This window comes from Dermochelys coriacea, chromosome 6, assembly GCF_009764565.3.
Source record: "Dermochelys coriacea isolate rDerCor1 chromosome 6, rDerCor1.pri.v4, whole genome shotgun sequence".
Classification (NCBI taxonomy): Eukaryota; Metazoa; Chordata; order Testudines; family Dermochelyidae; genus Dermochelys; species Dermochelys coriacea.
Genome location: NC_050073.1, coordinates 91,190,520 through 91,262,608, shown reverse-complemented (window position 1 = coordinate 91,262,608; position 72,089 = coordinate 91,190,520). Strand labels below are relative to the sequence as shown.

Sequence of the window (72,089 nt, the reverse complement as noted above, 5' to 3'; positions counted from 1 at the left end):
TCTTACAGCAAATCCAGCTTAGTTCAGACTACTGTTTTGAGACACTAGTAGCTGCAGCAACACAAGGCAGCCTTTTCAAAACAAGATAGCACTTATTTCATCAAATGGAGTGACCTTGGGTTAGCACGGTAAAGCAAAGCTTATGTCAGTGTCAATCTTAGCTCACTTTCCAGGGACTCCTCAGATCCATTTCTATCACCTTGTCTTTCTAAGTTCCCCTCCTTGTTTGGGAGCACAATCCTTAGCACAGACACTTGACATCTTGTCCCTTAGCTCTCCTGCTCTAACCAGGCTGTGTTCATATGTTCCCCTTCCTGGGCTGCTGGTCATTAGGTGTTAATGTTCCAGTAGTTTGTTCTTCCATTCTTATATGCTGATGCCATTCAGTGTATGATGTCGCATTAGAGATCAACCCAGACAGACTACATAACTCAACCTCCCCTATCCCTTACCCCCTGTTCTGGGGGAAGCAATTTAACCTCTATGTGCTAAAGGGCTAGGATTATAAAGTAATTGGGTAAACTGAGTCATACATAATGGTCATATACATATTACAAAAATTCCCTCATTCAGCAGACAAGGAAATTCATGTGGAGGAAGGACTAGATTCTCTCCTTGAGGAGAACTGAATTATATGTGGTGTGATAAACCCAGGACAAACAGCTACAAAAAGGGGGTAGTTATTAGTTCCAGGGGATTAAAAGGCCCCTCCCTATCCACTGAGGAGAGAGAACCATGGGGCAATAAGGTTCAGCTGGAAAAGGGGTTGCTAGGGAACCAATTAGGTTCAGCTGACTCCAACTATTTGGGACCTTTTTAAACCCTCCCCTGGGTGGTAGGAGGGGAAGAATGAGGGAGTGAGAGGAGCAGGGAAGTTGCCAGTAGGCTGTTTGCAGCAAGACACCAGACCTTCCCAGTAGGGAGGCTGCAATCGCTCCCCAGAAGGGAAGGAAAACAAGCACAAGACTGACTGAGGAGAGGAGTAGCAGGACCCTGTGCCACCTATAAGGATTTGCTGTGCCCCAAACCTGAGTCTCCAAGGCTAAAAAGGAGTGAGCCTACTGAGGCGAACAAGGTATTTTGCCACACGTGGTATCAAAAGTGGGATGTGGTGAGTGAGTAAGGCTCTGTGGCAAGTCATCTCAGGGCAGGGTAAATCACACACACACACACAAAAAAATGGAGGATGTAGTGAAGGCATTGGTACAGGCCACTGCAGCCCAACAAGAGGCTACCAGGGTGCAGATGCTTACCCAGCAAAAGTCAGTACGCGTCAAACAGGAGATGAACCAATTACTGATGAACCAGGCAGCCCAGGATCAAGCCACCCTGAATGAAGTAGTGAACCAGTTAAAAGCCCTGACCACGCTGATGCACGGGCTCCAGGGGATCCGGCCGCTGCGGGCAAGCAACTATTTACAGAAGATGACTACAGATGACGATATAGAGGCATATCTCCTCGTCTTCGAGAGGACGGCACTGCAGGAGGCCTGGCCCCAAGACCAGTGGGCAGGTATCCTGGCTCCATTTCTGTGTGGGGAGCCCCAGAAGGCCTATTTCGACATGACCACAGAGAGAGCTATGGATTACCCCCAGCTGAAGGCGGAAATCCTGGCAGGGTCAGGTGTGACGTCAGCCATACGGGCCCAGCACTTCCATGAGTAGAAATACCGGGACAGCAAACTGCCGAGGTCCCAGCTATTCAATTTAATCCACCTCGCTCAGAAGTGGCTCCACCCCAAGACCCATGGGCTGGAGAAGATAGTGTAAATCCTCGTGTTGGACAGGTATATGAGGTGGCTGCCATACATATGGGGGTGGGTCCGCCAAAATGATCCCTTCTCCTATGATAAACTAGTTGCCCTCGTAGAGAGACACCAAGCAGCCCAAGAACTTTCGCAGACCACCGGGGAAGGAAAGCGGCAGAATCGGAGACAAGTCTCTGCGCTGAGGCTCTAGTTTGCCCTAGCACCAGGCTGGACTATGGACGGGAGGAAGGAGGCCAAGAGCAGCCAGAGGTCCTGGAGAGACTTGAGGATGGGGGAAGAAAGGCTCAGAGGATAAAGCCCAGTAGTCCGAAAAATCGGGGGCTGCCCCGAGCAGGCTACCAATGTTATGCTTGTGGCGAATTGGGGCATATATCTGCCCAATGCCCAAATCTAGAAGAGATCATGCAATGCGAACTGGGAGATATAGGGGGACCATGTGATCTAATAAGTCTAGTAGGGGTTGCGATGGTCCCTCATAGATACACTAGACCCGTTAAGATGAATGGTATAGAGACCACCGCGTTAGTAGACTCAGGAAGTGCAATCACACTGGTCTCGGGAAAGCTGGTCGGGCAGGACCAACTATCCCGGGCCAAATGCTCAGGAATATCCTGTGTGCATGGGGATGTCAGTTACTACCCAACCATCCCCATAAAAATAGAAGTTCTCAGAAACCCCCCTAAGGTGACGGTGGGAGTAGTTCCGAAACTCCCCTACCCAGTCTTTATCGGATGAGACTTCCCAGGGTTTGATAGCCTACTCCCTGAGGAGAAGATGGAAGAAAATAATGAACCCAGGACCCAGAGGGTGGCCCAGATAGATAACTCGCCCCCCGCCCCCAACCTTCCACGAATTTGACCAGGATTTGTTCTCCCTGACGGGAAAGCCCTGGAAGACTCAGAGGGAACGGAGGGCAGATAAAAGGAGGGGAACGAGGATCTTGACCCAGTACCAGAAATCTATGCTTGCAGGGAAAAGAGGTGGCTCAACAGACAGCAGGGCGGGGCTGGAGATCAACGACCCAATAGCCGGACCTTGTTCCCTGGGGGTTTTCCCCCAGGGGGAGACAGGGTAGATCCCCCTGAGTTTGGACAAATGGGGACCTCACTCGGGAATTTTGGTCGGGATCAGGCCAATGATCCAATATACAGCAATATTCGTAAAGAAGTAGTTGAGGTAAATGGGGTCCCGGTGGAGGGGAGAGTCAAGGGCCCAGGGACATATTATGTGATTAAGGGTGATCTGCTATACAAAGTAGTCCAGGTCCAAGAGCAAGTCATAGAATAACTCTTGGTCCCACAGAAGCATCACGGATGTGATGGATCTGGCTCACCGCCATCTGTTTGGAGGCCATCTAGGGGTAGATAAGACCCTTGATCAGATTCTGCAGAGGTTTTTTTGGCCTGACATTTATGCGGCTGTCCAACAATATTGTACCTCTTGTCCAGAATGTCAGTTACATGGGCCCCGACCACACCTAAGGGCCCCTTTGGTTCCTTTACCAATTATTGAAATCCCATTTGATCAAATAGCTATGGATCAAGTAGGGCCATTGGAGAAGTCAGCCCGGGGTCATCAGTACATTCTGGTAGTACTAGATTATGCCACCCAATATCCTGAGGCCGTAGCCCTACGGAACACCATGTCCAAGACCATAGCCAAAGAATTAGTCCAGATTTTTTCCAGAGTAGGGATACCTAAAGAGATCCTAACGGATCAAGGGACCCCCTTTCTGTCTAAGTTAATGAAGGACCTATGTACAATGCTCCATATATGGACCCTCAGGACATCAGTCTATCATCCCCAGACTGATGATCTTGTTGAACGCTTCAATAGAACATTGAAGAACATGCTACGGAAAGAGGTTAGTCATGACGGGAAAGACTGGGATGCCCTGCTGTCTTACTTGCTGTACAGGAGGTTCCCCAAGTTTCCACTGGATTCTCCCCATTCGAGCTGTTATATGGTCGCCACCCCAGGGACGTGCTACAATTGCCAAGCAGCGACCCGGAAGTTCCAGGTGGGAGACCAGGTGATGGTGCTCATACCCACGGCAGAGAGGTCCGACAGCGGGGTTGCCGGAAGCTGGAGCAGATCTACCATATAAACCTGCTGAAACCATGGCAGGATAGAGAAGCGCATGTGTTGTGCTAGGGGCACCATCCCCTAAAAGCAACCAGCCCGACCAAGTGGGAATATCCCTGGAGTTGACTCTGGAGCAACGATCTGAAGTGATCAGCCTGATTAAACGCAACCAGGATGTGTTCTCAGAAAAGCCAGGCAGGACTACTGAGGTTCACCATCACATCCTCACAGAGCCTGGAGTGAAGGTGAATGTCAAGCCATACCAGATCCCGGAGGCCAAAAGAGAGAAGAACAGAACAGAGGTCAGGAAAATGCTGGCCTTAGGAGTCATTGAAGAATCTCATAGCCAATGGTCAAGTCCAGTGGTTTTAGTGCCTAAGCCGGATGGCAGCATGAGTTTCTGCAATGACTTCCGAAAACTGAATGAGGTGTCCCAGTTTGATGCATACCCTATACTCCGGATAGATGAGCTAATTGACAGATTGGAGAAAGCACGGTTTATGTCTACCCTTGACCTGACCAAGGGCTATTGTCAGATCCCTCTGGCCAAGGCCAACAAAGAGAAGACGGCCTTGGCAACTCCAGAGGGACTATATCAGTACACCGTCCTCCCCTTAGGGTTGCATGGGGCACCTGCTGCTTTCCAAAGGCTCATGGACAAACTGTTGACTACATGGCAAGTACGCAGCAGCCTATCTCGACGACGTTATCATATATAGCCCCAACTGGGAGACACACTTGGAGAAGGTGGAGGCAGTGCTGGATACCCTTAGGAAGGCGGGGCTGATGGCAAATCCCTCTAAGTGTTCGCTCGGGCTAGCTGAAGCCATATACCTCGGGTATATAGGGGGGAGGGGCGTGGTGAGGCCCCAACTCAACAAGTTAGAAGCTATACAGAAGTGGCCCCAACCACTCCAAAAAGAACAGGTCAGGGCATTCCTGGGATTATTGGGGTACTATAGACGGTTCATTCCCCACTTTGCCACCAAGGCATGCCCATTAACGGACCTAACGAAAGCTCGGGGCCCAAACATAAGATGGACGACCACGGCTGAAGACGCTTTTTCAGATCTACAGACACAGATCTCTGCACTGACCCTATACTCGTGGCCCCAGACTGGGGGAAGGAGTTTATCCTACAAACCGACACTTCTGATGTAGGGTTGGGGGGGTACTTTTACACATGGTTGGGGATGACGAACACCCCATCCTCTTCCTCAGTAGGAAGCTCTTCCTCAGTAGGAAGCTCCTGCCTAAGGAACGGAAATACGCCATTGTCGAAAAAGAATGCCTGGCGGTAAAATGGGCAATAGAAAGCCTCCGCTACTATCTACTGGAACGGAGGTTTACCCTTGTCATGGACCATGCCCCTCTGGGGATGCACCAAAATAAAGACAAAAATGCCAGAGTGACGAGATGGTTCCTGTCGCTTCGACTCTTCCACTTCAGAGTACAACATAGGTCTGGAATCCAACATGGCAATGCGGATGGCCTGTCGAGAGTGCACTGTTTGCCGACCCAAGTAGCCCAACCCCGTAGTGTTGAACGGGGGGGGATATGTGGTAAATCCAGGACAAACAGCTACAAAAGGGGGGTAGTAATTAGTCCCAGGGGATTAAAAGGCCACTCCCTATCCACTGAGGAGAGAGAACCATGGGGCAATAAGATTCAGCTGGAAAAGGGGTTGCTAGGGAACCAATTAGGTTCAGCTGACTCCAACTACTTGGGACCTTTTTAAACCCTCCCCTGGATGGTAGGAGGGGGAGAGTGAGAGAGTGAGAGGAGCAGGGAAGTTGCCAGTAGGCAGTTTGCAGCAAGACACCAGACCTTCCCAGTAAGGAGGCTGCAATCGCTCCCCAGAAGGGAAGGAAAATAAGCACAAGGGACTGACTGAGCAGAGAAGTAGCAGGACCCTGTGCCACCTATAAGGATTCACCTTGCCCCAAACCTGAGTCTCCCAGGCTAAAAAGGACTGAACCTACTGAGGCGAACAAGGTATTTTGCCACAGTGGGTATCACATGGTTCACAGAATTATTTTACACAGATGTCCCTACAAATATACAGCTTGAGCCTTGTCACAGTGACAATTGAGGGCACTCAGCTTCCAGCAAGAGGTGCTCAGGAATGGGCACAAAGCTTGCAAAGGTATTTAGAGAGTCTCACTCACAATCACGATGGGTAGGTGATGCACCAGGTTCTCATCATGGTTTGTGCAGATCATGAAAAACCTGTCACAAATGCCCCAGCTTTGTAACTTCAGCTCTGTCTCTGGGACACACATAGAGGCCCTGAACAGGAATACTATGTACAGTACTAGTCACCCCATTTCAAAAAGGTAAAGCAGAACTAGAGGAAGCTCAGGGAAGGTTGATTTGAATGATGAAAGGCATGAAAAAACTCTCAGATGAAGAGAGATTGAAAGATTGGGATTGGTTTTCTTTAGAAAGGAGACAAGTAAGAGGGGACATAAAAGTACATAAAATAATGAATGGTCTAGAGAAGGTAAATTGGGAACTTCTGTTCTCTCTGTCTGATAACACAAGAACAAAGGGACACTTTCCAAAACTGGAAACTGGATTAGATGGCCACTGGGTCTGATCCAGGCTGGCAGTTCCTATGTTCCGATATTGTTAATAAGTTAAGAAATTATCTTAAGTGTCTGACTGTGCCTCTTCGCCTTACTGTTTAGCTATGTTTCCAGGCATAGTAATGCCAGAAAAACAACCATTGTATTCCACCTTTGCCTCTTGAAAACATAGAAATAAAACCAGACTCTGCTACAGTTCTAGAAACAATGAAATTGACTTTGATCATATTAATAAATGTAGGGCTTAAACTACAGGTAAATAGAGCAGACAAATGTTTATGACCAAGAGGAAGGTTAAACTTGCTTTAGAGAATAGATGTTTCAGTAGGACCATGAGTCGCTTCCTAATCAAGCCAGTACTGGTACAGTATTTTGTCCTAAATTAAACTGAGAAAAGAGAGGCATACACACACACACACACACACACACAAAAGCATCAGAGTATTGGGCTAGTGGAACCAGGAATGAAAATATGCAGGCCTTGCAGCCATTTTGGCAGGAATTCAGGCCCACATTTGTGCCAGCCTTGTTCACAGGCTGCTGTGGGCTGATTTGGTTCTGGCACAGGCTAGTTGTAACCTTCATTGCTATAACCCTGAAAGAGGGGAGTTGCTGGAGTGCAGGACTGCCCCAGCCATGTCTGCTCCCATTCCTGCCTGCCCCCTGTGCTGGCTTCGCACCTGATAGAAAGGCTCCCTGCAACAGTGCTATTCACTATGCCTGCTGTGTGGTCCTTTTGCAACATAGGGCACTGATGAATCAGGACCATTATGGGAGACATCAATGGGATGGTAAAAATGCTGGGGTGAACCCCAGCCTGAGTGGTTACCCCTATAATTCAGAAGGCCCTGTTCTGCCCTCTGGTATAAAAGTCAATGAAAGCTAGGTGTGACTCTCATAATGGGATCTTGAACCCATCCAGCAAGTGTTTGAGGTACCTGCTAAAGCTTTGGGGGAGAAATCCCACCTCAAAAGTTTGTGCTTTCTCCAGGCATTTCTCTTTGCTGGTATTTCCTGACTTTCCATCAACTACAGTTCAAATTAATTTCCCTTGCAACTTCCCTTCACACACCCTCCTTTCTCCCCTGCCATTCCCTTTCAAGCCTAGTAAACACAAGCATCTCAGTCACAAAATATTTCAGCAGGAGAGTATGACTCCATCAAGGCTTAATAACCTCATTCCCAGCAAGAATAATAGAATGGTGGCCTTCTCGGGCTTTTCCTATCAATTTGTATTAAACGTATCCTTCAAAGCTGTCAGGCCGCTCGTTTTTCCATCGAACTGCAGGGAAGCTCTGAACAGAGGGCAGCGCTGAAAGGGTATTGGAAAGGAGGACAAGAGCTGACAATGTGACTTGGGTGCTCCACCACAACCACCAGACCTCACTTAATCTCACCAAGGCTATTAGAGGATACATTGCAGGGTCGCTTCCAGCTACTTGGAAAGATAACTGCTCTGCAGACTTCAATATACCTTAAGAGAATTAGATTTTTCTAAGATGAGGATTGAATTTTTTTCCTCCCTTTTTTTTTTTCATTTTACCCCATGCCTCATGCAAGCAATTTTGTTTGCCAGGTGCAGCAGGCAGATAACGTGCTAAGTAAGCCAGAGATACGGCAACCTAGCGGAATATTCTTTCAGCAGGCTTGCATTTTACACCAGAAGGTCAGTCCAAGCACTTCTTAATCAACGTGACTGCAAAGCTAGCAGTCTTCAGGAGATCTCATGCTTCAGGGTTTAATTTAAGATGAGAAGTGATGGGATGGAGGACTAATTATCTCACCTCTTCCTATTGTGGGGTCTTACACTTTCTTCTGGGGCATCTGGTACTGGCCACCATTGGAAACAGGATACTGGAATAGATGGACCATGGGTCTGATCCAGTCTGGTGATTTAATGTTCCTAGGGAGTCCCCATTAACAGACAGGTTAAGTGAAATGGATTTTCAGAGATGCTGAGTATCTGCAGTTCTCCTTTACTTCTGATAGGAGTTATGGGTGCTCAGCACCTCTGAAGATCAGGCCCAAGGTTTTTGAAGACTGAGCAGGTCTGAGTACTATCTGGGTTATAGTGACAGATTTTAACTGGCTGCTAATGTGCATCCCTTTAGAAGAAAGTGTGGTCTAGTGGTTGAACTAACTGGCCTGGGAACCAGGAGTCAGTCTTTGCCACCAACACACTGTGTGACACTAAAGAGACAAGGTGGCTGAGGTAATATCTTTTATTGGACCAACTTCTGTTGGTGAGAGATACTAAGCATGTCGCTTCCCCTCTCTGGTCCACAGTTTCCCCATCTGTGAAATGGGGGTAATATTACCAAGCTCACATGAGTGCTGTGACATGGAATTAACTAGTGGGCCAAATTCAGCCTGGTATAACCAAGCATAACTCCTATTGCCTCACACCAAATCTGACTTTGGTCCATCGTTTCTAAAGTGTATTGGAATCTTCTGTTACAAGTTGCTAAATAACCACAAAATATTATTGTTTATGCACTCTGCTTAGAAAGATAGGGTCGTGTGAGAAGAGGTGAGTTTGGAGCTGTGTATTGGGTGGGTAGAAGATTTATTCAGCTCCAGGAACATGTGATCTGATCCTTCTTCAGGTAGTATCTTAGCACATCTCAACCCTGAGGGATGCTTTATGGCTAACTGGATTTCCATACTTCCTCTCACTCAAAGTTCCCAAAGCTTAACAACAATGCTGTAAACTAGATCTAGAGGATCACTTCACCCAGCATGGAAATGCAGCCACCTGTGGAATGGAAGACAGCAATTTTTAAACAGTGCTCAAATACAAGCAATGCCTGGCTCTTACTAGTGCTCATTATGCAAAGTCTGAAAAATTATCAACCTGAGGTGGCAGGCCTGTCATGAAGATCTGGTTTTAGGTGTTTTGAAATAACACTTCATATAAAATGGAGATGATCCTGAGATTCTTAGCCCTGCATTGGAATCTAAATCCAAACTTTTCCACAATTAGAGAGTGTTTCAAACAGGAGATTGGTTCTGGTGTCTGCTAGACAGGAGCCATCGGTTAAACCACAGGAGTGAGTGTTAGGAGACCTAGATTCTGTTCCCAGCTCTGACACTAAATTGCTGTGTATCCTTTGGGAAGTCACTTCACCCTTTGTGTCTCATCTGCAGTTTACCCATCTGCAAAATGGGAATAATGGTATTTTCCTCCATTCAAGAGAACTTTTACGGCACTATCAGATTCTCATACGGAAGGCGCTCTAGAAGGGTGAAAGATTTAGATATTACAAATCCAAATGGTTCTTCTTTCAATTTTCAGAGTAGCAGACGTGTTAGTTTGTATTCGCAAAAAGAAAAGGAGTACTTGTGGCACCTTAGAGACTAACAAATTTATTTGAGCATAAGCTTTCGTGAGCTACAGCTCACTTCATCGGATGCATTTGGTGGCAAATACAGTGGGGAGCTTTATATACACACACAGAGAACATGCAAAAATTGGTTTTATCATACACACTGTAAGGAGAGTGATCACTTGAGATGAGCCATCACCAGCAGCGGGGAGGGGAGAGGGAAGAAAACCTTTCATGGTGACAAGCAAGGTGGGCCATTTCCAGCAGTTAACAAGAACATCTGAGGAACAGTGGGGGGGGGGAGAAATAACATGGGGAAATAGTTTTACTTTGTGTAATGACTCATCCACTCCCAGTTTCTATTCAAGCCTAAGTTAATTGTATCCAGTTTGCAAATTAATTCCAATTCAGCAGTCTCTCGCTGGAGTCTGTTTTTGAAGTTTTTTTGTTGAAGGATAGCCACTCTCAGGTCTGTAATCGAGTGACCCGAGAGACTGAAGTGTTCTCCAATTGGTTTTTGAATGTTATAATTCTTGACGTCTGATTTGTGTCCATTTATTCCTTTACGTAGAGACTGTCCAGTTTGACCAATGTACATGGCAGAGGGGCATTGCTGGCATGTGATGGCATATATCACATTGGTAGATGCACAGATGAACGAGCTACTGATAGTGTGGCTGATGTGATTAGGCCCTATGATGGTGTCCCCTGAATAGATATGTGGACAGAGTCGGCAACGGGCTTTGTTGCAAGGATAGGTTCCTGGATTAGTGGTTCTGTTGTGTGGTGTGTGATTGGGGTTTCCATCCCACCATCAACCTCAGCCTGGACCAGTCATAGAATCATAGAATCATAGAATATCAGGGTTGGAAGGGACCCCAGAAGGTCATCTAGTCCAACCCCCTGCTCAAAGCAGGACCAAGTCCCAGTTAAATCATCCTAGCCAGGGCTTTGTCAAGCCTGACCTTAAAAACCTCTAAGGAAGGAGATTCTACCACCTCCCTAGGTAACGTATTCCAGTGTTTCACCACCCTCTTAGTGAAAAAGTTTTTCCTAATATCCAATCTAAACCTCCCCCATTGCAACTTGAGACCATTACTCCTCGTTCTGTCATCTGCTACCATTGAGAACAGTCTAGAGCCATCCTCTTTGAAACCCCCTTTCAGGTAGTTGAAAGCAGCTATCAAATCCCCCCTCATTCTTCTCTTCTGCAGACTAAACAATCCCAGCTCCCTCAGCCTCTCCTCATAAGTCATGTGCTCTAGACCCCTAATCATTTTTGTTGCCCTTCGCTGTACTCTTTCCAATTTATCCACATCCTTCTTGTAGTGTGGGGCCCAAAACTGGACACAGTACTCCAGATGAGGCCTCACCAGTGTCGAATAGAGGGGAACGATCACGTCCCTCGATCTGCTCGCTATGCCCCTACTTATACATCCCAAAATGCCATTGGCCTTCTTGGCAACAAGGGCACACTGCTGACTCATATCCAGCTTCTCGTCCACTGTCACCCCTAGGTCCTTTTCCGCAGAACTGCTGCCGAGCCATTCGGTCCCTAGTCTGTAGCGGTGCATTGGATTCTTCCATCCTAAGTGCAGGACCCTGCACTTATCCTTATTGAACCTCATTAGATTTCTTTTGGCCCAATCTTCCAATTTGTCTAGGTCCTTCTGTATCCTATCCCTCCCCTCCAGCGTATCTACCACTCCTCCCAGTTTAGTATCATCCGCAAATTTGCTGAGAGTGCAATCCACACCATCCTCCAGATCATTTATGAAGCTATTGAACAAAACGGGCCCCAGGACCGACCCCTGGGGCACTCCACTTGACACCGGCTGCCAACTAGACATGGAGCCATTGATCACTACCCGTTGAGCCCGACAATCTAGCCAGCTTTCTACCCACCTTATAGTGCATTCATCCAGCCCATACTTCCTTAACTTGCTGACAAGAATGCTGTGGGAGACCGTGTCAAAAGCTTTGCTAAAGTCAAGAAACAATACATCCACTGCTTTCCCTTCATCCACAGAACCAGTAATCTCATCATAAAAGGCGATTAGATTAGTCAGGCATGACCTTCCCTTGGTGAATCCATGCTGACTGTTCCTGATCACTTTCCTCTCCTCTAAGTGCTTCAGGATTGATTCTTTGAGGACCTGCTCCATGATTTTTCCAGGGACTGAGGTGAGGCTGACTGGCCTGTAGTTCCCAGGATCCTCCTTCTTCCCTTTTTTAAAGATGGGCACTACATTAGCCTTTTTCCAGTCATCCGGGACTTCCCCCGTTCGCCACGAGTTTTCAAAGATAATGGCCAAGGGCTCTGCAATCACAGCTGCCAATTCCCTCAGCACTCTCGGATGCAATTCGTCCGGCCCCATGGACTTGTGCACGTCCAGCTTTTCTAAATAGTCCCTAACCACCTCTATCTCTACAGAGGGCTGGCCATCTCTTCCCCATTTTGTGATGCCCAGCACAGCAGTCTGGGAGCTGACCTTGTTAGTGAAAACAGAGGCAAAAAAAGCATTGAGTACATTAGCTTTTTCCACATCCTCTGTCACTAGCTTGCCTCCCTCATTCAGTAAGGGGCCCACACTTTCCTTGGCTTTCTTCTTGTTGCCAACATACCTGAAGAAACCCTTCTTGTTACTCTTGACATCTCTTGCTAGCTGCAGCTCCAGGTGCGATTTGGCCCTCCTGATATCTTTCCTACATGCCCGAGCAATATTTTTATACTCTTCCCTGGTCATATGTCCAACCTTCCACTTCTTGTAAGCTTCTTTTTTATGTTTAAGATCCGCTAAGATTTCACCATTAAGCCAAGCTGGTCGTCTGCCATATTTACTATTCTTTCGACTCATCGGGATGGTTTGTCCCTGTAACCTCAACAGGGATTCCTTGAAATACAGCCAGCTCTCCTGGACTCCCTTCCCTTTCATGTTAGTCCCCCAGGGGATCCTGGCCATCTGTTCCCTGAGGGAGTCAAAGTCTGCTTTCCTGAAGTCCAGGGTCCGTATCCTGCTGCTTACCTTTCTTCCCTGCGTCAGGATCCTGAACTCAACCAACTCATGGTCACTGCCTCCCAGATTCCCATCCACTTTTGCTTCCCCCACTAATTCTACCCGGTTTGTGAGCAGCAGGTCAAGAAAAGCGCTCCCCCTAGTTGGCTCCCCTAGCACTTGCACCAGGAAATTGTCCCCTACTGCTTTCCAAAAACTTCCTGGATTGTCTATGCACCGCTGTATTGCTCTCCCAGCAGATATCAGGAAAATTAAAGTCACCCATGAGAATCAGGGCATGCGATCTAGTAGCTTCCGTGAGTTGCCGGAAGAAAGCCTCATCCACCTCATCCCCCTGGTCTGGTGGTCTATAGCAGACTCCCACCATGACATCACTCTTGTTGCACACACTTCTAAACTTAATCCAGAGACACTCAGGTTTTTCCACAGTTTCGTACCGGAGCTCTGAGCAGTCATACTGCTCCCTTACATACAGTGCTACTCCCCCACCTTTTCTGCCCTGCCTGTCCTTCCTGAACAGTTTATAACCATCCATGACTGTACTCCAGTCATGTGAGTTATCCCACCAAGTCTCTGTTATTCCAATCACGTCATAATTCCTTGACATCACCAGGACCTCCAGTTCTCCCTGCTTGTTTCCAAGGCTTTGTGCATTTGTATATAAGCACTTGAGATAACCTGTTGATCGCCCCTCATTCCCAGTATGAGGCAGGAGCCCTCCCCTCACAGACATTCCTGCCTGTGCTTCCTCCCGGTATCCCGCTTTCCCACTTACCTCAGGGCTTTGGTCTCCTTCCCCCGGTGAACCTAGTTTAAAGCCCTCCTCACTAGGTTAGCCAGCCTGCTGGCAAAGATGTTCTTCCCTCTCTTCGTAAGATGGAGCCCGTCTCTGCCCAGCACTCCTCCTTCATGGAACACCATCCCATGGTCAAAGAATCCAAATCCTTCTCTCCGACACCACCTGCGTAGCCATTCGTTGACCTCCACGATTCGACGGTCCCTACCCAGGCCTTTTCCTTCCACGGAGAGGATGGACGAGAACACCACTTGCGCCTCCAACTCCTTTATCCTTCTTCCCAGAGCCACGTAGTCCGCAGTGATCCGCTCAAGGTCATTCTTGGCAGTATCATTGGTGCCCACGTGGAGAAGCAGGAAGGGGTAGCGATCCGAGGGCTTGATGAGTCTCGGCAGTCTCTCCGTCACATCACGAATCTTAGCCCCTGGCAAGCAGCAGACTTCTCGGTTTTCCCGGTCAGGGCGGCAGATAGATGACTCAGTCCCCCGGAGGAGAGAGTCCCCGACCACCACCACCCGCCTTCTCCTCTTGGGAGTGGTGGTCGTGGAACCCCCAACCTCAGGACATCGCATCTCATGCCTCCCAACCAGCGGAGTCTCCTTCTGCTTTCTCCCCCCAGACATATCATCTGGTCCACTCTCCGCATTGGTACCTGTGGAGAGAACATGAAAGCGGTTAGTTACCTGTGTCTGTGTTACTGGAACCCGGACATTCCGCTTACCTCTTCTGGAGGTCACATTTTGCCAAGCTTCTTCACTGGCCTCTTGGCTCCTCTGTGCAACCTGCTCTATATCTTTAGAGCTTTGTGCCCCTAGAAGGCTATCCTGAGTTTGGTCCAGAAAATCCTCAGTCTCTCGTATACAACGCAGGGTCGTTACCTGTTGCTCCAGACCTTCAATCTTCTCTTCCAATATGGAGACCAGCTTGCACTTTGTACAGACAAAGTCGCTTCTGTCCTGTGGAAGAAAGACAAACATGGCACATCCAGTGCAGGTCACAACAGCTGAACCCCCCCCTTCCATATCACCTACCTACTATGAGCTTCCTCAGAGACGTTGGCAAGATGTAAGCCTCACTGGGCTCACTCCAGGCGAACTCCCAGGCAAACTCCTGCTGTGAGCTGCTCTGCTGTCCCCGCTGCTCCGCTGGTTCGCTGCCGCTCAGCTGCTTCGCGAGGCTCTGGCTATTTTTAAACAGCCAGGCTTCCCTGACGCAAACACACAGACACCCTAATGCCCGCCCCCTGCAGGCTAGCAGCCAATCAGACACTCACTCAGGCTCTCTCCCTGCCCTCCCAGCAAACACACGCTCGGATACTTCCTCAGCAAGCAAACACACACACTCGGATACTTACCAGTCCCAGGCAAACTCCTGCTGTGAGCTGCTCTGCTGTCCCCGCTGCTCCACTGGTTCGCTGCCGCTCAAGTGTCCACACAAGAGATCCACTTCCTGGACACTACGGTGCTAATAAGCAATGGTCACATAAACACCACCCTATATCGGAAACCTACTGACCACTATTCCTACCTACATGCCTCTAGCTTTCATCCAGATCACACCACACGATCCATTGTCTACAGCCAAGCTCTACGATATAACCGCATTTGCTCCAACCCTTCAGACAGAGACAAACACCTACAAGATCTCTGTCATGCATTCTTACAACTACAATACCCATCTGCTGAAGTGAAGAAACAGATTGACAGAGCCAGAAGAGTACCCAGAAGTCACCTACTACAGGACAGGCCCAACAAAGAAAATAACAGAACACCACTAGCCATCACCTTCAGCCCCCAACTAAAACCTCTCCAACGCATCATCAAGGATCTACAACCTATCCCGAAGGACGACCCATCACTCTCACAGATCTTGGGAGACAGGCCAGTCCTTGCTTACAGAAAGCCCCCCAACCTGCAGCAAATACTCACCAGCAATACTCACTAGTGGTCAATAGGTTTCCGATATAGGGTGGTGTTTATGTGACCATTGCTTATGAGCACCGTAGTATCCAGGAAGTGGATCTCTTGTGTGGACTGGTCCAGGCTGAGGTTGATGGTGGGATGGAAACCCCAATCACACACCACAAAACAGAATCACTAACCCAGGAACCTATCCTATCAGACGTCAAGAATTATAACATTCAAAAACCAATTGGAGAACACTTCAGTCTCTCGGGTCACTCGATTACAGACCTGAGAGTGGCTATCCTTCAACAAAAAAACTTCAAAAACAGACTCCAGCGAGAGACTGCTGAATTGGAATTAATTTGCAAACTGGATACAATTAACTTAGGCTTGAATAGAAACTGGGAGTGGATGAGTCATTACACAAAGTAAAACTATTTCCCCATGTTATTTCTCCCCCCCCCCCCCACTGTTCCTCAGATGTTCTTGTTAACTGCTGGAAATGGCCCACCTTGCTTGTCACCATGAAAGGTTTACTTCCCTCTCCCCTCCCCGCTGCTGGTGATGGCTCATCTCAAGTGATCACTCTCCTTACAGTGTGTATGATAAAACCAATTTTTGCATGTTCTCTGTGTGTGTATATAAAGCTCCCCACTGTATTTGCCACCAAATGCATCCGATGAAGTGAGCTGTAGCTCACGAAAGCTTATGCTCAAATAAATTTGTTAGTCTCTAAGGTGCCACAAGTACTCCTTTTCTTTTTGCTTCTTTCAATTGTTGCTCAAACAAAACTGTCAAAGGTGAAAATACAGTACTGAAAACCCCATTTTCATTAAGATGTGCTCAACTCAGTGTCATCATCAACATGCAAAATATACAGCCTCAGAGCTCCCGCAACTGCAAGGGTGCAAAAAACAGACTCCTAACCTGCCCCTTTCATAGGATCCTCAACTACAGCATTGAGAGAAAGGTCACCGCTCTGAATACTTGATCACTCAATTCTCTGGGAAGCAAGTCCCAGACTTCTTTTGTCCTTTAACTGATATTCTGCCCAGTTAGGATTTTTCCCTTTGTATACGTGCTTCAGATGTTTATGTGCTAAGAAACTTCTCCTGTGGCTATTTTTCTCTGTCTTCGTCAATAATAGTATGTTGCTGCATCCTTCAGCCTGTGAGAACCTCAGAGTTAGAAATGGGTCTGAACCAAGAAAATTGATCCAAACAGCCCTAGAATATGGAAGGGAAGGTTTGGAATTCAAATCTGAATGACCCCTAGCTCTTTTGTCTATTAGATTGTAAACTTTAGAGCCAGGAGATATCTTCTTTTTGTATTCAATGCAGCGTTGAGCACACTGTTGGCACTTGACAAAAAAATAACAGCTAGAATCAAAATACCAGAGAAGTTTGCCATTGACTTCAAGGGGCAAGGATTTTACCCCAGGACGACCATCCCCTAATTCTGGGAGAGAGTTTGAAATCTAGATACAAATTTGCCCATCTTTGCCAAGAAACTTTAGAAAGTTCATATTCTTATCTTTTGAAGTTAGCTGTCTGTGTTCCAGGAACCTCAGTGTAACATACCAGCTCCTTGAGAGTATCAGTGATCACAAAGGAAAAGGCAAAGAAATCTAATGAAGTGAGCTGTAGCTCATGAAAGCTTATGCTCATATAAATTTGTTACTCTCTAAGGTGCCACAAGTACTCCTTTTCTTTTTTGCAAAGAAATGGGTTAGCTTATGTTAGCATCATATAAACACTCCTCCTTTCTTAGAGGATGGAAATGGCTTATTATGTCCCATTTAGCCCATTGAGCTGCCAGTGTACATTTTGTTTGCCACAGTTCATTGTTTAGGTCACGAAGTGAGCAGGGATTCTATCATTTCCTTAAGGAGACTATTCCACAGCCTAACAGGCTCTCACTGTCATTTCCGGATACTCACTCTCCATTTCCCCTTTCTTAATATCATCCATTACTCCTCCTTAATCCCCGTTGGCCCAATATAAGTGATTCTTTGCAGTTCACACCCTTCAGATATTTTCAGATTGCTGTCTTTGTCTCCCTTCAGTCACAGTTGGAGCAAGCTAGACAGTCTATATTTTAGTTTCTCGATATTTCCACCTGATCATTCCTCCCCCTCACCATTCGCACTGTTCTTTTCTGAGCTCCCTCCAATATCTCCCTGGTAATGTAGTGCCAGAACTCAGCTCCTACACACCCTGCAGCCCTGTGCCAGACCATGGCTCCTTTTAACTCGTGCTCACTTTGGAGATTTTGTCTTCAATGGGAGCCAGGCTGTGCCAAGGCTTGATATAAAATAGAATACAGACAGCAAACCCTGTGAAATGCAAGCAAAGGGTATTTGCACTTGCTTCACCCAGCAGCTAGAGGAGAAATTCACTGAGAACCATGCAGCATGAAGGAGCTTTTGCTTCTGTAGGTCCATTTCATTATTATTAATTCAGACAAGATGGCAGAGGACAGCAACTGCACCCAGGAATCTGGCCTATATCCCAGACACGAAGCACAGCTTAATGTTGGCTGATTAATTTTTCATTGTTTTAACACATTTATCTTTTTCTAGCTGCAAATTAGTTATGTCTTAACTTTTCCTACCCAGAATTGGTTATGAATAAATGGCCGGGTGTCTAGTGTTTCTTGCCTAAGGGCAGGATCACTTTGGTCACAGATATTAGCTCAGAAATCTAACAAATGAAAGGAGCTTTAATGAAAAGACTTAGAACCACATCTTGTGCTCCGGCTGCTTTGTGACATGTTTGATGAAAAGGGCCTGCTAAAAATATCTAATCAGAAAAAATGATCCAGCTAAATATAGCTCCTGATACATCATGTGACTCTAAAGGTGTATAAAGGGGGATGAGACCGTGAGGCATCCCAGATGAGGGCCAGTCCCATGATGTCCTCTCATTAATAAAACCTTTGTGTTACCAGGTACAGCTGCATCACAGAACCACACTCCATTCTGACAACTGAAAAAGATTGAGAAATTCAGTAATGGTACCATTCAGCATCTAACAGTTTGAAACTTTTGCATTTGCAGAGCTTTTCCAGAGCAACTTTAGATTTAGGCACATGTCTTCAAGGATATTTTTATAAGAATTTGAAACCTGAAGTACCTTACAAAACATAGAGACTCCCTTTACCAAGTACTAAAATGCAACCACTTCTAGGATGGAACATGGTAACTGTTTAACAGAGAGCTGCAACATCACACAGCTGGTCAGGACAGGAGGTAAAGGAGAATAACCTAGCTGATTTAAACTGGAAGGAATTTTGCTAGCCAGAATTTAAGTGGTCAGGACACCCAAGCTAGCGGCCTTATGCTTAAAAAAAAACCCTCCATGGGATCATTACTGGTCAAGACCTCAGTTTTATGAAAGATGGCACTGCCAACAGCACAGCATTCTCTAGAACCACACAAGGGCAGTGAGTCAGTACTGACTCAGAGTGAAGAACATTTGTTTAGGTTGCAAGCACTTGGAGGCAGGTACTGTCTTTTATTAAATGTTTGTACAGTGCCTGGCACTATGAGGCACAAGTTCCTCATCGGGAGCTCTTAGGCATTATCAGAATGAGTCTCTGTTTTGTCTAGGTGACAAGCTCTGCAGTCAAAGATGATTTCTTAAAAACAACCTGGGTGGATCTGAAAATTTGCAATTTCATGTGGTGGCAAGAGATACCAAAATCTATGCCTGCTTCATGGACCTTTCCCCAGTCTTTACTACAGCAGATGTTTCCAAGACCAAGATTCCGCATGTTCAATTTCCAATTTAAAATCCCGCAGTCGATTACCACTTATGCACAACTATGTATGTGCTACCTACTCATCCACCTAGACAGCAAGTCACTGGCTAGTTATTTTATTTAAGGGAAGTGTGGATCGAGGAATATGTGAAAGAGAAAGGCTAAGTTTTTTCTCTTGCCTTAAATTAAATGTTTTGTTTGGGCTTCTATTAAATTCAAAGTTGACACTGGAAATACTCAGCAAATGGGGTGTTGTTGGATGGCGAATAAATCTTTCACCATCTGTTATACAGTGGCTGGCCCCTTTGAGGGGAGATGGACCACAATCACAGTGAATGTGCAGGGTGAATATGCAGTTCAACTGTGAATGCTCATTACTTTATGAGATGCTTACAGAATGCTGTATAAAGAGAGGAACAATGTTAATCCTACTCAGAAGTTTATATAGAGAAAATTCTAGCATTGTTCTACCTGAGGGAGAGATGGGGACATATACATTCTCACCACCTACCACCGCTTTGTTATACAACTCCAGCCCCTTTAACCCAATCTGCTCTGGCTCCTATTAGTGAATAATTCCAGGATCTTTGGCATCAGGAGGACTCACACCATAGATTAAAATGCACAGTTTTTAATTGCTGTTCTTTCCCATGTACGTCTTTTGAAAACAAAGATGAGTGAAGCAGATGCGAGAAAATGAACTCATTTGTTCTACCAGGATCTGTAAACACTATATGGGAGTCAGGCTTCTCGGAAAGGGAAAATAATGTTAATGGAAGCTCCTATCTGAATGCAGGAGGAGTTCTTATATTTGGAAACTGGAAATGTTACTTTGATAGCAAAGAAGGCAGCACAGTTCAGTGTGAAAAATCACCAGTACCAAGGACAGCAGTTTGGCATTGCTTTGATATCAATGCCACCAGTAGGTATTAGGTGTATTGATGGTGCTCATTTGAAGCCAGACTGAGTCCTTGGAGTTAAAAACAAAGTCAAGACTCTGGCTTGCAGGTGCTGCTCTTTGTAATAAAGATGGGATCAACCTTATTTATTAATCCTTCTGCTAACAAATGTACCAGCAGTAATGATCAATTCTCAGACCTCCCAGTCCTCTCCTTCCACCCCCAGCCAGCCAACCAACCAGCCCTCCCACTCAATTCTGCTTCCTTGTGTGGTACTGCTGTCCTTGTGCCACCCTGCACACAAGCTTTTCCCTCTGCCTATTGCAGGTGCTCAGACAAATTGTTTTTTCTCAGGGGGAGCCAGTCAGATTTTGTTGTGCAACAATGTTGCATACAAATGGAACCTGAAGATTGATCCCAGATACTAATGCTGGATCTATCTGGATAGCCCACCAGGAAATAGCAGGATTAGTGAAATAGGATTCAGGAGTGGCAGGACACCATCTGTCAGGCCAAGGTTTCCCACTCCTCAGGAAAGTAGTGACCTGGGCCTATCACTCCCAAGCCCTGGCTTTCTGAAGAAAAAAAAATAATTTGTTTATGGTTTACAATTACATTTCAAAATGAAAAAATGCTGATCGAAAATTCTAGCTTTTTCATTTAAAAAGTATGGGAAACATCCTACTTTTTCACACTTTTGTTACTTTTCCCCCTACGTTTTCCAAGTGGAAAAAGAGGATCAGGGGATTTTTAAAATAAGAGAAAGTGGGATTTTGCCCACAAACTCTAAATTAATAATTTCAAAATATCTTGAAACTTTTCAAATGAATTTTTTCTTTTAATTTTTGTGAAAAAACTTACTTTTTTCCAACCAGCTCTATATGGGATCTAGAAAGGAAGTTTCCCTTTTCTTGCTCAGAACTTGAAATTATTATCTTGTTTGCTAGTTTTTCCAGTTTGTGGATCAAGCTCCCAGCTGGGATCTTGAGCTCTGTTCTCCTAGCAATCTCATTCATTCCCTGGCACTGGTGCCTGATCTGAGTCTGTAGGGAGCACTCACCTGTTCATTAAACTTTCACTTTCCTCTTCTGTCTACCTTAGAATCTGAGTCAATTTCTCAGGCACTTGCTGTGATACCTGCTTGTCTTGTTGGGATCCTATGAATTCTATGCTTAACTTTTCCCCTGGCAGCTTGCTCATTAATTCTTTCCTGGCACCGGGATGTAAGCAAAATGTGGGCAGGTACTGAGAGATTCGTCTTGTCAATGACTTACTACAGGCAGAGTGGGAGGACACACATCACACAGAAAAAATGATTTTTGCAGTGTTTTGCAAGTTGCCAATCTTGACCCACTGTCCTCTTACCACTTACATCCTTGGTCAAGGATCCTGCCTCCTTTTAAGTTGGGAACATTGCTAACATGGCTGCTACTCTGAAAAGTGTAATTGTGGAGCACTAGATTCCCAGGTGTCAGTGCTGCGACAGGTGTGCAAGCACTTACCTTTTCTTTTTATGTTTAAACGAATGTCCGTTACTAATGCACTTTGGAAATGGATTGCCACTGCAACCTCCCTCCCACTGGTCTTTCTGCTGCTGGCACCTGTGTTGGTTGGTGCCAGCACTCAGTCTGGCCCAGGATCAAAAAAGTGACTATCAAAGAACTATGAGGGGTTCCATACTTTATTATCTTTCAGTGATTCCATCTCAAATTTACAACTCACACAATGATTTTTCTAACTCAACCTGGGATCTGAAAATACACATCTGCCCTTCCTGTCTCTCCCGTCATCGCTAGTAATAAAGATTCCTAGAGCAGAATTTACCTGACCATTTTGCTGATTATCTACTGGGCATAACAGAACCCAGCTTACTGGCCTATGGCTGTACTGGGTCTCTACTGCTAACTGTAGGGAACTGTTTGAATAAAGCAGCAGATCAGTGCTGTCATAAATATAAAGGGAAGAGTAACCACCTTTCTGTATACAGTGCTATAAAATCCCTCCTGGCCAGAGGCAACATCCTGTTACCTGTAAAGGGTTAAGAAGCTCAGCTAACCTGGCTGGCACCTGACCCAAAGGACCAATAAGGGGACAAGATACTTTCAAATCTTGCGGGGCGGGGGGGGGAGGTTTTTGTTTGTGCTCTTTGTTTACGGGGTTGTTCTCTCTTGGTATGGAGAGAGGCCAGACAGAAATCCATCTTCTCCAACCCATCCTAATCCAAGTCTCCAATATTGCAACCAGTACAGGTAAGCCAAGCAAGGCGGATTAGTTTATCTTTTGTTTTATGTGAATTTTCCCTGTGTTAGGAGGGAGGTTTATTCCTGTTTTCTGTAACTTTAAGGTTTTGTTCAGAGGGGGATCCTCTGTGTTTTGAATCTGAATACCCTGTAAAGTATTTTCCATCCTAATTTTACAGAGATGATTTTTACCTTTCTTTTTTTTTTAATAAAATCTTTCTTTTAAGAACCTGACTGATTTTTCCATTGTTCCAAGATCCAGGGGTTTGGATCTTTGATTATTTTGTAACAAATTAGTTAGGATATTATTCTCAAGCCTCCCCAGGAAAGGGGGAGTAGGGTTTGGGGGGATATTTTGGGGGAAGACATTTCCAAGTGGTTTCCTTCCCTGTTCTTTAATACGCTTGGTGGTGGCAGCATACTGTTCAAGGACAAGGCAAAGTTTGTACCTTGGGGAAGTTTTTAACCTAAGCTGGTAAAAATAAGCTTAGGGAGTCTTTCATGTGGGTCCCCACATCTGTACCCTAGAGTTCAGAGTGGGGAAGGAACTCTGACAAGTGCCCTGAGACAAACAGGGAGCAAACTCTGGCCTGATTGTTCCTTGCCTTGCACCTTGTGTCATCATTTAAACTGTGCAAAGTGTGTGTCAAACGCTGCCATCGGGATCAGTGAAGTTTGATGATATTTTACACCCACTTTGAACAGGCATAAACAATGGTACAAAAATACAAGCCAGGAAACCATTCATTCCACTGTCTTTTGAGTAAGATGGTGTCATTTTTACAACCTCTTTTCCAGCAGAGTTTAGGAAGAAAATGCATCTATTAGAGCACTGATCAGACGTTTTGGCAGCATGTGTGTTTCCACACAGGATGTTTTTACCATGTTATTAGCTAATCCAGGATGATCAATTGCTCACGTGCACAGCACAATAATTATATGACATTAGATTGTAAATTGATTGCAGATTTGAATTGGAGTTTAACTTTTAAAAAAATGACAGTGGAAGAGTAAGTGTGGAGATGAAGAGCTTTCTTTTCCTCTCTCTCTTTCTCATGGGCTGCCAGGCATGCAAAATACATTTGTGTTTTGACAGAGACGGTTCATTTGCCAGTGGCCAAGATTTCTTTAAACCTCATCCAAACTGAAATCAACCGGGAGCCAAATCATCTATCTATCCCAGATGAAAGGTTAAATCCAAGTGAAAGGTAAAATCCAAACAAGAAACTGTGATTGCGGAGGGGTGATGGGGAGTTGTTCTGTTAGCTCAGTCACACACACCACTCAGTTGAAAGGGAAGATTTGGGTGCATTCATGGTTTTGGCTCTAAAGATTAACTCACATGATGTTCCAACCTCATGCTTCATGGAATAAACTGCTCACTGCTGGGGTAAGGAAAAGATCCCTCTACTGCCTTCAATCCCATGTTCCGCACTGCGCAGTTGTCCAGAAGTATTATAAAAAGGAGCTGAAAGGAGCTGATGTTTGGGGGCTAAATTAAGAGGCAACATAAATGGCTGAGTAAATTACACATCAGCAGAGTGGCTAAATTTACACACAAGCAGAGTGGAAGGACAGGGTTGTAGCAGCAAAAGTTATGATGCAAGATAAACATATAGCAACAACTCCCTTACTTACACTCTCTTGTTGCCTATCTCATTCCAACACAGCCTCTGGCATATTCTTTACACCAGCCTACAATGATTTATTCCAGGGTACTGATGTGTAAATGACACCAACACTTACATCACCTATGAATTTAACTCCTGCTGCATTTTCTTTTTAATGCATAGTTTTTACATAGAACAATAAAAGGAAAACAAGGAAATACATCTCAGGGATTCTGATGACATCTCAGTGCCACTCAAGCTGCACGTTAATGGTTCAGTATAATGCCTGAAACAAGTTTATGTGTGTATAACTCTCAAGTCAGTGAGTAACCTTTAAGCTGCTCTCTTACTAGTGAACTTCCATCAGACATAGTCACCTGTTTTTCCTCAGCCTGAATTGTTAATATTTCCAGATGCTGATTCACTCTGTGGATTGATTGGGCTCCAGATGTGTCAGCCAAGTAGTATTTCACCCAGGGCTCAGTCAGCCACAAGAAGTTGGGAGATATTTGTTATAATCAATGATCACTGACAGATCTATCCCAGATGGCTTCTTGAAAGCAGCTCTCATGCTCCTTGGCAATTCCTTGATGTTAATAGAACCCTGTGAACTGACTGCAGAAAAACCTTGAACTACACAGAACTCACCTGCATTCATGTTTCCTGCACAAACTCAAGACTTGGACCAAGTTCATCAAAAAGTGAGCAGGCCTGTGTCCAGTTGCAACAGGATTGTGACTCTTTTATTATGCAAAGTTGGTGGTTTCACACTATTTCACTGCAAGACTGGAAAACACTGCAAAACACTTTGGTCTCAGCCATGTTATGCTTTGGTATTTTGAAATTGTTTGGACCTGAAGCTCACAACAAGACTCAGAGATACCACATGAGCTGGAACCAAAGGAGATATTTGCATGAACCAGCTGTGAAGACAACCTGAGTTTCATAAGGTGTAGGAGTGATACATGAACCCGTCAGTACAGAATCAGTTAGATATACAGGAATGCAGATGAGGAGGAAATATTTAATTTATGTCTTTTCTAACAATTTTCATAAACTAATTCTATTAGAAGAATTTCGAAATATATAACAAATAGGATGACTAGACTGTATACAAGTAGGAAGGACATGGGTGCTCTTATGATTAACCCAGGACTGCAACACATGAGAACTAGATTTTGTTCCCAGCTCTGACTCACTGTGTGACCTTGAGCAAATTATTTAATGGTTCTCTACCTCAGTTTCCCCATCCATAAAATGGGGATAATAAAATTTTTCACCTCATAGGAATTGTCATGAGGCTTACTTATTTGATTAATATTTGTAAAATGCTTTGAGATGCTTGAATTTAAAGGTAGTGCCAACTTTTATGGTAGCTATAAGAATTATGATAATCCAGTAAGCTCATTACTAGTGTTGTGTGACCTAGCTTCAATAAAGTGAGAATAGGACCAAACAGAAAAAGAAATGTATTGGTATCCAAAAAAATGTTGTTGACCTGGAGGCAGAAAGGGATATGAAAGAGATGGGTGTTGAAGGAAAAATTTGAAGGAGGAGATGGACAAAATACTACAAACAGTGTCACTTTTGTTGGTATTTTGTTGGTATTTCCAGCATACAAGAAGTTAACAAGCCTTGTAAATCTCACCAGAAAGCCTGAAGCTTCCTCAAATGTATGACCTACAAATTCAGCAGGAATGTTAATTACAGAAATATACGTCAATTACTCAAGCTTCAGGGCTTCAGCCAGTCCCTGCCAGTCACCTCCAAGGGACAGGAAGGGATTTTTTCCCCACCCAATGTATTTTGCGGTTTTGTTTGTTTGTCCATCTGTCTCCATCCTCTGAAGCATGAGGGAGGGCCACAGCTGGAGATGGGACACTGGGTGAGTGGGCCAGTGCTCTGAGGTGGTGCCAATCAGCCTGTCTCTCAGGTGACTTGTGGGCTGGTTCTTGCTCATGTGCTCAGGGTTTAACTGATCACCGTAAGTGCTGTCAGGAAGGAATTTTCCCCCAGGTCAGACTGGCGTGACACTGAGGTTTTTTACCTTACTTTCAGAATGGGGTGTGGATCACTTGTTGGGATTATCTGGGTATATTTTAGGCCTGCTCTTCACTAGAAAATTAAGTCGTTTTAACTACATCAATCAGGGGTGTGAAAAAGCCACACTCCTGAGTGCCGTTGTTAAGATAACCTGAGTCCTCATATAGACAGTGTTACCTCTTGGAGAGACATCATGTAGACACCTCTTGGGAAGGTGGATTACCTAAACTGACAGGAGAACCCATTAGGGTAGGTAGTGTCACTACACTGAACTACTACAGCGGTGCAGCTATGCTGCTGTAGTGTTGTAAGTGTAGTCAAGCCCTCATTTAATGAATTCCCTGCCAGTGCAGGCCTGGGGCATTGGTGCACCTCGCTCCCTCCTAATCTCTGCCTGTATCACATAATAGTTTAGTTTCCTGTGGGCTGTAATATTTTGGTCTAATTTCAGTTTTTGGCTTTAGTGTGTGGGGTGTTGGAGGCCTGTGATATACAAGAGTTCAGACTGGATGATCTGCTGGACCCTTCTGGCCTTCAACTCTATGACTTTATGACAAGACCCACTATTATCCTCTCTTTGATGAACATCAGTGGTGAGAAGGGAAATCAGATGTATTGAGGACACTGGTTATAGTGTAGGTGAAACACTCTTAGGACACCTGAGTATGTGCAATTGTCAGAAGGCACGCAGAAAGGGTGAATTATTCTGCAAGAATACGAGTTCCATCCACACCAGAGTAGTTTGGATGAACCAGTTGCACATTAAGAAACAATGCTGGTTACTTATTTGTGAATGACTATATGTCTCTCCTTTTACACCTTTCTTTTTTCTAATCATTTATTTTTACCCAAGATCAGTCAAATCAAAGGCAGCATGTGGCTAAGGGATTTACATGGCTCGAGTGATTATTAATGAGCGACAGAGTCTCTCACTGCAGGGACATTGGTTCATATCTGGCCCAGATGGGAAAGTTGTTCAGCTTGATGGCTGTGCTATAACCCCTCTAAAAGGTATACGTGGTCTTAGTCCAATTCTTAGTGGCAAGGATGCCAAGAACTGAAGGAGCATAAAGACAAGGGAGCTCCCTCCAGTTCTAGATGTGAGGTGTATTTATCAGGGAAGCATGGGGGAAGCTTGTACTACCACTGCTCTTGCTGTTACCTGCTTTGTAAATTAAGAAAAACCTTCATTTCTTGGCACTTTCAATACTGCCCTTTTCTCCAGCCCTAAATCCCCTTTTAAAACAAAAAACCAGCATCTGTCTTTCACTGTGTTCCTTTGAACTTAAACACTCTCCTACGGTCCACCATTTTGTTGTGCCTACTAGAGAACATGCCACCTCTGTAATGTGCTTATCAAGTTGGGCAAGTGGAGATTACAGTTTCTTTCCATTCACAGAAATTTCCCTCTTATAAAACACTGGTAAAAATTCCAGACTTCTATCTGCTCGTGTGATCCTGAGATATTGGCTCTTCAGTAACTGAACAGAATTTAAAATGCCCCCTGTTAAAGCAGAGAGCGGCAAAGAGAAAATTGCAGTACATGATGTTTCATTTCTGGGTAGCTAAAATTATGTGTGAGTTACAAGCAAGTATATTATTCATCTCACTGAAGGGGGAAAGGAAAAGACCCTCATGAAGGGCAGACTTATTCTCTAGTTCTAGTTTGTCAGTTTCATCAATACAATGAGATTAAAACACCTTGTGAAACAGGCAGCAATAGCAGTTCAAGCGGTAGTGATTATTCTGTCAGGCAGATTCTTCTGTCAGTGACACCAGTGTAAATCTAGAGTAAATCTCCAGACTTCATTAGATTTACATCAGGGATGATTTTAACCCTGATCTGTTATGAAGTACAGGGTGTACAGAGTTCAGCAGTTTTAGTTTTCTCGAGTTCAGGGAGAAGCTAGGGTTTTGGTTTCATTCATGTGGGATTCTCTCACATTGAGTTTTACTCTGTTGTCAACTTTAGAGATTCTATCCTGAGTCTCACAGTATTTGGTGTCTTTGTGAAGCCCCAGCTCCCAGAGTCATGTGAATGCATGAGAATCTCAGATTTAATTTTAAGTTCTAGCCCTTGTGGTGGCAGAGAAAAGCTTCAAAATATGACCCGGGTGCATTGGAAAGACTCAAAAACCAGAAGGCAAATAAAAAGAACCCAAATATTTCTTTCTTTTTTAAATCTCATGCCAATTTTAGGGGGTCTGACTCATGATTTTTAATGGTTGATGTTAGCAATATTGGTTCTAGGTTTGAATGAACCCTAAACCTAAAACAAATCTCAGCCAAAGTTTTGTGAGTTTCCACCTGAAACCATAAACAAGCTCAGTTTTGAAACTTGGCCCAACTTCAGACCTAAGCCCAAGTTCAGTTACTGGAAAGTATAGATGGGACAAGCTGCAAAGTTTGGATACAGATCCAACTTTTTTCCAAAATTGGGGAGTTCAGAGGCAGCTTCACAGTTCAATTCACTAGAGAGACATGAGCTAACCAGAAAACACAGATCTAGAACCAGATTTTCCAAAGCCAGGTGCTTGTCAAAACCCAGTGGTTAGGAAAGCATCACTCACCCTCACCATCCCTGCTGGGGTCATGTCTTTCCTTTCCAAAAGCAGTAGGATTGCCCCTTTTGTCCACCCTCTAGCCCACCTCTTGGCTTCTTTTTCTTTCCACTGTCAGTTGATGATTTGTTTCCTCCTTCAGAGCCTCTGTTTGAATGTGTGCACATCTGAGTGAGCTGAGGAGAGAAAAGATGGTCAGGGCCAGGGGAGATAAGGCAAACGGTGGCTAGCGAGAAAGAGGAGAGGCAGTATGGTGGCAAGGAAAAGCAAGAGAAGGGGACTGGGGAAAAGACACTTCAACCCTTACATTAACACAGTCCATAGAAGCTGGGGTGAAGGATGCTATAGAAAACATGTGGTGTTTCAGCCAATACTAAACATTATTCTGTGTCATCAGAAAAGCAAATATTTTTCTTAGCTTAGCTCCTATATCATGCACAAAATTGCCTCACCAGGAGTACAGGTCAAGTGCCTTTATTTATTTATGGTAAGACAGCAAGCATGGCAAGAAGAGCCATTAAACTCCTGTCTTTCCATAAGAAAAGAGATTCTAGAGGAGTTAGCAGCAGAGTACTGTAGGTAGGTAGATTAGATGAGATAAAATAATAAGGTGAAAGGCATAGAAGAAGCAGCCTCTTATGAGTACAGTGAATCTTTAACATGTTCAGATTCTCCATAGATTGGAACGATTTTCTCTCTGGATATCTACCCTGTACACACACATATACCTCTCTTCTCCATCCCAAGCTACTCCTCTCTCCCTTCACACAGGCCTGGTCTACACATGACATTTAGGTTGTCATAGTGATGGCATTCAGCGGTGTGAAACCCCACCCCACCGAGCACCAGAGCTATATTGACCTAACCCCTGGTGTTCCTGAAGCAACAGAAAAGTCCGTTCCATCACTGTAGGTTGCTTCTACACTATGTGGTTATGCAAGCATAATTACAGCATTGTTGTTATGCCACTATAGTTCCTTTAGTGTACACATGGCCACAGTTTCACCATTATTATTGCAAGAGCTATCTCTTCTGCAGCTCCTGCCATCTGGAATTGCTTCTCTATAGCTTCATACCATCCATTCTCCTCTAATTTCCAATCTCAGCTGGAGATGTTTTCCCATGACTGTTCTGCTATCTGATTGCTTTAATTAAGAGGCTGGAAGAGATGACCTAAGGGTCTAATCATCAGGCTTGACACAGTTAGACTCCTGGACTCAGTGTCAGATGTTGGCAGGACTGCATCAGCCTTTCAGCCTTCTGAGGCAGATAAACAACAACATGCTGTTTGCTTTGTGGTAGGGCCTTTCATAGGAAAGTGTTAAAACAAATATTCTGTCTTCTCTGGGGGACATGAAACATCCCAAAGCACTTTTCATAAGTCAGGTTTTGCTTTTATGTCCTTGGCCAAAATTTTCCCAACAGCCACACCAGAGGTAGCTGCATTTTAGTGGTATTGAATTATTATATTTGTAAATTGAAAGGTGAACCTTTGGGTCAGAAGACATTCTATAAATATCATTACTACCTCTTCACTGTATAGGGCCAGTTTAAAAAAAAAAGTGGTACAGGTCTGTGCACACTCCAATGCACTGCTGCAGTTTGTGAGCATCATTTAGGTAACTGGGACCAGAGCAGAATCAGCAAAACAACAGGGAGACTATTTTCATGGAGCATCGAGCACCACACAAATTACTGACTTCTGCTGCATAGAATCTGCTTGGCTGTGGGTCATAGATTCTATACTGTTAGCAGTTAATGAAGAGTCTCTTTTAATTCAAGTGGTGTTTTGCTATGCTTTTCTGAGACCTTGAGGACCATTTAGGATGCATCACTCTCACAGACCCAGGGATCATGGGACATGATTTTACGTCTTAATGATTCTTGTTTGTTGTACAGAGGTGTGAGAGCTACAATAGTAGCCAAGCAGTGAAAGGTTAGTCTCTGTGATGGCCAAGCTAAACAGGATGCAGGCATTACTAAAATCCCACTACTGGGGCTCTGTGGGTAGAAGTTAAATCCCTCCTGCACCTTGTTTAACCTGGCTACATCTATGTAAGTAAGTAGTTACTATAGTTAATATATTGTCACTGTAACTGCAATGTAAGCCTCAAAACCAAACCTCTAGTCTCCTGGTTCTGTAGTGATGTTGCTATACTGTCACCTAGTGGTGAATGTGCAAGAAAAACAGTTGAATAAAGAACAAATGTTGGTACAGCACAGAGATGGGCAAGAAGAGGTGTTGGGATCTAGATCTATGGTTTTGGGCCAAGGTGTTCGAAGCACCACAGGCCTGGCAGGAGTACTCTGAAAAAATGAGGCTTACACACAGCTGTGAGTTATTGGCTTTACTGAAGGTTAGTGACCCAGCCGCAACGGGGACTCCAAGCATTGCAGTCACGGAGGCGGGGAACCCAGCACACCGGAGCTCTGCCTGGGACGGAGTCCAACGGAGGGGCAGACGGCCAGCATTAATAAGCACTACACAAAAACAGCTCATGAATATAGAATTAGGTACTTTTTAAAAGGGGTTTTTCGCTACCGGGCAAAGGGCCATGTGAAGCAGTTGTAACCAGCCGATGGCCGGTTTTAGCTGGGTTTCTATGACCTATAATAACCTATCAGCACGAGAAAGCGGAAGTTCCCTAGCTAGGCCATAACAAAGTCTTCCGCAGTCCACTACATATGGGTACAAATATTCACAGACAGTGAATTTCAAAATCACAGCAGGAATAGTGGTAGAAACAATGCATTTGCACACATGAGTATTCACACAAGTGCATATGCTCTCACTCAACCAAGAATCAATGCCATGTGACTTACTAAGACCAAACACATCTAAGAACACCCTGGAACATCTGGAGATTTGCAATCAGTCCACAAAGTAAAACATGCACAAAGATATTAGATGAATAAATTGAAATAACAGAGAAATCCCCATCTGCTCACGGACATTCTCCAGGCAGGGAAGGAGTTTAAATTCAGCATATAAACTTCTGGCATTGTATTACTTTTTAAAAATTCACTTGTATAATGCTTCAAATATACACAGCACTTTATAGGTATACCACAGGGCACTTTCTCCCCTTTACCTTTTTTTTTTTTTTTGGTATAGACCCTGCTCCCCCTATGCCTGCTTTGTTCCTCCGCTTTCTGTGAAGCACAGATCCTGCTGGGCCTGGAGGGATTAGTGTGCCAATCCCCTTTTAAGGGTAGTGTAGTTGCCACACCAGTGCAAAAAACAGGAATTATGGCTGGGTTTCTTTGGGGGACTTCAGCTGCAGCCCCTTCTAATGCATCTGGCAATAACCAGGGCACAATCTAACTCTATAGCAGGCAATACAGACAGACCTAGCTGGCTCATTTAGGGAAGGGATGCTGTGGGGATGTTACTGGGGAGACGAGGAGGTGCTGTCATATTTCTGTGCACATGGAGGAGGTCAGCCAGGACAGGAAAATTCTGACATCTTTTATTTTTATTTTTTTTCAGTTTTTAAAGCACAAATTATTCCCCTAGTTACCTTTAGCCAATGGAATTCAGGCCTGGGCCTTGGGTAAATGGCACAGAAATTAGCCTGAAATACAAATTAAGAGAATGTGTCTCTGCCAGGTGGGATTATTCATATTTTATGAGTCCAAATGTACTTTGCATGTTACAGCTTGTGTTCCCATTAACTCCCAGGCATGAAGGGAAATGTGCAAACACTGACGGCAGGCTGCAGACAGACTGTGAAGTGTGTCCACTTCAGCTGAAGTGTGGATCTGTCAGCTCACTAGGCTAAAGATGGCACTTTTTGAGCAGTCAGTTACTGGCTGACCATCATAGCCCTGGCACAATGTATCTGTGAGGAACCTGGGTTCTGCCATTGTCATTTTATTCCTTTTTTTAGGGCATGATCCTTTTCCCACATAAAGAAGTATCAAACTGAATGGTCTAGGCCCTGCCACTCTGAACCCCAGAAAGGTTTGGATTCAGATCCATCTCTGTATTTTCTATACTCAGACACTAGCCATATACTTTGCATGAATGACTTAGTTCAGTTTAGATTAGGGGAAATGACCAACAAGGAGTAAAGTCCTCTTAGGAGAGTGAAGCATGCACATCTCCTCAGTGACAGACTACAGCTCAGAGAACAAAATGGCCACTGTCTGTGTTTTTTGAAATATAACCATGCAGCAGAAAAGAAAGGCATCACAGTCTCTTATCAACATACATCACAAACTTTATACAGCATCTTCATCTTGAAAGATCACCAAGCACTTTACAAACAGTGGGACCCAATTGTGAAGTCTTTACTCATTTTTTACTCAACCAATTCATGTCAATGGGATTTTTCACTAAGAAAAGATTGACTGAGTATGTTCTTCAGGATTTGGCCCAATCTATGTGTTAATATATTTATGTCTTTATTATAAAGTGTTGGACCTATAAACCCCTAATAGTGCATTAGGCAGGTCTCTGAGGTATGTAGGCCATTTCTTCCCATGTGATAGTGCAGCAGTTGAGATCAGTAAAATCTCTTAGACTAACACATGATTTAACTGAGAGAGGGCTGCTGACGGGATTATAACATTACAGTTTATGGGAATCAACTCAATCTACACTGTGGGGGGGCTCTTGGGGAATGTGTGACTAACCCAAGAGAAAAGGAGTTGTCACTCTTCTAAGAACATGGGACAGAACATCAGCTCAAGCTGGATAATCATGCAGGGAGGGAAACCAGTAATAAAGGGCTAAGAGCAGCAATCGAGAATGGCTGCTGGGCAAGTGCTGTGACTGGCAGCTTTTTTGCGATTTCCCTGTGACTTTAATTAGACACCTCAAAGTCACCTACATTTATGAGAATGACAGAGGTAACTGAAAGAAGCCAAGCATCTCATCAACAGACATATCAAGAAGAATAATCAAGGCAGCTGAAGCAAATCTGGAAGCAGCTGAGCATTTAAGGTCAGGAAGGACCAAAATATGGTGACGCTGTGCATGAAATCTAGAGATAGAAAGAATGAATTACTTTGCTCATGTCAAGCATGTCACATCTCATAGCAGGGAAGAGGGCAGGTCAAAAATGGATAATAATAAATCTAGTATTTTCCCGTTAATATTATCTTAACAGCAGCTTTGACATCAAGAGATTCCAAAGAGCATGGGTGGTGGATGGATGGATAAGAATCACTTGACACTGAAGGTAGCCATCTTGTATGTGAAGTGTGGTAGGTGTTTAATGGTGACCTCCTACATTATTCAGAGAAAGTAAAGAAAAATATATAATTTGAGTAAATACATCCTGCTTCCCTAACTCCCCTTTTCACTTTCAGTTGGTAGTCCATCGCCGATGATGTTGACAATATTGTCACAGTTCTCATATATGGCTATGGAATGCATCCGATGAAGTGAGCTGTAGCTCACGAAAGCTTATGCTCAAATAAATTTGTTAGTCTCTAAGGTGTCACAAGTACTCCTTTTCTTTTTTGCGAATACAGATTAACACGGCTGCTACTCTGAAACCTGTATATATGGCTACATATATGACTCTGCAGTCCAAAACCTGATGCACAGAGTTGGCCACACTAAGGACTTGGGAAGTCTGTATCTATGATGTTTGATGATGCAGCTTTGTGGTGCCTTTCACATGCAGCCTGGAGATAATTTTGTTGATCCCACTCAAACCTGTGACATGCTGATCTTGCCAGAGACTGCCAGTGAGTCCTGTTCTTAGCCATTTGCTCAAGTTCTTTGGGACTTATAACAGCCCACTCAAGACTGCTCTTCAGATTATCTTTGAAGTGCTTATATGGATGACCCTTCTTTCTTTTGCCCTGACTCAGCTCCCCATACAAAATCTGTTTTGGGAGACAGTGGTCTTCCATTCTTATGACATGCCCAGTCCACCGCAGTTGTGCTCTCAGTAACATTTCCTCAATGCTGGTTGTGTTTGCTCTCTCAAGGACCTTAATATTGGTCACTCTGAACTGCCAGAGAATACTCATTATTGAGCAGAGAGAGCACATGTGAAATTGCTCAAGCTGTTTAATGTGACATCTATAAAGAATCCACATCTCAGATCTGTATGGGAGAGATGTTAGAACCACTGCACTGTAGATCTTCAGTTTGGTGGAGAGATAATGTTGTGTTGGTTAAAAACTTTTGTTTGAAGTTGGCCAAGGGCCTGGCTGGCTTTAACTAATTCTGGAGGAGATTTCCTTATCAAGAGAGCTGTCACTTGAGATGGTACTGCCCAAATACTTGAACTATCCACATTTTTCAAGTGTATGCCTTGAATGAAGATGGCCGGTACTAGGGCATTGGAATGAGGTGCTGGTTAGAAGAAGACCTCTGTCTTCCAGAGACTGATGGTGAGGCTGAAGAGCTGGGATGCTTCAGAAATATCTATCAACGTGATCTCAAGCTCATATTGTCTATGAGCCATCAAGGCGCAGTCATCTGCAAAAAGAAGCCTCTCCAGTGTTTTGGTCTTAGCACTGAATCTTCAAAGATCAAAGAGGGAGCCACTGAGTCGGTAGCAGAGGTATATCCCCTGATCCAAGTCCCTTGTTGCATGGCTGAGAACAGAAGCCAAGAACAAGTTGAACAGCACTGGAGCAAGTACGCAACCTTGCTTCACTCCATTTGAGATTTCAAATGCATCGGAAAAGTCACCACTGGTGAGTACTTGCACTGTCATGTGGTCATGGAACAGACGGATTATTTGTATGAACCATCTTGGGTAGCCCAGTTTATGTAGAATAGCCCATAGACTTTCTCTGTTGACTGTATCAAAAGCTTTGGTCAAATCGATGAAAACTGTATACAGGACCATGTTCTGCTCTAAAGATTTTTCCTGGACTTGCCTTACAACAAAGATCATGTCCATAGTGCTACGACCTGGTCTGAAACCACACTGCACTTCTGGCAGATTCTCCTCAGATATGTTCACAATGAGTCTGTTCAGAAGAATGCAAGCTAGTATTTTGCCTGGTGTACAGAGGAGAGCAATGCCTCTGTAGATTCCGCAGTCAGCTTTGCTGCCTTTGTTTTTGAACAGTGATACAATAAAAGCATGTTTCAGAGTAGCAGCCGTGTTAGTCTGTATTCACAAAGAAATAAAGAAAAGGAGTACTTGTGCACCTTAGAGACTAACAAATTTGTTGGAGCATAAGCTTTCGTGAGCTACAGCTCACTTCATCGGATCTCCACTCCATATGGCTAAATTCAGTGCCTTGCATAATGACAGATTTCAGAGTAGCAGCCATGTTAGGTCTGTATTCGCAAAAAGAAAAGGAGTACTTGTGTCACCTTAGAGACTAACAAATGTATTTGAGCATAAGCTTTTGTGAGCTACAGCTCACTTCATCGGAAATAATAGCATGTTTGAAGGCTTGTGGCATTTCTTCTTTCTCCCAAATGCTACTCAGGATGTCATGAAACACCTGGATAGCCTTTGGGCCTGCTGCTTTATACAATTCTGCTGGGATACCATCCTTTCCAAATGCTTTGTTCAATTGTCTGATGTTTTTTATAACTTCAACTGATGGAGGAATATCGAGATCCTCTTTGATAGGTTTCTCAGGTAAATGGTCAAGGATATGCCGATCGACTGGACGATCTATTGAGTAGACTGCTGAAGTGTTCAACCCACCTCTGTATGATTCCGTCCTTGTTTTTGATGAGGGTTGTGCCATCTGCCGAATTCAAGGGAGCTGTGTGAGATTTAGATGGTCCATAGACTGCTTTGAGAGAGTCAAAGAACATCTTTGCGTTGTTTGTATCTGCATAATGCTGGACTTCTGCATCTTTCCTCTCCCACCAGTCATCCTGCATTCTCCTTAATTCAGACTGGGCCTTGCTCTGTAGGTATTTAAACCTATATTTCTTCAAGATGGAAGTGAGCTCATTCTGCCATTCAACAAATGCTTTCTGCTTGTCACTTAGGCGTTTGGAGATGTCCTCATTCTCAATGAACCAATCCTGGTGTACCTTTTCTTTGGCCCCAGCACTGATTTAGCTGTGTCAATAATCACATGTGTAAACTGGTCCAATTTTTCTGATGGGTTGCCAGTGATTGGTGGGCATGAAAAAAGCTTGTCATCAAGTGACCGCTGAAAATGCATCTGATAGTTGGCGTGGCTGTGCTTTGCTATGTTGAAGGCTGTTCTATTAAATTTTGGATGCTTCCACTGTGAAGGGACTATATGCAGGTTCAGCACTGCTCTTACCAACCTGTGGTCTGTCCAACATTCTGCACCACTTATGGTTCCATTAATTCTGACATCAGGATGTCTTGTTGGGGAGTGATAACATAGTCAATCATGTGCCATTGTTTAGACCGTGGGGGCATCCATGTCATTTTATATTTATAATTTTGCCTAAAGATGGTGTTAGTGATGAGCAGACTGTGTTCTGCACATTTATCCAAGAGGAGGAGTCCATCGCTGTTCATCTTTCTCACTCCATGTCGTCCTATCACACCACTCCAGTGACTGCTGTATCTACCAACCCTAGCATTAAAATCTCCCAGGAGGATGAGTTTGTCACATGCAGGGGTTGATCTGATGATGGAGTCCAGGTCAGAGTAGAACTGCTCCTTGCTTTCCTCTGTGTTAGTCAGTGTAGGTGCATAGGCACTGATGATAGTGACATGCCGTAGAGGATTCAGGGGAAATCGAAATTTCATGAGCCCTTCATTCAGGCCAACAGGGAGATCAGGAAGTTGTTTCAGGAGTGATGTTCTTATGGCAAATCCAATTCCCTGGATCCTGTCTTCATCCACTGCTTTTCCTTTCCAAAAGAAAGTGTAATTACTCCTACCTCACTGATGGAAATCTTCTCTGGCCAATCTAGACTCACTCAGTGCTGCAATATCAATATTATAGCAGGCAAGTTCTGTGGACACAAGAGCTGTTCTTCTCTCAGGCCTTCATGCATTACCTCCATCCATAAGGGGGCAGACATTCCATGCTCCCAGGGTGAATCGTTTCTTCTGTATTGTTTTTTGACTGCTGTAGGATGATCTGCCAGTCGCAGTAGTCTGGCCCGATATTATGGGAAAGGCAACATTTAGGGCACCTTTTCTAGCCCTTTCCCTTAACAAGGGCGAGTGGTGCTATCCTAAAAAGGACTGCTCAGTCACCTAGGACAGCCACTAGTCTCAAGGCCGCCCACGTGCAAGATTGTGGCTACAACTGCCAGTGGTGATCCCCATGCCCCCATCGCCACAGGACTTGAATTAATGATATAATGTTAATGATTATGAGATTTGATAAAACAATGTTAATGGGATGAGAGCTGCGAGAAAACCTGGGCAGGAAATTTTTAAGTGAAAAAGCTGTTGCACAGGGGCAGTCCCATTCTCTGTGGAAGCCAGATTCCAGTGGCACAAAGAATTGTTACAGCTCGGGACGTCCTTAGCTACAGTGGGTGACCAGGACATCTTCCATGCATTGTCATGCTCTCCATGCCCCACAGCATGTTGCTGAATCGCCTTCATGGCCATTGAATCACAAATTGATTTCCTCCTCCCAGTCCACCGGAACTCAAATTAGAATTAAACTAAAACAACAAAATTTGCATCCCCCACACTTTCTAATCTCCAAGAGTAGCAGTGACACTCCATTGCTTAGGACATTTCAAGCAGAACTGGACAAAAACCTAGAAAATAGACTATAGGGAATGGGCCTGAACCAAAATCCCAGATTTGAACATTTGGAGTGGAGGGTTAGAATCAAAACCCAAGTCTGGATCTGAATTTCTCAGCTAGCTCCTATTTGTCTAATGGGTTAAATCCAGACTCTGGAGCTGAATATTTCAAACTTTGAGCTTGAAATCCAGAGCTTGATCCAAATGTGGCTCAGGCCTATCTCCGCACGGAATAATCCTGTTCAGTCCTGCAGAAGATGAACACCACTCCTGGAACCTAGAAATTTCACCTGTCCTGCTAGGGGTTTCCAGCCCTGCAGGATGAATTCCATTGAATAACAATGATTTCCTGTGAAAAATCCCCTGCCCCTGCCCCAATCCCACAGCACAAGGTGCATTGTTAAGTTCCACAGCTCAAGATGTCCCGTTGAGTGTTCACTGACTCTGATTTCTGTGATTCTCTGAGCAGGGCTTCATGCCCTGTGTGGGCCAGAGGCTCTGCAGGGATTCTCAGTTCCTTCAGCAGGACTCATCCTTCATCCAGCATAGAGATTGGATGCTATGCAGTATGCAAAGCAGAGGGTCACAAACTCAATGATGAGAATAAAAATATAGGCCAGCCCCCCAGCTGGTGTAAGTCAGCACTACTGACATCAATGGAGGCTTGCCAATTTCTGCCAGTGGAGGATCCATCCCAAATATCGAACAGCTGCCTCATTTGCTGAGCACTCCCTACCACAATGGGACAATGATCTTGCATTAACAATAGATTTTGTGATTAAAGACTATCTCGTAATGCACGTGAAAAAAGGGGCAAAGTTAAGGTTATACAGACAGGTCTGACTTTGGCATTTTCTTACTTTTGAGCACTTCATTTTGCAACCTGAACATTCTTTCATGTTTTTATGGAGAGAGAGAGAGAGAGTGTGTGTGTGTGTATGTGTCTCTGTGTGTGTATGCATATGTGAGTCACTGTCATTAGTGGATGCCGGTTACCTTACTACTTATTTTCCAATCTCCTCTTAAAAGCAACTGCATTATGTTCACATATGTTTTAAAAATACAAAAGCATCAAACAAAGGTTTGTAACTGAAAGTAATAAATAATTCAACTGCAATTTTTTTTAAATGGACCATATTTCTCTTTCCCTTTGAGCTGGGACTGAGAATAATCAGGATTTCCCATAAAACTATGTGAAAAAATGAAGAACAGGAAAGCCAAAAGTGCTTCCCCAGCCCTTCCGAGAATTAGACACACAGCTCCATCAGCAGGAGGGCTTGCTGTAGTAACACTTAGCCTGCATCTGAAAGCTTATTTCAAATAGGAGTTTTAGTTTAAAGGGCACTAGAAAAACTGAAGATAAAATTAGTGGGACATCTACAGAGGAAAAATACGATCTACACAACCTCCAGAAAGATAAGATATTTAATAATAACAACAATATCACATATTTTATAGTCACTTTCATCCCAAAGGATCTCAACATGTTTTACAACTGTATATATACAGGAGTCACTTCATCCTACACTGCAATGCTGCCACCACTTGGGTGGAACACAACAGCACAAAGCAACACTATGTAACACTTTAGGACAGAAGGAGGCAATGAATGGGGGAGGGATAGCTCAGTGGTTTGAGCATTGGCCTGTTAAACCCAGGGTTGTGAGTTCAATCCTTGAGGGAGCCATATGGGGATCTGGGGCAAAAATTGAGGATTGGTCCAGCTTTGAGCAGGGGGTTAGACTAGATGACCTCCTGAGGTCCCTTCCAGCCCTGATATTCTATGAATGCTGTATTCATTTGAAATCTCAGGAGGAGTTTAGCAAGATAGGCCAGGACACTTGGGTTAAACTTGCTTACTCTTGGGCAAATGCTGTGAGACGTTTAATGACCAAAACTGGTCAAGTCTTACATCTCAGGTGAAAAAGAGATGGCACCTCCCCCCAGCAACTTAACACCATGCTGAAGAGTTGGTTCATCATTGCCAAATCTCGTGATTTTTATAATGAGTCTCAGGCATTTTAGTGATTTCTTAAAACTCCAGGTGCTGGAATATTGATATTACATGAGAATCTCAGCTTTCATTTTAAAAAAGTAAGTTTCTAGCCCTCATAGTTGCAGAGAAAATCTTAAAAATGGGAACAGGTGCACCCCAAAGGCTCAGAAAGCAAATTAAAAGAAACCAAAATTTATATATTTTTTTTAAAATCTCATTATCTTTAAGTCAATCTCATGATTTTGGGGAGGAGCCAGACTCATAATTTTTGAACAATTGAGCTTGGCAGGACTGCAGAGGCTTCTCCTTTGCAGTTCCTACTTTTTTACCCCTAGATATGGGTTCCCCAGGACTGAGCTGAGAAACATGGGCAGGCAAGAGAAACCTACTGCTGTGCTGTCCTGTGGATAAACAGAGGGGCATTAGTCCCCAGAGCTGTTTACTGACCTTTCATCAACAATAAAATTCCCTTCAACTGTTTTTAAAAGAAGAAATGGCCATGGACAGCAGACAGAATTTGGTCTTAAATTTCTTCTTTAACCTCTGTTTTGATTGCTCAGCTGGTCTTGATAACATGATGCTTACAAATTCATCTGACCCCTTAGCATGTAGTTATTTAATAACAGCACAGTGATTGAGTGTCTGAAGTTATCTGAGCCAGTGCAGTGAATTTCTAAGATGAAATGAGCAAAATTAGCAGTGGGGGCAAAATACCTTTGACTGTGGAGGGATCATTAGAACAGTTCCTCTGAATAAACTGATACACTTGGACATTATAAAATGTGTTAACACTGTTAAAATGGCCCTTTTGTGTAGTCTTTAGAGATGTCAGGGAATGAATGGGTCATGGAGACTTAACTACCCATTAATGCTGCCTAAGTACATTGTGTTTGTAATGTTGTAGCACTGGCAGCCTAGTGGGCAATCCCCTCTGCTGCAGAAAATAGAGTACAGCAATCTATTTAAAAGTATTTGTATGTAACAAGGAATCTGGTGGCACCTTAAAGACTAACATTTATTTGGGCATAAGCTTTCATGGGTAAAAACCACTTCTTCAGATGCATCCAGATGTGGATACAGACTAACACGGTTACCCCCGATAGTTTGTATGTAGACACAAACCATGTTTAGAACCATACTATGTTGCTAAGTTGAAAACTAGGGCCCTGATCTTGCAATGACCATGATGGCGGAACCCTGTGCCCAGCTGGAGACCCAATGAAGTCTACAGGACCCTGGGCAGGTGCAGGGATCTGTCCTCATGGAGTTCGCTGCAGGATCAGAGCCCTCATTAGCAGGTGTAGCATAGACAGGATACTGATGTCACTTCACCCCAGCAGAGGTTCTTCCAGGAAAAGGCTAGAGGCACATTGACTAGGATAGCTCAGGGGACTTGCACAGCCACTACTCAGGGTGTAGCTGGATTATGAATAAAGAAAAGACTCTCTGCCTCCAGGCCTGTTAATTGGCACTCAAATTCATTCAGAAGTAAAGATTTAACCAATCACATCTGGATGGGACCAGTTATTCCATGTTCAGAAGGCCTGGAACTCTGCTTGAACAGAATGAGGAAGCTTCTAAGCTTTGAGCTCTGCCAAATGTTGCTGCATTTTTCTTTTCTTTTTAAATCTGAGAACTTGTAAAATAAAGTTGTTGAAACCACCAGCCAGAGAAAAGCATGGCCTGTAAATCCCAGGTCCTGCAAGAAATTTGGTTTTGCTACTAAGGTTGACACCTGGAGAGATCCCAATTCAAGGCCTGCTGTTGCTGCCACTTCTTCCTGTGGTCTCCATTCCAAGAGGTGCAGATTGACAAATGATCAGGCCTGACCGATCATTTGCAGAGACATTCACATGTTCTCATGACAGGCGGGAGGCCCAGCCCAATCATTTTGTGTCCCTCCATGGAATCCAGCTTCAGTTCTGTTGCTTTTCACACACACAAAAGGATTTTTTTGGATGAGGAGGGCTGTGCGATGGAAGGGAACTGCTTTTCTCTCATATGCTATTGCTGTCTTCAGGTTTTACTCTTACTCCTAGCTTCAAAAATCTGTCATGTACATGGATGTTGATTAGCCCTTGCTTGGGATTTTATTAGGATTATTATGATTATTTTTAAAAGACTTTGTAAGTGAGAGGAAAAGCTTTCAGTTCTGAGCGGTGTCTGTACAGTGACAAGCCATTCTCCTTCAGGGACGCATGGCTGTAACATTCTTCTGCGAGATGGATGGCTGATCCTTTATGTCTCCTTAAAAAAAATATACGCCAGGGAAGTAAATAAACCTCCATCTCAAGCTTGTCTGTGGTGCTCTGCTCTGCTGACTGATTATTATTTTAATTGGCTGGTGAGTTCACAACAGGAAAACCTTAAACATGGCCAGCCTGTGGAGAATGTTAAGAGAGGAAGTTACTTGCGGCATCTCTGCAAAGTGTGGAGCCACTCTGCAATCTGGCACATTTGCTTAATGACTTACTTTTTTTGTATTAACTTCTTCATTCTTCTTTCACCCTGACTACTTCTCCTGTCGGAATGCCAGGTCAAGGCATACATGGGAATGGGGGAACACTTGGAGCAACTGGCCATTACCCAGATTTCAGTATTTACCACACTACAAAGCCTTGGGGTCATGCTGGCTCCTGGACGCACACATTACCACAGCAGCCAATATGTACAGAAATCCAAGCACATATAATACACCCTCTGTAATCCAATGGTATCAAAGGAGAAAATGCCACTGCTCTGGACTCTGATGCTTCTTCATGCTTTGTTTGGCATTTCAATACCAAAGTGATAGGCACCTTATAAAATGATCACAGGACCATTTCAGTGGGGGATGAACTAATTCATAGATTCTAAGGCCGGAAGGGACCATTGTGATCATCTAGTCTGACCCCCTGTTAATACAGGCTATAGAACTTCCCCCAAAGTAACTCTAGAGCATATTTTTAGAAAACATCCAGTCTTGTTTTAAAAATTGTCAGTGATGGAGCATCCATCATAACCCTTGGTAATGATTAATGTTAGGATCCTTGTGATGAAATGTGTTAGGTATATAATATAAGAAAGGAGAAGCTAATACTAGAGAAAAGTGTGAAGTTTGTGGCATCAGGTGTACAGAGTTCAACATCATCCTTCCTCTCTTTCCCTTTTCTCTCCCTTTTCCTCACCTCTCCCTCTTCTTGCCTCCCTCCCTTTCATGCCTAGGATTCATCGTCCCATTTCTCTCCTCTGCATTCCATCTCTCACTTTCCCCAATTTCCCCCTCCTCTTCTCTTTACCTTCTCTTGTTTGAATTTATCTCCCTTTTAGGACACAGCCACTCAATGATGATCTGTCATAGAAACTTGACTAGGTTGCCATATTTCATCCAGTATAGCACAAAGTATAGAAGGAAACAGACACAAAGGCAAAATTTAAGCACCCATGTAAGCTAATATTAAAATCATAGGGTATGTCTACAGTGAAGCTGGTGATATTTCCAGCTCAGGGGAATATACCCATGCTAAAACTAGACATATATCCAGAGCGGCAGGAGCCGCTAGCTACCCAAGTACGTACCAAGGATTCAGATAGGATTGTACTTGAGGCAGCTAGCCCACCTCACTGCTAGTGCTGCCATAGCTACCCTGCTATTTTTAATGCACTAGCTGGAAATTACACCTCCATTGGAAATTACACCTCCAGTTCCAATGTAGATATACCCATAGACACAAAAATCTTGCTGTTGAATTGCATTTTCCTAGCTATCCTGTGCATTAATGAAATTATCCTTCAATGCAGAAATATCCACTGTAGCAGCATATGGGATAGTGTATAGGTGATAGAGCATTTCCTCTCCAAAAAAAATTTGTTGATTTTTTTTGTTGGGTCAGACGGAAATTCAGAAAATGGCAGTTGGAGACTTTTTCCAATATGATGGCGCCAAAACCAAACAGGGTTTGGGGAGCACCCCAGCCTAGCTCTTTGGGTTAGTTGTCAGCATTGCAGTTGGGTTGCATGGACAGTGGCCAGAGCAGACAGCATACTGAGGCGTTCAGATTCCAATGCCTGATTAGATCCCTAACTAATAAAAGGATCTGTGAATTTTTTCTAAGGTTTTTTATACAAGAAAAATTCCTAGTCAGTTTCACTGCAGGATGAGAAGGGGACAAGCATACTACTCCTGTCATGTTTTTTTGTGCTGTTGTGCCTGTCTGTGCATATGCCAGGGACAGGCAGCATATAGGTTGCCAACATCCCGCTTAGCAGATGTCTCCAGTATATTTTGACATAAAAAGACATTAGCTTTTTTGGGCTGGCTAATTGCTTTTATTAAACAACAAACAAAATCTCACCAACTAACTTTGTAAAACTGAAGCAGCTTTTAACCAGACGAAGCAAGAGGTAGGAGGTTCTTTCATTATTGTACCAAATAAATCAGAATACAGGAAGGCAGATACATAGTAGGTGTTAGCTGGTGTCACCCATGAAACAGTTATGCTGGGTGGGTATACTGGACTAAGACCTTCAGCAGTCACTAGAGGGAAACAGGATGAATATATAATTTAAAGGAGGAAATACTGTCACTTGTATACTATTACTTTGAGTCCCTTGAGAGTTATGTTAACACACTTAATCAGGCTGGCATTCCCTTCGGTAGAGGAAGAAGTTTATACACATTAAGGAAGGGTAGAGATCACGGAAAATTATTTATATTGTAATAATATTCCTTGTGAATGTCACCTTTTCTCATTTGTGAATTGTCTGCAAAACTAGCCTGATTCCTGCAAGTGGATCTATTCTTTATAATTATCTCCAAATAGCTTGGATGATGAACAATTTTCAGCCTTAAGGACTGTTTGTGAACTGTTTGATTTTATATTTGCCACTCTTAACCACAATTCCTGGTGTGTGATGGTCACCTAAGTCACATGGTATTGTTTCTGCTCCCTTATTGAATAACTCCTTTTAAACTAGAAAACAACAACACAGAATTAATCTCTAGAACTGTTTTATCTTGTGCTGAGAAATTGCTCTGGCTTGTGGGAGCTTTTTAGAATTGACCATTTCCCTTAAGAGTGCTTTATTACTTATTATCCAGTATGGAGTTTATTGCATCTTCCTTTTAAGTATTTGGTATGGCCACTCTAAGATACTGGAGACCAAATGCACCACAGATTTGATCAATGGGGAAATTCCCATTTTCCTATGTGTCTGAGAATAACAAAGAATTTGCAGGAGAATATTCTTTTGTGCTAAGATTTGTGAACCTTTCAGGATTTGCAAACAGTTCACAAATGTCTGGTGGCCAGCTAAATACTTGAAAATAAGGAATCCTAGCAACTCAGCACTTTTATTTGCTGAGATATTGATGTCTCTGTTTTGTTCAATCTTTAGCATGCACAAACCTAGCTCTCAGATTGGCAAAAATATTTATGAATCAGTTTTTTCAATATCTGGCCATCTCTAGATGATGGACAGACAAACAATGTATTGTGATGTTGTTTTTAACAATATGCACAAACACATGTCCAATCAGAGGCTACATTTTGCAGGACTATTCCCTATGTCATTCCTGTTAGAAGTTTTCTAATTTCTTTTTTAATCTATTCTCTGCACTGATGGTACCTCAACCACCTCCACTGGGGAGCCTGTGCCACTGTCTCAATTGCACTTGCCATTCAGAATTTTTTCTTCTTGTCTGAATAAAATTTTCCATTACTTGGTTTCAGGCTTCTTGTCCTACCATTTTAGGAGAGTGAATAAATTCTCTTCTCTAATTTGGATTACTATCTAGTTATGTTATGGATGGATTGCAGAGATGGCCACAGGGAGAAAAAGAGAAGAACTCAAAATAGCTGGACAACAACACATACCTTAGTGGTTCATCAAAATCACACCTTTTGGACTTGATTGACTATTATTAATTATTATTTATTAGTATTATCATACAGCCTTGAAGCCCTACATGGAAACCAGTACCTCTTTGTGTCAGGGGCTGTACAAACACAGAACAAAAAGACTGTTCCTTAAGGAGTCTGTTCTGTCTTCTTCTCCATTACTAATGATCTCTCCACATTAAATACTGTGATTTCCTTCAGATGACAACTGAAGCTCACCCTGGCAGAAAAGTGGAAGGTGACCAGAATTGTTTGTCTGCATTGTGCTTGCTTCCTGAATAACAGTACTGGAAAGGATGTAAAATGCACTTGACATAGACTCTCCCCCTGGATAAGGCTGGTGGATGTTTTTACCTGGGTCACTGCTTATCCCATAAAGTTGGTGTTACAGCCCTGTCTCCCTTACATCTTTTAGCCCAGAGTTCAGTAGTATGCCTTCAGATATTGAATTTTAGAGTGAGAGGCTTTGTGGACATCATTCCCCAAGTACACCTTATGGTGGGGAAGAGGGGAGAGAGGGGGCTTTGAAGAGAGAAGTTACAAGAAAGCAGCTTTGTGGATAAGGTCGGGAGTCCTCATGGGACACTCGGGCCCTCCCATAAGACTTCTAGTTCCACCTCACCCTCATCCGTTAGCAAGGATCTTATTGGAATGATTCTGAGTGCAGTGTAGTCAGGAGACTAAATCCTATTCAGAAAATGAAAGGCCAAAGGTAAATGTGCTAGGATGCCCCACCTTCTCTAGACCAACCCTCCCCAAAAGGAAGCTCAGGACATTCAGCATTAATCCTAATGAATTTCCTTTGGATCATATCAATTAAAGGTAGAAAAGACTTAAGTAATTTATCTCTTTATCTTCCTTCCCTCTGCCCAGCATAGCATTGTTCCTGAGAGTCTATTCTCTGGAATGGTACATTTTTTAAAAACAGAACTAACATTAATTCTTCAGGTCTTTATCCAATCTAGTTCTAAATATCCCAGAAGTTGAGACTTCCATTTTTTTCCCTTGGGAGATTATTCCATAGCTAATAGATTTAACCATCCATCCGGAATCTAATGCTCTGTGGAGTAAAAATGTAGTGCAGGAGTGAGGGAGAAGTGTATCTAACTCCCCAGACAAATTAATCTCCAATGTATTTCATTTAATATTCTTGTCTCTTTTTCCTCAAAAGTGAATCACTGAATTTATCTCAGTGACTTTTTTCTGCTGCATGAATGTTCAGCAATAGGATGGAGGAGTATAAATCGCAAGCCCAGAAAAATGAATAAAAACAGTTTCAAATCATTAATAAAGGAGCCCTAGTTTTATTTTCTTCACATGCTCCATAATCCTTAGAAACAACCTCATATGCAGCAAAGTGTTTAAGCATGTGCTTTTCTTTAGTACATGTTAAGTCCCACTGAAGTACATTGTTCTTCAGATCTTCATTCAGGCTACATGAACAAATAATCTTATTTGAGTTAATGGACTCTTTGACCTAGCACAGCCCAAATGGCTTGATCCCTGTTAGGATATAGATATTCAGGCCTGTCTGTAAAGGCCTATACTCTAAGAATTTAGGTGTATTCTTATCACTTAGCTAGTTATAGAGGTATAAAAGAAAGAATCAAAATCACTGTCTGCTTGTGTTAGGGCCTTCTCTTACTGTGACAGTCTGAGGCCCTGTGCTTAGGCTAAGGCCTTTGGCTAAGCAGCAGAGGCAGCCATAAGCTGGGAAGCGACCGGTCACATCCTCACATTCCAAACTAGTCACATTGAAAGAAGGTGCTATTGGGCTGTTAGGAATACAATCCTCTCCTGATAATGCCGATCACCTCCAGAGAAAGGGAAGTGCCTAGAAGATGTAAAAGGAAACTTAGTTTGATAGCATCCTGTCTGGCAAGAACTCACTTATCAATAGCTGTGATGTGAAATCCTTATTTCTGTGTTTGTTCTATCATTGTAGTCCCTATTTCCCTATTGTTTGTCTGTGTAATCTTTGTCTGGGTCTGTGATTGTTTCTGTCTGCTGTATAATTAATTTTGCTGGGTGTAAACTAATTAAGGTGGTGGGATATAATTGGTTAAATAATCATGTTACAATATGTTAGGATTGGTTAGTTAAATTTCAGTAAAATGATTGGTTAAGGTATAGCTAAGCAGAACACAAGTTTTACTATATAGTCTGCAGTCAATCAGGAAGTAAGGGGGGAAATGGGAACAGGGAATGGGGTGGGGAAATTGGACTCATGTTTTGCTAAGGGGGGAAATGGGAACAGGGACACAGGTAAGGCTCTGTGGTGTCAGAGCTGGGAAGGGGGATGCTAAGGAAGGAAACTGGAATCATGCTTGCTGGAAGTTTACCCCAATAAACATCAAATTGTTTGCACCTTTGGACTTTGGGTATTGTTGCTCTCTGTTCATGTGAGAAGGATCAGGGAAGTAAGTGGGTGAAGGAATAAACCCAATAACAATACCCATCTGCCCTACCCCTGTAAGAAATCTGCCAATGAATGATGGCTAGACTGAAGGCAGGAGGGGATAGCTGGCACAATATTTATAATATTTTAATTACATATGACTATAGCTATATCAAATTGTCTATATTTTATGTTACCTTTCTCCTCCACCCTGCATATGGCACTTTTCTTAGGCTGGAAGCTCTTTGGGGCAGGGGCCACATCTGCCTGTATTTTTGTACAGTACCTGGCATAACAGGCCCAATCCTGATTTGAGCTTCTGCCCACAACTGCAGTAGAAATAATAATAATGCTAGTGGGCACAAAACCCTGGCTGTGCAATGGTAGTTAATTACTTCTATTTTGCCGCCAGCCATGCTCTCAGGAATGATTACCTTGTGAAATGTCCACATCAGATGTGAAGCCAAGAACAAAAAGAGGCTTCTGGAATAAAGGATTACTACAGAAAAACTGCGAGGGTTATGAAAAATAATTTCCTCAGTCTAACTATTAGAAAGAAAGGCAGAAATTTACATTTTTAATTATACTAAAAATGTACAGCCACTGTATTACAAGGGTGATTAATCTGACTCAGAATCTGAGGAAAGAGAGAGAACATAATAAAATAATCCTGTATTGCCATGGACAAGAAGGTGCATGCTTGTGGTAAGCTTAATAGCATGTGACTAGAAGCAACCCAATGGCACACAGCAAGACTGTTTTGATTTATCTCAGAAGGCATCAAACACTAATACAGGAGATCACTTTCCAGAAGAGCTGGGTGAGCAATTCACAATGAACAATTTAATCCCCAATTGTAGCTCTTTTCCTACTCACACTCTATCCACAAACAGGTTTCAGAGTAGCAGCCGTCTTAGTCTGTATTCGCAAAAAGAAAAGGAGTACTTGTGGCACCTTAGAGACTAACACATTTTAAAAGTACTCCTTTTCTTTACCCACAAACAAAGTATGATTATTACAGATTTGTTGGCTACTTGCAGTTGTCTGACCAAACATTTTGTTCAAATAAGTGTGAGCTTCTGGCATTCTGACTCAGCGTATTTGAGAAGCCCAATCAGAGCAATGTGACTGGTCAACTAAGTCACATGCTGTAGTTTCCATTACCTAACTGGATAATCTAACCTTTCTATACTACTTCTACTGCTTCTTGTTTCTTGATTAAACAACCTCAGCTACAGGCCTGAAATTCCCTCTCCCCAAATAGTAGTACAAAAAAACTCCAAAAAACCTGTGCTCCCACTCACGTTCATGAAAGTGAATATACCAAACCAAAATTTGACTTAGGAGTCACTGAAATGTTTCTGGATTATTTTTTAAGCCATTTGCCCAACCTTATTTTCAAGCAAAGAAGACAGTGGTAGAAAAATTTTGCATGTACTCTCCGGTGTTGGACAGACAAAACTAATTTTGTCACATCTGCTCATCACTTCTTGGCACCCTCTGGCTCCCATCTCATTCTCCTGTGATTTTCCACAACAAACCTAGTTTTTATTAATCCAGATACAAAACATCTCTCTGTCTTAGCAAATCTCCTGGAAGATTCTGTTTGTGACATATAGGACCTCAGGGACAAGATTGCATAACATTTTGTTTAACTTACTTTGATTTCAAGATACACACCTAGGGACATGGTGGGAAAGAAATGGAGGAACCTGAGAGGGATTTTCCTTTTCCACAGTACCCATTCCTACAATGGGCTGAGCATCAATTCCCACTGAAACTAACAGGAGTGGAGAGGATATACCACCTATCAGTAGTTGTGCTGCAACTTCACTAGACCAGGCTGAAAGTGTATAACTATCTTTCTAATAAATTCTCACATAACTTATTTCAGAAATCTTACCAAATGACATGAGCTGGATTCTCTACTCCTTATTTAAGCAAATCTCCCAGTCTTCATTGAAAGTTTTGCCTCATTAGGGAATGAAGGATCAGACCATGTACTGAAGAAAATTGCAAAAAACACAACAGAAATTTGCTTTAAACAGAGATTTACTGCCATTTTCCCCCCGACTGTACTGATCAGCAGGAACAAGAGAAAGAGAGAAAGAGAACAAGAGAAAGCAGTGGAGTTCTGCCAGAGATTAAATTGCCCTTACCATTGTGATTTAATAACACTAGCAGTTAAATGGTCCCAAGCAGTTTTTGTCCTCATTAAGACAAACAGGAGAGTTCATACTCCTGCTGCTATCATGGTTTAAGGCACTTTTCTCCCCGGCTGAGAAGTTAAGGAGAAGCAGGGCATGGGTGATGCAAAGGGCTCCAGACTTTCTTTTTAATAAAAGAATGTCAGGATTCAGCAGAAAACAGCAAAATTTGTGAAAAGGCCCTTAAACATTGCTAAATCTGTAATTTTATTGTGCTTGTGATTTTCTAACCTTCCTGGTTGTAACCTGACAACAGGCGTTGCTCCTCCTAATGTATGCTGGGAAGTTGCTAATAGAGTAGAGCACACAAGGCAATGCATAGATCCAAGACATTCGCGATATGATATAATACTGATGCTGAGTTGACTGAGGTTACAACAAAGTTTTCTTGCCATGGTTAAATCCCTAACATTGTCCCCCAAAACAGACAAGGGCTCAGTCATGGCGAACATGAGAATAACCTTGCAGCCTGTGCACTCTGGGACCCACACCAGGTGCAGATCAAACCTGGACTTCATGGCACTGCCTGAATTGACTCCGCACTGGAGTTGGCCACTCTGGAGATGCGTTGATCAAGTGGGACTACATCACTGGCCCCAAGACCTGTGACGGTGGGAGAGAGCCTCAAAAGATGAAGTAAACTGCCATGTCAGCTGCTTGAGCATGAATACTCTTCCAGTGACCAAGCAGAGTGCAATGATCTGGCAATTGTATGTGCTAGGATGTGATGGTAAGCAATATGAGGTCACAACAAGAAGAAGACCTGACAGCTGAAAATATATAGCTCTCTTATTGCATCCTACTGTAGCTGTGAAAATGGGGCTTTTTGCCCACTTTCTGGCAATGGAGTTTTTCCACATCAGATTGTTAATACAGCAGAAAAGAGGCAGAAAGAGAGAGGGAGAACTGTGTTTGGGCTGATACATTTTGAGAGCTTCATGTCATGTAGCATTCACATTTACCAGTAGATTATGTCAGCTGCTGATATACATTTTCCTTATTTTTCATATCCCATTAACTAAAAGAACCCTAATACAAAACGACTCTGATGTGATCTGATGGAAAGCTGCTAATGAGAGATGAATCAAATCAACATGTGAGACTGGCTAGAAAGTAATAATTCTATAATAAAATAATAATAATAATAATAATAATAAAATAATAGCACTCCCCAATCCACTAACAGATTCAAGTTAGAACTGATAAGAGAATCGGATCTGGCTCAGCAATATTTCTAGATCAGAGCTACTCCAATACTTTTCCACAGAAATTCATGTTTAGAAATGAAAATCACAGTTCCAGTGGGTATCCTTAGCTGCACCTGTAAAATGTCTGAGCACATTTGCACACCCAGAATAGGTCACTGAATGTGCACATGTCATTTTTTGCAGGATTTATACATACAAACCCAAGAACATGCAAGCACATTTGGGGTGTGATCCAAAGACTCCAATGGAAAGACTCCCACCAACTTCAATGGGTTTGGGATCAGGCCCTTAAAGGAGGTCTGCTGAAAGTTGATTCCAGTCAAGTTGAGGGACTCTGCTGAGCAATGTAATGCAGCAGAATATCTCATACCTACTCAGTAAAGCTAGGGATAAATGGTAAATCATGAAGGTCTGCTTGTTGTTTTGATGTTCTTCTACCTTCGGTAAAACAAAAAGGTAGTCAATCCTCAATGAAATTAAGAGCACTGACTAGTGGTGTTTCTGAATATTATTCAGACCCTAAGAGGTAAAACAAAAGATAGGGAAATTTTTCATATTAATAATGCTAAATACTGTTATTCTGAATTTACTCAAATTCACTGCTGAATGAAAGCTGCAGTAATAAAATGACTATCTGATACGGTAGAAGGAAAACAAGACATTTGGGAGAGATCAAGAGGAATTCAGCTACCTCTGATGTGGTGAAGCTGGGCATTACCACCCTCTCCACCTCAGAGATCCCTGGTGCAGTAACTCTGTGGATATCTTACATTAGACATCATGGTGCCAAATGCTTGTATTCCAAAGTTCATTCTATGTAGTATTGTGCCTTTGACAAAGAAAGATGGTGGAAATGCTATTTTTACTATCATGGTCTGGTAGCTCAAGCTCTGGACTGGAGTTCTATTTAGAGACCTGAGTTCTATTACCACCACTAACACTGATTTACTATGTGACCTTGAGCAAGACAGCTAACTTATCCATACCTCATACCTTGTAAAATAAGGATAATGATCTGTCCGTCACTGGGGTGTCTAGTAAGTCTTCAGTCATCGATTCTTGGAAGTCACTTTCAGATGTTATAGTGAATAAAGGCCACTGGAAACTAGATGGTGCTGTGGGATAGTACATTAGCTTTTTACCTTCCATGATTTCCTAGTCTCAGTTCGCCAACTAATCCTCATTCAAATTCTTCCTCAAAACCCACTTGTTCTACAATGCCCAAGAGAAGTGAGTGTGCTGTAACTTTTAGGAAGAAGAACAAAAAGGCAAAAGACTTTCTTATCCCTGAATGTCCCAATGTATCTTGTCTCCTTTGTGTGTCTAGATTTTATGGTGTAAAGGTCTTTGGGGCAGTGAACATCTTTCTATTTGTAAACTGTACTGTGCTGGCATATTGGTGCTAAAAAAGAAATGAGATCATTGTTAATAACTGAAATCCTGTCTTGGGTCACAAGGCTGAAGAATTTTAACATCCTCAGAAAAAATACAGCCCAGGCAGCGATAGTGCACGGTTACCCTCATAATGGGCTTGTTCCTTGAAGGTGCTGGGCACTCCAACCCAACCCAAATGAAGCATGTGCTTCACTTTAAGCACAAGAGTAATCCTACTGACCTCAGTGAGACTACTTGTATTCAAAGTTAAGCAGATGCTTAAGTACTTCACTGGATTGAGGGCGGAATGCTCAGCACCCTGCAGGATCAAATCCTAAATATTAATTCTGTGCTGTGTGGTATCTACTGTCTGAGTAAGAAAGCAATGCAGTCTCCATCGCCCTTCAGCCCTTCTCCTTTCTGCTAAGACTGATAATGAGGTGCCAACTGTGGAGGTAGATTTTTTCAAATTATTATTTTATTTTATATTCACAAAAAGGAGAAAAAGGAAATGATTGCTGTTCATACAAACCCAATTAAACAGCACAACAGAAGCAATGCTTATAGATAATTAACAATGCAGTCATACTGGCCTGAGACCATAACTCATTTCACGTAGGCCTCCAGACAACCATCACATGATACCAATTTCAGATCCCTAAAACCCAGAGCTGAATTCAAACCAGTGACCCATAATTAAAGACGCTAGTGTATCCCATTACCAATTCCCCCAAGGCAAATGCCTTTGTTGGCACAATGCTAATTGTTGCAATGCCTCCTACCCTGATATTTTCCATCATGGAAAATTTTGTCTCATTAATTTCAGCTCAGACTTTGAGACTATTTTAGCAGCTTTAAAAGACACCAAGAGAGGCATCTGTTACTTGTAATACACATAAAAAACATGAGATTGTATTTGTTAAGGACAGTTTTTTAAAAATCATACTTTGCCCTGTTTGTAAGAGTACAAATGGGTTAATGCCAACCTGGAGTAGGGAGAAAGTTTAGCTGTTTTATAGTGCCACACATACCTGCTCCTGTATCTTTTACTTCATACATCTGATGAAGTGGGTTCTAGCCCACAAAAGCTTATGCCCAAATAAATTTGTTAGTCTCTAAGGTGCCACAAGGACTCCTCGTTTAGTTTTGGTTTTGCTGATACAGACTAACATGGCTACCACTGAAACCTTTCACATATTATTGTAGCTATACATTAGGGAATGCTTTTAAATGGGTACGAGATTTTATAAAAGCATTAATTAATACTTCCCATGTACATATCACTTTTCATCAAAGGATCTCAAAGTCCTTTACAAATTAATCTTATCCCAATGAGTACTATTATCTCCATTTTATAGGTGGGGAAACTGAGCCATCAGGAGATTACAGTGAAATTTTTCAAATTTGTATGGCCTACAGTTAGACATCTAACCCCCTATTTAGACACGGAAATAAATGTCATCATTTTCAGAGGAGCTGAGTCCCTGTAATTCCCTTTAACTTTACTGGCAGCTGTGAGTACTCAGCATCTCTGAAAATCAGGACAGTTGTTTTAGGCCTCCAATAGTGTCAGAACTGTGTTATGGCTTTGGATGGAAAACACAAAACTCAGTGGTCCAATGTTTTCAACCCAAATCAGGAGAATGTGGAGACTTGGGCTGAGTTTTGCTTTGATATTTTGGATTTCTTGGAATTCAGAAGTCAACACAAAGATCCCATGGATTTAAAAAAAAAAAGTTAAATGTGAAAAACTACTAAGAAACCAAATCACCATTACCTACCCAGTCCTGGTAAAAGTTCTGCCTGTTGCAGAGGAGTGCTGTAGGATAACTCAACTGAACCAGCCAACTAAGGATACACCTTTCTAAAAAGGCCACAACTACACTAGGCCTCTCCTCACAGATGAGGACAAACCAAGCTAACTCTATTCCCTAATACCATCTCTAGGTCCAAATCAGTTTTCCAAAAATATACCCTCATCACGAGATGCCCCAACCATTAAATACGCACATTTATCTGCACTCTATAGAAAATAGCTGTTATTTCACTGCCTAATGTTCCAAATTATTCACAAGGTTGCTGCATCATGACACCTAGATTATACGACATATTGTTCTTTCTACCGAAGAAATTAATCCTACCCTGTCTCCTGTATTTATCTGTCTAGACACTTAAATAGCCCTATTGGTATAATATCTGAGCACTTTCCAGTCATTGTGATTTTATTATCAGGCTACCCCAGTGAGGTAGACAAGTATTACAGACTCCATTTCACAGATGGGAAACTGAAGCCAGAGCAGTTAAGGCCAATATTTTCAAAACTGGCCACTGATTTTGGGTGCCCAACCTGGTCATTATTTTCAGAGGTGCTAAATACTTGCATACTCACATTGAAATCAAAGATGCTCAGCATCCATGAAATGAGTCAAGTCCAAAGTATCTGAAGCTGGGCATCCAAAATCAATAGCCACTTTTTGAAAATTTTCTCTGAGCAAGTGTCCTAGAATCAGCTGGGAAAGTCTGGGGAGATCCAGGAGCTGAACCTAACTCTTCAGAGTCCTGCTTCAGTGCTTTTACCACAAGGCTATCCTTCTCTCTCTAGCAACTACCCTCCTCTATTAGATTTTATTGTATCTGAAATGCCTGTAAAATGTAGTCTCCAAAACATTCTCAGCTATGTTGTACCACACATTTTCAAGTCACAGAAAGTTCAATGTTGATACCACAGTGCCATCTAGTGGACAAAGAGCATTTCCACTGTTACCTTGTGGTGGTTCAGATTAATTCATAGGAATAAGATCTATCCCAATGTTGGGATTCCCTCTAAAACCATTTCCACCCAGGGTATGTCTATACTACCCGCCGGATCGGCGGGCAGTGATCGATCCAGAGGGGATCGATTTATCACATCTATTCTAGATGCAATAAATCGAATCCCCGAGCGCTCTCCCGTCGACTCCTGTATCCCAGCTCCATGAGAGGCGCAAGCAAAATTGACGGGGGAGCAGTAGCAGTCGACTCACTGTGATGAAGACACTACGGTAAATCGATCTAAGTATGTCGACTTCAACTACATTATTCACGTAGCTGAAGTTGCATAACTTAGATCGATTCCTAACCCCACCCCTCCACCCCCAGTATAGACCAGGGCTTAGTTTATTCAGAACACTTTGTCCAGTTCTTGGAGAACGCTTCATCCAGTTCTCTGGTATCCAAAACACTCAGTTCAATTCTGGATTTCATCACTTAGATTCCTATATTGATCAGTTGATCAGACTCAAGCGTAGGGGGTGGGTTTAGGGTATACTACACATCCAAAGTTATACAGACAACCTCTTCCTTTATATATGTTTACACATTACATTGCATTTGCTTTACATTAAATCACATTTTTGGATTGGATTGGTTACTTTGCAGGAACCAATCCCTGTACAGCATGTTATGTCCATGTTCACATGGAATTTGATCTTTACATTACAGGTTTATCTTGTCCATATTCCATAGCATCATGGTGTTGCTGCTTACCTTAGCTAGTACACATGTCCTGACTCCAGTATACTGTTGTCAAGCCCCTATTTACAACCTAACCTTCCATTCACCTTCGCAATCATGCCCACCAAGAAATGAGGCAAGGTACTTATGTCAAGCCAGGCCTACACCTTAATAAACTGGTCAGGCAATACCTCCAGAGGCTGGAAGGGATTGTTCTCTAATAAAAAAGACAATACAGTGCACCCTAGTGCTGAACCTACATTGTCCAGCTGCATATTTGGGAAGGGCCTGAGCCATAAAGTTCAGATCCTGATCTGAATTTTCCCCAAAGTTTGAGATGTCCAAATCCTGAGGTTTGGTTCACGCATACCTTGGCCTGAGATCCAACATACAACCTGGAAGGGAGTATTGGGAACAGCAAGGGTCAACTACCAACTAGTAAATGCAAATCAAATTCACTCCGCCCCCCCCCACGTGAGTTCTCTTTCACAGAAATTTTGTCTTCTGCAAAGTTTACTTGGTTATTTCACTATTTAAATCATGCATTGATAGTGAAAGGTGCCTTATTAACAGCCCTGGAAATGGATATCCTCTGTGTATGTGCAACCCAAGCACCAGTAGTGCAAGCTTCCTGCTAAACTGCCATTCTTCTCCCAGTGGCAACACACCTCAACCCTGACTTGCAAGGCCCCCCTTTGGGGACAAGACAGCAGCTAAGTCTCCAGGACCCTTTTAGTCTGTGACATCCTTGCTGAGCCTGCCAACAATTATAATGATGGGGTGGGAGGGTTATGTTAACACCTGTTCTGAGCTCCCCACCAAACTCTTTTCATATATTGTGGGCCACTGGACAGTGACCAGATGGTAACAACAACAAAAGGACCACATCAAACCAGTAGCAATCCACCTGTGCAAATGCTACTGTTGTGCGAGAGCTTTAACTCCAGTGGGGGAAAAAAATCTCAAATGCCAAACATTTAAGAATTCCCATAGCAAATTAGATTTGTTTCTCTTGATGTCTGCAGAATACATGCTCCCTTTTCATAAAAATGCAACCTGTAGCCCTTCCATTTCTGAAGATTACCTTTCACAGCATAAAGTGATGCATTGTTGTCTGGTTGACTCCGTAGAGATACTGAAACCACAGGACCAAGAGAGGAGCATATTTATTTAATTCGTCTTAATGGAAAGGTAACTTTCAAGGCTAGGTCTAATCACGTAAGTGTCATGATTGTGGAACTATTTGTGGTGGTTGCACTGACTGGAAGTTCTTTAAATCAAGGCCCCAAGATTTGATGATTAGGTACAGAACTATAAGAAGTACTGATCATGTCTGCATCACAGTATACATGCTGAAGTGCCAGAGTCTTGGCCGAGAATGCACTGGGTTGAATATAAACCAAGGCTGGATTCTCTGGAAGAAGTCTCTTGTTTGGGTTTGCCAAAGCCTTGATGTGATGTAGTGTATAAACTCCACTCTGGCCATGAAAGGGTTAACTATACACTGAGAGCTGTATTAGCCCCATCTTGATATACCTGGTGGTTGTATCAGGCTCAGGGAGGAGTTAAAAGGAAGAAATTTAACACAGTGTGGGAGGGACATGGTTTGGAGTGTTCTCTGTATAAGAAGGACCTGAGAGGAACCAGAGAGAGAGGAAAAAACACCATGAACTGTGGAAGAAGACACTGCAGTGGAGTTAGCTCCTATAGTGGGCCTTGAAAAAGGGGCAAGGCTCCAGGGAGGTAGCCCAGTATGTTAGGTGCAAGTTGCTTAGTGTGTAGTTTTGTCAAGTTTTTGAATTTTACTGAGGGACTCCCAGGGGCAGCCCTGTGAGCCATTCCCCTGGAAGAATAATGAGACTGAAAAGGAACCCAAGAGGAGCGAACGATATTGTGTTGATTGCCATTATTTTGTTGGACATTCAGTGTTGGGGACATTGATACCCTGGAAGGGGAGGAACTATAGTGTGACGTTGCAGGAGAAGCAACTCACTACAGTTATCAGACCACAGAAGTCCTATGGAGGAGAATAAGGTAGAGTTCAGCTGAAATACCGTGTCAGGCCACAACGTGACTTTCCAACATGGTGGGTCAATGACATTTGCTCAGAACATTGCACTTTTGCTGCTGTTTTGATCATTGTACCAGAAACTAGGTCCAGTTAATGTGGACTCGTGTCTCATCCTCATGGTTCTGTACATTTGAAGGGATGTTCTGTAGGGATAAGACTGAATTTTCAGTATGCCAAGGGGTCTATTTATTTGGCTCACTGAGATGCATGCTGAGGTCCTTAAAACATTAAGATTAGATGAACATTCTTTCTTTGTAACTGTCACTAATCAAAAGATGCTGGACTCCTACTGTTCCTCACGTGTTCTTGTCAGCTGCTGGAAATGGCCCATCTTGATTATCATAGAATATCAGGGTTAGAAGGGACCTCGGGAGGTCATCTAGTCTACCCCCTGCTCAAAGCAGGACCTATCCCCAATTTTTCCCCCAGATCCCTAAATGACCCCCTGAAGGATTGAACTCACAACCCTGGGTTTAGCAAGCCAGTGCTCAAACCACTGAGCTATTATCACTACAAGAGGTTTTTATTCTCTCCTGCTGGTAATAGCTCACCTTACCTGATCACTCTCGTTAGAGTGTGTATGGTAACACCCATTGTTTCATGTTCTCTCTGTATATAAAATCGTCCTACTCTATTTTCCACTGTATGCATCAGATGAAGTGGGCTGTAGCTCACAAAAGCTTATGCTCAAATAAATTTGTTAGTCTCTAAGGTGCCACAAGTACTCCTGTTCTTTTTGCGGATACAGACTAACATGGCTGCTACTCTGACTCCTACAATGAAGCTTGAAAGGATTTTGTGAGTTTTCTATAAACTTGGGGTAACAGCTTTAATAAGCTAATAAATACTTTAGCATGATCCTTCCTCTGTGTAATATTTTCTAGTATTAAGATGTAAGAAGAGGGCAGAGTGTAATAGAAAACAGAAACAAAAATTCATACAGATTTGGGAGGTGGGGAGACAAGAAACAGGAGTTGCTGCTGTACATGATCAGACCATTAGGTCTACTAAGTCTGATATCCTGCCTCCAGCTGTGGCTAATAACAGATAATTCAGAGGAAGGTGAACCCCCTTCCTTCCCTTTAATGCACTCCGCCAGTTACAATCTTTTACATCCTCTGTAGGTAAATACAAGACGTCATTCTCCGGACTGTCAATCTGCCACCTTCCACTAAATTTGCTGCTAAGAAATATAAATTAAAATAATAGACATTGTCCCAAGCTGCAGAAATTTGGCTCTGAATTTCTAGCCTCTCTATCACCAAAGTTTCAGGGGAGGTTCAGATCCAGGTTTTTGGTTCAGCTCATTATAGAGGTAGTGACAAGACAATAGTTATCAATTCCCTGAGTAACTTGTAGATCTGGGTTCTATGTTATGAAGACACAGGAACTGTGATGTGCTTACTCCCTATAGGAGGGAGATAGCCAATATTAGCTTCTACCTGACTATACATTCAAATAGTCCAGGGATCACTGAAATGTTCATCATCCTTAGGTAGCTGGTAACTTTGATTGTGATGAATACTGAAATGGATTTCATTTCAGAATTTGCACATCTCTAGTGGCTACTTTCTGCCCCCTGAAAATTCTCCTGCTGTTTCAGTGGGAAATATAGGATTCTTCTTCTTTTCCTGTCTGACACAACTGTGTAGAGTTATTCCGCAGTTACACAGCTGCCACAGTTCACCCCAAGAGGTAGCTGTGTTTCAGTGGTGGTGAAGTAATGCATGAAAATAAACAGTGCCAATTTCAGTTCTTAATTAAACCATAAATTCACTAAAATCAAAAAAGCTGTGTGGCATAACTGAAAGCATAAAAAAACCTTTGACTATCAGGACTCAGGATTCCTTTCAATTACTGCCCCAATTATTTATCACCCTGCTGCTATGCTTAATCTCGCTGCTGTCCTAAAGACTCCTTGCATAGAGGAGCCCTATTTAATGGACTACACAGAGGGGCCACTCAGCCAGCTGAAATCATTAGAGGCCTGATTCTCTTTGACAATACACTTGAAAAAAGAGCGTGCACCCTGAGAGAGCTCTTGAGAGAGCTTCCTGACCTGTTCTCAGGCTCTTATTTTACTCAGATGTCATCATGTGCCAGCAATGCTCCTCTGCTATGTACATTGGCCAAACCGGACAGTCTCTATGCAAAAGAATAAATGCACACAAATCTGACATCAGGAATCATAACATTCAAAAGCTGGAAGGAGAACACTTCAGTCTCTCGGGCCACTCAGTAAAAGATTTAAGGGTGGCAATTTTGCAACAGAAAAGCTTCAAAAACAGACTCCAAGGAGAAACTGCTGAGCTTGAATTAATATGCAAACTAGGTACCATTAACTTGGGGGTGAATAGAGACTGGGAGTGGCTGGTTCATTATACATATTGAATCTATTTCCCTAAGTTAAGTATCCTCACACCTTCTTGTCAACTGTCTAAATGGGCCATCTTGATTATCGCTGCAAACCTTTTTTTCTTCTGCTGATAGTAGCTCATCTTAACTAATTAGCCTCTTACAGTTTGTATGGCAACTTCCACCTTCTTTGTATGTGTGTATATATATATATATATATATATATATATGTGTGTATATGTATGTATGTATGTGTATATCTTTTTTACTATATGTTCCATTCTATGCATCCAATGAAGTGGACTGTAGCCCAGGAAAGCTTATGCTCAAATAAATTTGTTAGTCTCTGAGGTGCCACAAGTACTCCTGTTCTTTTTGCGGATACAGACTAACACGGCTGCTACTCTGAAACCTCGGAAACCATGGTAATTTAAGGGTTAGTACTCCATCATCTTATCCTTGATAGATTTGACTTAAAGGCCTTTGATCCAGTAACTCACCTCTTATTGCTATCTGTGTTGGCCTTGCTTGTTTGTTTCTCTGAATACTTATACCACTCTCATCCCTGTAGTGTCTGAATGTCTTTTTGCCTGAGGGGGCTCTCTGTGTATGAAAACAGGGTGACTGTGATCAGATAAGAGCAAGAAAGCAGGTGACACCATCCATACCATACACCCTCTCCTACTGAGGAACTGATGCTCACCACCTCTATGCTTCTCCTGGCTAATCACCCATTGGGGCTGCTCCTCAGCACTGGTGCATCTTGTGCATGCACAGTACACTGATGCTAACAGTGGTCATGAGGGGGAGAGAAGGGAAAGCACATGGGGCTTTTCCGACATCCCCTTCTGGGTTAGTTCAGTGAGGATGATGTAGGAGGAAAGGAGAAAGAAAAGGGGGGATAGGGGAAAACAGAGAGTAAGAGATGAAAGGAAAAAGATGATTGGAAAATAAAACAAATGAGTAGGGATCCTGGAACAACGAAAGCTAGAATAAGAGGAGATGGAGGGGAAGAAGGCAGACTACTACATCAATAAAGAATCCTTAGAGGAAAAGAGCCTCTGAAAGCAGGGTGACTCTCCTTTTACTTTTCCCTTTTTTTATAATAATGGCTAGGGAAGAGGATGGTATTTTCCAATAATTATTCACTGACAGGGTTACTGGCCTAATGGGTGGAGGGAACGTAGTAGATTATACCTTAATTTTTGTAAAGTTTTTGACACAGTCCCACATGACATTCTCATAAGCAAACTAGGGAAATATGGTCCAGAGGAAATTACTATAAGGTGGATGCACAATTGATTGAAATACTTTACTCAAAGAGCAGTTATCAATGGTTCACCATTAAACTGGGAGGGAGTATCTAGTAGGGTCCCACAGTGGGGTCAGTGCTGGGTCTGGTACTATTTAATATTTTCATTAATGACTTGGATAATGGAGTGGAGAGTACGCTTATTAAATTTGAAGGTGATACCTAGCTGGGAGGATTTTCAAGCACTTTGGAGGACAGGATTATAATTCAGAATGACCTTGACAATAGGAGAATTTGTCTGAATTCAAGAAGATGAAATTCAATAAAGACAAGTGCAAAGTACTTTACTTATGAAGGAAAAATCAAACACACAACTACAGAATGGGGAATTATTGGCTAAATGGCAGTACTGGGTAGGCACTGAAAAGAATCTTGGGGTTACAGTGGATCATAAAATGAATATGAGTCAACAATGTAATGCAGTTACAAAAAAAGCTAATATTCATGGGTGTGTTAGCAGAAGTGATGTATGTAAGACACGGGAGGCAATTGTCCCACTTTAGTCAGCACTGGTGAAGCTTTAGCTGGAGTACTGTATTCAATTCTGGGTGTCTCACTTTAGGAAATATGTGGACAAATTGGAGGGAGTCCAGAGGAGAGCAACAAAAATGTTAAAAGGTTTAGAAAATCTGATCTATAAGGAAAGGTTAAAAAACTTTGGCATGTTTAGTCCTGAGAAGGAAGATTAACAAGGGGGGGAGACCAGATAACAGTCTTCAGATATGTTAAGAGCTGTTATAAAGAGGATGGTGATCAATTGTTCTCCTTGTCCAATGAAAATAGGACAAATAGTAATGTGCTTAATCTGCAGCAAGGGAGATTTACGTAGCTATTAGGAAAAACTTTCTATCTATAAGGATAGTTAAGCTCTGGAATAGACTTCCAAAGAGGTTGAGGAATTCCTATCATTGGAAGTTTTTAAAAACAGGGTGGATAAACAACTGTCAGGGGTGGTCTAGATTTACTTGGTCCTGCCATAGTGCAGGGGACTGGACTTGATGATCTCTCGAGGTCCTTCTAGCCCTACATTTCTATGATTCTCTGCTTCTTGACTGCAATCCTTGCCCCATCTCTCTCTCTCTCACTTCTCTCTTTTTTTGAGAAGAGTGACATGCATCTTGGCTTTTCATGGCTGCCACAGGTTATACTGAAAACAGGGTTTTGGCCTGGCTTCTGTGTGATCTGTTTAAGGTATCTAGTCTTATAGTATCTGGGCACCATCAGTTCCCTCAAGGAGGAAGAACAAAACTCTCATCCCCTTACTCAGGGATCATTGTTTGTTTTTACTGCAGTAGTGCTTAGAGGCCTCAAATCAGGCTGGAGCCACATTTTGCTAGCAGATGTAACAATGTATTACAAATTACAAGTCCAGGCCCCAAAAAGCTTACATTCTAAAAGACAAGATGTAACTGATGGGTGTCACAAACAAATGGGTCAGGGAAGCTATTTATTTTAAAAGGAATCCAACCTAGGTTGTTTATAGAATACTTGACAAATCTCTCCCAACCCTGCCGCAGCCAAATTGTACCTCCTCACTCTCAACACAAACCATTCCTTGACCCCTTTTCCTTATCTTTTCCAATCACTTTCTTTCTTTTATTCATGTCTCATTTCTCCTGCTCTTTGTTCATTTCTTCTCCTTTCTTGGCCTAATTCTTTTTCTTTGTGATCTTTTCATCCCAGTACCATTCTGTTCTCTCTCCCTTGGCCTTTCCGCAAACACACGACAAGAGTGTCAAGGAGAGCTGTCTCTTTCTCCAGCACATGACTGATCTGTAGTGGGGGGGTGGTAGTCTACCCCTGCACTAGGTGGTGTAAATACCATGAATTTGGTGCATACTCAGATACAGTTGATTCATATGCTGCAAAGTGAAGTGCTATAAATGGCCTAAAAATCCTTTGTAGTGCTACTGGACCAACTACCGCTTCTGCTTTTAACACAGAGGGTTGCAGATAATCTGTGCTTATTGGTTTCCCTGATGGTTAAGCTGATCTTGTTTTCAGTCTCTTCACTGAGGTAAATACTATTAAAACAAGTGTGATGAAGAATTCCATTTTCCTTTTGCTTGGCTCCTGATCAGTGGAACAGTTTCCCCAAAACCAGCAAAGCCTACACTGCCTAATGCAGCGATTCTCCACATGTGGCCCAATTAGCACACAGCTGCGGCCCAGCTCAGCTGTGTGCTAAAGGCTGGCCCACGTTATCAGGATCTGCCGGGTTCCCCACTGCCCGGCACCGAGCAATCCACCCAGGCTTCCCCAATGGGTTTGGGGGCCTGGGGCTCCTGGCCGGCCCCTAGCGGTCCAGGGCAGCTGCCCAGTCCCGCAAGCTCCAGGGTCTGGGGCAGCAACCCAGCCCTGCAATCTCCAGGGTCTGGGGCAGCTGGCCTGACCCTCCCTGCATGGCGGGGAGGTTGGGGCTTGGGGCAGCCTCCTGGCCCCCCGGAGAGGCAGCCCCACACTGTGAGGATCGGAGTTGGGGCTGCTGCTGCCCTGCCACCTGGCCCCTGCGGACCAGGTAACATATACATATGCGGCCCACAGTGTGTAATCAGTTGAGAACCACTGGCCTAGTGTGATCTCTTTTAATACAGTGAGAGGGTTTGTTTGTTTGTGGACAGGGTTGAATGGCATAAGCAGGGTGTGGTAGGGTGCACTACCCCTTTAAGGGGCAGTCTGGAGTTTACAACCAAGATGGCCTGGGTGTAATCAAGGAACACCTTTTCCTGCCTTTGGGGCTGGGCTATATAAATGTGACAACATGGGGGAGGTTTAGGTTGGATATTAGGAAAAACTTTTTTCACTAGGAGGGGTGAAACATTGGAATGCGTTACCTAGGGAGGTGGTGGAATCTCCTTCCTTAGAAGTTTTTAAGGTCAGGCTTGACAAAGCCCTGGCTGGGATGATTTAGTTGGGGATTGGTCCTGCTTTGAGCAGGGGGTTGGACTAGATGACTTCTTGAGGTCCCTTCCAACCCTGATATTCTATGATTCTATGAAAAGGAAGCTAAGCAAGAGGGACCAAGCAACCACAAAGAAGCTATTGCTGTTCTGCTACAGGTTGCAGGCTATCAGTCACTAGCCTGATGTGGGTCCTATGCATTTTGTTTTTCTGATAAGAAGTTTGGCTGCACAAACACAAGGCTCTGAACTAAGGGCCTTGTGAACTGGCTTAAGTGGCTTCTTCCCTGAGCTGGCACCTAAGGCCAGCCAGACAGTATGCCTGCCTGCATCTTAGAACAATAAGAGAATTATGAACTCTGCCAGTTGGGGCCACACTTCCCTCAGCCCGCACCACTTCCCGTAGCCCCCATTGGCCTGGAATGGCAAACCGCAGCCAGTGGGAGCTGTGATCGGCCAAACCTGTGAATACTGCAGATAAACAAACCATCCCGGCCCGCCAGCAGCTTTCCCTGGTGGACCGAGTGCCAAAGGTTGCCGATCCCTGTTGTAGGCCTTCTTAAAGGTGGCATTTTTTTAATTTTTGGTTAGTTGGTTTTGGCTTTCCCTTCTTGAATCCTGTACCTATCTGGCCAATTTGTGTGGGACTTCATGGACCTACTAAAGGGACTGACTGCAATAGAAAACACAGGGGAAACAACTGCAGGGGAAATGTAGTGATGGAATCATGGACTCCATGGAGCCAAGAATGTAATGGCAAAGTTCCTCACAAACATCCCTACCAGCGCCTTCTAATTCTGGCCTGCAATTCACGCTTACTCCACTCTTGTGTCCCCACATACCAGCCGATGCATGTCAACACTGACCTGTTGTGTCCCCTGCAGTTCCAGTTCTGGGCCCCCAAACAGATCACTCTCGTTACAGTGTGTATGCTTATGTTCATATAAATTTGTTAGTCTCTAAGGTGCCACAAGTACTCCATTTATTATTTGACATCCATTGTTCTCATGTTTGGAAAATGTCAGTCATCTGGGCAGAGGCACCATGAGCCTGACCTGTAATGCATCTCCAGTATTCTCATCCTGGGCTGACTTCAACACTTATCTACCACTAAACCTCAGGTCTGACCCACAGCTTTCCCATTCCTCAATCCTACAGTCCTAGGCCTGGACCCCCATGAGACACAGGTGAACTATTTGTAAAAAAATTATTTGATCTTATTTCCTATTCAAAATTATTCAACAAGTGGTTACTTTCCCAACATTGTTCATTATTTATAATGGTTGAATCATATGTCTGAACAAATTACATCCTATGAACCATGCATAAAATGAGCGCTGTGATTGTTTGTTGTGTGATTGCCTAAGTCACGTGATATTTTCTCTTTCCTCTGCCCAGATGACTGACATTTTCCAAACATGAGAGCAATGGATGTCAAATAATAAATGGAATACTTGTGGCACCTTAGGGTATGTCTACACTACGAAATTAGGTCGAATTTATAGAAGTCGGTTTTGTAGAAAGCATTTTTATACAGTTGAGTATGTGTGTCCCCACACAAATGCTCTAAGTGCATATAGTCGGTGGACTGTGTCCACAGTACCGAGGCAACAGTTGACTTCCGGAGCTTTGCATTGTGGGTAGCTATCCCACAGTTCCCACAGTCTCCACCGCCCATTTGAATTCTGGGTAGAAATCCCGGTGCCTGATGGAGCTAAAACATTGTCGCGGGTAGTTCTGGGTACATATCGTCAGGCCCCCGTTCCCTCCCTCCCTTCGTAAAAGCAAGGGCAGACAATCGTTTTGCACCTTTTTTCTTCAGTTACCTATGCAGACGCCATACCACGGCAAGCATGGAGCCCGCTCAGCTAACCATCACCGTATGTCTCCTGGGTGCTGGCGGACATGGTACTGCATTGCTACACAGCAGCAGTTTATTGCCTTTTGGCAGCAGACAGTGCAGTATGACTGGTAGCCGTCGTTGACGTAGTCCTGGGTGCTCTTTTAACCGGGCGCCTGGGCAAACATGGGAGTGACTCAGCCAGGTCATTTCCCTTGTTTCGTCTCATGGCGATTGAGTCCTACCGGCAGTGCACTGTCTTTTAATCTGCAGCTAACAGAAAACGATGGCCAGTAGTCATACTGCACCATCTTCTGCCGAGCACCCAGGAGGTGACGATGGCTAGCGGTCGTACTGCACAGTCTGCTGCCAGCATGCTGTATAAAGATAGATGAAGTGGCTCAAAACAAGAAATAGACCAGATTTGTTTTGTATTCATTTTCTCCTCCCTCCCTCCCTCCCTCTGTGAAATCAATGGCCTGCTAAACCCAGTTTTGAGTTCTATCCTTGAGGCAGCCATTCAGTTTCTCGCAAAGCCACCCCCTTTGTTGATTTTAATTCCCTGTAAGCCAACCCTGTAAGCCATGTTGTCAGTCGCCCCTCTCTCCGTCAGGGCAACAGCAGACAATCGTTCCGTGCCTTTTTTCTGTGCAGACGCCATACCACGGCAAGCATGGAGCCCGCTCAGATCACTTTGGCAATTAGGAGCACATTAAACACCACACGCATTATCCAGCAGTATATGCAGCACCAGAACCTGGCAAAACGAAACCGGATGAGTAGGCGACATCAGCGCAGTGACAAGAGTGATGAGTACATGGACACAGACTTCTCTCAAAGCATGGGCCCTGCCAATGTGGGCATCATGGTGCTAATGGGGCAGGTTCGTGCGGTGGAACGCCGATTCTGGGCTCGGGAAATAAGCACAGACTGGTGGGACCGCATAGTGTTGCAGGTCTGGGACGATTCCCAGTGGCTGCGAAACTTTCACATGCGTAAGGGCACTTTCATGGAACTTTGTGACTTGCTTTCCCCTGCCCTGAGGCGCAAGAATACCAAGATGAGAGCAGCCCTCACAGTTGAGAAGCGAGTGGCAATAGCCCTGTGGAAGCTTGCAACGCCAGACAGCTACCGGTCAGTCGGGAATCAATTTGGAGTGAGCAAATCTACTGTGGGGGCTGCTGTGATGCAAGTAGCCAACGCAATCAAAGTTCTGCTGATATCAAGGGTAGTGACCCTGGGAAATGTGCAGGTCATAGCAGATGGCTTTGCTACAATGGGATTCCCTAACTGTGGTGGGGCAATAGACGGAACCCATATCCCTATCTTGGCACTGGAGCATAAAGCCAGCGAGTACATAAACCGCAAGGGGTACTTTTCAATAGTGCTGCAAGCACTGGTGGATCACAAGGGACGTTTCACCAACATCAACGTGGGATGGCCGGGAAAGGTACATGACGCTCGCATCTTCAGGAACTCTGGTCTGTTTCAAAAGCTGCAGGAAGGGACTTTCTTCCCAGACCAGAAAATAACCGTTGGGGATGTTGAAATGCCTATAGTTATCCTTGGGGACCCAGCCTACCCCTTAATGCCATGGCTCATGAAGCCATACATAGGCAGCCTGGAGAGTAGTCAGGAGCTGTTCAACTACAGGCTGAGCAAGTGCAGAATGGTGGTAGAATGTGCATTTGGACATTTAAAAGCATGGTGGCACAGTTTACTGACTCGGTTAGACCTCAGCAAAACCAGTATTCCCACTGTTATTACTGCTTGCTGTGCGCTCCACAATATCTGTGAGAGTAAGGGGGAGACGTTTATGGTGGGGTGGGAGGTTGAGGCAAATCGCCTGGCTGCTGGTTATGCACAGCCAGACACCAGGGTGGTTAGAAGAGCATAGGAGAGTGCGGTGCGCATCAGAGAAGCTTTGAAAACCAGTTTCATGACTGGCCAGGCTATGGTGAGAAAGTTCTGTTTGTTTCTCCTTGATGAAATCCCCCGCCCCTTGGTTCACTCTACTTCCCTGTAAGCTAACCACCCTCCCCACCTCCCTTCGATCACCACTTACAGAGGCAATAAAGTCATTGTTGCTTCACATTCATGCATTCTTTATTAATTCATCACACAAATAGGGGGATAATTTCCAAGGTAGCCCAGGAGGGGTGGAGCAGGAGGGAAAGACAAGGCCACACAGCACTTTAAAAGTTTAAAACTTATTGAATGCCAGCCTTCTGTTACTTGGGCAATCCTCTGGGGTGGAATAGCTGGGTGGCCAAAGGCCCCCCCACCGTGTTCTTGGGCATCTGGGTGAGGAGGCTATGGAACTTGGGGAGGAGGACGGTTGGTTACACAGGGGCTGTAGCGGCGGTCTGTGCTCCTGCTGCCTTTCCTGCAGCTCAACCATACGCTGCAGCATATTAGTTTGATCCTCCAGCAGCCTCAGCATTGCATCCTGCCTCCTCTCATCACGCTGCTGCCACCTTTCAGCTTCAGCCCTCTCTTCAGCCCGCCACTTACTCTCTTCAGCCCGCCACCTGTCCTCCCAGTCATTTTGTGCTTTCCTGCACTCTGACATTGTCTTCCTCCATGTATTCGTCTGTGCTCTGTGTGGGAGGACAGCATGAGCTCAGAGAACATTTCATCGCGAATGCATTTTTTTCGCCTTCTAATCTTCGCTAGCCTCTGGGAAGGAGAAGATCCTGTGATCCTTGAAACACATGCAGCTGGTGGAGAAAAAAGAAGGGACAGTGGTATTTGAAAAGACACATTTTATAGAACAATGGGTACACTCTTTCACAGTAAACCTTGCTGTTAACATTACATACATAGCACATGTGCTTTCGTTACAAGGTCGCATTTTGCCTCCCCGCACCACGTGGCTAACAGTGGGGAACATTTCTGTTCAGCCATAGGCAAACAGCCCAGCAGGAACAGGCACCTCTGAATGTCCCCTTAAGAAAAGCACGCTCTTTCAACCAGGTGACCATGAATGATATCACTCTCCTGAGGATAATACAGAGAGATAAAGAACAGATGTTGTTTGAACGCCAGCAAACATACACTACAATGCTTTGTTCTACAATGATTCCCGAGTACGTGCTACTGGCCTGGAGTGGTAAAGTGTCCTGCCATGGTGGATGGAATAAGGCTGCCCTCCCCAGAAACCTTTTGCAAAGGCTTTGGGAGTATATCCAGGAGAGCCACGAATGCCAGCACAAATTAATCATTAAACATGCTGGCTTTTAAACTTTGTATAGTATTTTAAAAGGTACACTCACCAGAGGTCCCTTCTCCACCTGGTGGTCCGGGAGGCAGCCTTGGGTGGGTTCGGGGGGTACTGGCTCCAGGTCCAGGGTGAGAAACTGTTCCTGGCTGTCAGGAAAATGGGTTTCTCCGCTTGCTTGCTGTGAGCTATCTACAGCCTCCTCCTCATCATCTTCCTCATCCCCAAAACCTCCTTCCGTGTTGCCTCCATCTCCATTGAAGGAGTCAAACAACACGGCTGGGGTAGTGGTGGCTGAACCCCCTAAAATGGCATGCAGCTCATCATAGAAGCAGCATGTTTGGAGCTCTAACCCGGAGCGGCCGTTCGCCTCTCTGGTTTTCTAGTAGGCTTGCCTCAGCTCCTTAAGTTTCACGTGGCACTGCTTCGGGTCCCTCTTATGGCTTCTGTCCTTCATGCCCTGCGAGATTTTCACAAATGTTTTGGCATTTCAAAAACTGGAACGTAGTTCTGATAGCACGGATTCCTCTCCCCATACAGCGATCAGATCCCATACCTCCCGTTCAGTCCATGCTGGAGCTCTTTTGCGATTCTGGGATTCCATGATGGTCACCTCTGCTGATGAGCTCTGCATGGTCACCTCTGCTGATGAGCTCTGCATAGTCACCTGCAGCTTGCCACACTGGCCAAACAGGAAATTGAAATTCAAAAGTTCGCAAGCCTTTTCCTGTCTACCTGGTCAGTGCATCTGAGTTGAGAGTGCTGTCCAGAGCGGTCACAATGGAGCACTTTGGGAAGCTCCCAACGGCCAATACCATCTAATTGCGTCCACAGTACCCCAAATTCGACCCAGCAAAACCGATTTCAGCGCTAATCCCCTTGTCGGGGGTGGAGTAAGGAAATCGATTTTAAGAGCCCTTTAAGTCGGTTTTTCATAGAAGTGGGTGGGTGAGATTTTGTGGCCTGCGTTGTGCAGGAGGTCAGACTAGATGATCAGAATGGTCCCTTCTGATCTTAGTATCTATGAATCTATGAATCTATAAGTCGAAGGGCTTTGTCATGTGGACGGGTGCAGGGTTACATCAATTTAATGCTGCTAAATTCAACATCAACGCCTAGTGTAGACCAGGGCTTAGAGACTAACAAATTTATTTGAGCATAAGCATACACACTGTAACGAGAGTGATCAGGTAAGGTGACCTATTACCAGCAGGAGAGAAAAAAACCCTTTTGTACTGATAATTAAGGTGGGCCATTTCCAGCAGTTGACAAGAACGTGTGAGGAACAGAAGGGGGAAAAAATAAACATGGGGAAATAGTTTTACTTTGTGTAATGACACATCCATTCCCAGTCTTTATTCAAGCCTAATTTAATGGTGTCCAGTTTGCAAATTAATTCCAATTCAGCAGTCTCTCCTTGGAGTCTGTTTTTGAAGTTTTTTTGTTGTAATATTGTGACTTTTAGATCTGTAATCAAGTGACCAGAGAGATTGAAGTGTTCTCGGATTGGTTTTTGAATATTATAATTCTTGACGTCTGATTTGTGTCCATTTATTCTTTTACATAGAGAGACTGTCCGGTTTGGCCAATGTACATGGCAGAG

At 43.6% G+C, this 72,089-nt stretch overlaps 1 pseudogene; it reads right to left on the bottom strand.

Moving 5' to 3' along the window:
- Positions 1-36,846: 36,846 nt before the first annotated feature.
- Positions 36,847-52,975, bottom strand: LOC122460702 (annotated as a pseudogene).
- Between the last annotated feature and the right edge of the window lie 19,114 nt (positions 52,976-72,089).